Consider the following 72,089-nt stretch of genomic DNA (forward strand, 5'->3'; position numbering starts at 1 on the left):
GGGGCTGAAACCCAGGAGAGAAGGAACCAGGGGTGCAAGCAGTTTCTCTGCTGATCACAAGGACGCCGGCTCTAAAATTCTGCTATGATATTTTACTCTTGTCGGAAAATTTTAGATCATTTGGAGTGGACTAATCCCGATTTTGTTTTAAATGATCCTATCTCTGGTGGCCGAAATATTGTTATAAAAACAATTGAGTAGAATATTTTGTCTGTTGATGTTTGCAAAGACATTTCTGTTTGCTATAGTGATACGCATAAAGCTCTTGAAATTGTTAGGGTCCGAGAGAAGCCCCCAAGGAAAGACCAACAGCCACGTATACAATAACAAGAGCATCTTATTCATTCCAATTTGGAGTGGCACTTGGCGACCCCCAAAGGAAGTCACAAGCTCCTTTTAAGTGGAATGAAGGGGATTCCAGGGAGGAGGGATTAATCTGGGACTGATTGGTGGAGGAAAGATTAGTCTGGGGGCTGATTGGTGGGAGGGCCTAGTGGTTAGGGACCTTCCAGCAGCTGGGGTAGGGAAAGCTATTGTCGGTTATCAGGGTACTGTGGGGGCACCTGCTGAGCTAGCAAAAGGCTGTGGGGCGTCTGCTGATTGGTTGCTCCGAAGTTGTGATTTTCCAGAGGACTGTCTACCTCGGTCCCATTTTAGTGAACCAAAAACTAAGGCCTGATCTCTACTAGGGCTACTAGGAGAGCTTGTCTTGACTCTGTTCTACCCTCACCCAAGCCCTCTCAAAATTTACATCATCCCTGATAACTTTTTGCATCTAGGACGGCCAAGAATCTATGCATTCACCACTGCATTTAAAGAAAAATATGTTTTATCCAAAACGACCTTAAGCATGAGTCACAGAAACGAAAGGACCACCATCTAGTTGCAAAAACAGTTCAGAACTCATCCCTGGGCTGTTAGCAGTGGACTAGCCAAACTTCTTCAAAATCCACGTTCCTGAAATGTCTTCCCCCAAAGCACGATTGTGGTATTTGAATTTTACTTGACATGTCTGTTTGGTTGGGACTCTGGCTTCTGAATTTATCCAGTTATCATTTGGTCTAAGTTGGTAGTCAGGTAGTCAGGCTGCCTGTCTTTTAACTAAAGTGCTCAGACTCACTGTGGGGTCAGATACGGGGCGTGTGCAGCGTCCTCCTAGATCCAGTTCTGGTCTAGGCTGGCAGCAAACATGTGGGGAGGCTGTGCAGAGCGGGTCCAGGGCAGCCTGACAGCGGGAGCTGTGGGGAAGGAAGCCTGAGACAGAGAGGGAGGGGCGATTCGTTGGGGCGGAGATACTAACCCGGAAACAGAGCTTGAAACGATGTGGCACATTGGCTGGACGTAAGGGAAAGACGGAGAAGGGGGAGGGGTTAGAGTAGTGGCATAAGCGGAAGCTGGGCAACCTTGTTGGTGAGGTGGTTGAAATCGACTGAGGAGCCAAAGCCACAAGTGCTTAATGCCCTTTTTTCCGTCGTTGCTCCCTGACTTGAATGGTGAAGAACCGCGTGGTGCAGACCTGGGTACGGGGTGTCGCGGGGACGCGAAAACTTTCCGGAGCGGCAGTCGCCGCGGGGCGGCCTGGGAAAGTCAGCAGTCAGCAGCGCAGTGGCGGGAACCGCAGCCGGGCGGCCCTGGAACCTCCCAGGTCAGAGGAGCTGGGGGGCTGGGACCCAGGAGGAAAGGGCCCAGAGGTGCGAGCTGTTTCTCTGCTGTTCATAAGGAAGCCGGCTCTGAAATTCTTCTTTGAATGTCTTTGCCTTGTATTTTAGATCATATGAAATAAGCCTGTTTTTTTCAGTTAATCTTATTGCCAAAATAGTCTTATAAAAATAATATACTAGAATATTTGAATTTATCTTTTTGATAATTTATATTTGCAAACACGGTTCTCGTTGCTATGATGGAAAGGAAAAGCTCTTCAAATTTACACTCATCCATGCTAACTTCCGTTTTATACCTGGGGAGTTGGGGATTTATTATCCCAGGGCAGAGTTTAAATATTAGTCACGAAAGGAATGGCTGCAGATTTAATCGAATAAAAATATATATATATTGCGGTTTTTGGTTTTTTGACACAGGGTTTCTCTTTGTAGCTTTGGAGACTGTCCTGGAACTTGCTCTGTAGACCATGCTGGCCTCGAACTCACAGAGATCCTCTTGCCTCTGCCTCATGAGTACTCGGTTTAAAGGCGTGCTGCACCAACCACCGCCTGACTATTTTTATTTATTTATTGGTATATGGCTGTAAACATTAACATTTAAAAGTAAAATTTTCACTTTATTATTTTTCCATCTGAGACATATGCTCTCTGTGGTGTAAATACACCACTCCGAGAAGAGTCTTCACCAGATCTTGTGGCACAGGCCTTGAATTCCAGTGCTCCAGTGGCAGAGGCAGGGGAATCTCCTTGTGTTGGAGACCAGCATAGTGATTTTCAGGACACCCACAACTACATGATGAGGGACTCTGTCTCAAACAAAGAAAAAACAAACAACAAAAAAAGAGGAGGAGGAAAAAGAAAAAGAAGGAAAAGGATGGAAGAGAAAGGAAATGTGTCCTCTTGTGCTCATTTCTTAGTGTTGCACCTTTGAGTCTAGAAAGTACAGTATGTTGTTTGAGATGTCTGCTCACGGTCTTTTCAGTGAAAAGGCATTATGATCTAGGTGGTGTTGACACACCCCTTTAATCCCAGCACACGGAGGCAGAGACAGATGGGTCTCTGAGTTTGAAGCCAACTTGATCTACAGAGTAACTTTCAGGACATGTAGGGTTAATTATTGACCAGCCTGACTCCATCTTAAGGATAGAAGCCATTTCTTATAAGGTCAAAAGAAGTTCATTTCAGTTTGTTTTCTTTTGTTTTTTTGAGTCAGGGTTTCTCAATGTAGCATTGGCTGTTCTGGAACTTGCTCCGTAGACAAGACTAGCCTCAAACTTGGAGATCCACCTGCTTCTGCCTCCTGAGTGCTGGGGTTAAAGGAGTGTACCACCTTTGGCTTTGTAGTTTGTTTCTGTTTGCTGCCAAATTCAAGTTGACCATACTTTAAGCTGTCTCTGGAATTTGGCATGCTCCCCAGCCTATGGAGTTTGATTTACAGCATCAACATACCCTGATAAGATGTTCTGTTAAATAATTACAAAATGTTCAGCCAAGTTCCTACTTAGCAAAGTTCCTTCTGGAAATCCACCAACCTTTGGAAACCCTCTCACCCTACAGTTTTGGGTAATGTATAAGCCCCACTTTCTCTTGAGTTCAAAAGAAAAAAAGACATTATAATGTAGAATGATATTAGAAATCATATTTTAATAATTATGATAACTCATTTACATCTGAAAAATGTCTACAATAGTCTTGACTCCTTGGTCTAAGAAAAGCACTCTGACCATGGACGCATGACAAAACTATTAGCTTCTGGTTCTTACGTTTGCTTTGTTAAGACTGTTTTTGTGCTACTTTGGCCCAGAACTCTCCCTGTAGACCACGCTGGGTTGGAAAACACAGAGTTCCACCCACCTGTTTCTCCCAAATTCTAGGACTAAAAGTGTGCACCAACAGGAAGATTCAAACTTTTTTTTTTTTTTTTTACTTTGTGCTCTATTGACAGCCAGTGGTGTGACTGTGACTTCTCCCAGGAGGAGGGGCAATGCCTGGACCTTGCCCTGACTTTGTACAGAGATTGGATATTGCAGAATTACAGCAGTCTGGTTTCTGTGGGTGAGGAGAATAGTTTGCTTGCAGTCTCCTTTGCTCCTTAGGGTTCCTAGCAAAACTAATCTGCGTGTGTGTGTGACTTGTGTGTTTATAGAATCTCACACCTCACAGAGTAAAGTAAAATCCTCAGAGGAACAAAGAAAAAGTTTCACAAAATGTTCTCTCTGTTTTGAGTCTTTTTTGGAGGTGTAAGGCTGCCAGCATTTTTGGTCCATGATAACAGAACCTCCCTAGGGTATGATTCTCATCCCAATCATTCCCTTACATTTTCGCCTCTGAGATTTGACTGAGCTGTGATTGGAAGTGGGATTCAAGTAACAATAAATATTTCTAGATATTTTCAGTATTCTGACACTGCACGACAATTGGAAAATCGTTTTATAATCCTCTATTTTGTTTTCTCTTCATGTACTGAGCACAGTACTGTGTTAGAAATCCAGCTGCTTTCTGAAGAATCTCTTTCTCGTGTGCAGCACTCACTGAGCACCAGGACCTGTTCGCCTGTGAAGCAGAACAAAGAGGCCTGGAAGATGGAGAGGGAGGAATCAGTGGCTAAGGATGCAGGTATTTGGAGGAATTGGGGAAGGAGTAGAAAAGGATCAAGTGAATGTTGAAGTGGGACATGAAATCAGTTTTTCCATGACTGTTTTGCTACATGTATGACTGTATATCATGTGCATTCTAGAATTGTATGTATGGACTGATGGGAGCCACCCTCTGGGGCCTGGGCATGGAACCTGGATCTCTAAAGCAGTAGCAGACGGTCAAACCCATTGAGCCATCTATCTAGCCCTATTAAGTTTTACTTATGTGAGTATCAATAATAGAAAATAGTGTAAGTCTCTTATAGACATTTTTATGTAGATGATCTAAAATCTTGACTTTACATAAGCATTTATTATTTCTTAGTAACTTTTTCTTTCATTGTTTTAAAAATACAACCTACTCAGTCTGTATGTTTTCAGGGATGAACATTTGGTATTAGATGACCATATGGTGCACTCTTCTCTATTTCTCCAGTTCTCGGAATTCCTCAGTGTTTGACTAGAGTTTAGGCCTAGTGAGCTTTCTTCCTTCCATGTTAGCATGTCTCTTGGTGTTGGCCTTGTTCAGTTCATGTTTAGTCAGCCATGTTTGTATGATTTCATGCCTGTAAATGAAACATTTACATAGGTTCTCCAACATTTCTAGGAGTCACAATCTCACAGCGAATGTCTTGTTCCTCTGGCTCTTAAAATGTTCCCTCTCCTCTTTCTCAGTTTTCCCTGAGCCTGAGGTAAAGGAGTTGTGTTGCTTATGTGTCAGTGGGGACTGAGCTCACAAGTCTGCATTTTGACTGGTTGCGGTTTTCTGTAATAATCTCCGTGTGTTCAAAAAGAACATTCCGTGGATAGGGGTGAGGATAACATTTATCTATGTGAATAAGTAAAATTGTTAGAATTCAGTTAGCGATTATGCTAGTTTAATGAAGTCGTTCTCCCCCACAATCCCTGACACTTCACTAGCCCTGAGGAAACTGGCCAGTTTTCCAGTACCAGGCATGATTTCCCTCCTGTCGAGAGGGTCTTCAGTCCAATTAGAAGCTGTCATCACCACCAAGGTATGTGTGCCACTCTTGCACCTTAGCACTAGCATGCAGTGTGGTTCATAGGTGTCATAGGTGGGTAGGACTGTTGGAAGGCTGCATGTTGCCTTCTGGTACCATGAAAGCTGATTCTCATGGAGTAGGCTTTAAGGTCATAACTTTCTCAAGTCTTCTGGGGTCTGTAGGCAAAGTGCATGGCTTCTTCAACAATAGGAATTCACCTTTTGTATCTAGGAGGAAAGCATGGACAACAGCAGTAGCTGGTTAGGTAATCTCAAGGATAGCTGTGACCAACAACTTTAAGGTGGGTTTTTTACACTTGGAGTTGGTGGTTTTGTTAGAAAATTTGTAGTTCTTTGTATCAGCACAGATGGGAACTTTTCATTTATACTCTATAACTGGATACACAGACTTATATGTTATAGGCATTTTTGGTAGATGGTAATAGTAAGATTCCTTATGGTGTTTTCAGACATACTCTTATTTTACCCTCCTTTTGTGTTTATTTCTGTTCTCTCTCCATAATTAAATCCCTTTTCATTTTTCCATTTCCCCCTTCAGATCATGTGTTCCTAGTTATTCCCCTCTCTTTTACGCCCCCACACCCCACAATTGTCTGTTTTTACTCTTTTGATTACTGCAGTCACTCCAGGTTGTGGATTCACATCTAAAGATTTGGAGCTAGGAACTTCCTCTGAGAGAGAACCACCATTGTCTCTCTTTCTGTGTCTGGGTTATCAAACTCAATATAATCTTTTCTAGGTCTATTCATTTACCTGCAAAGTTCATGAGTTCAATTTTCTTTACAGCTGATATTTTATGGTATATATGGTCTATATTTTCACAATTCATTCATTAGTTGAAGAACATTTAGCTTGTTTGCCTTCTATAGCTATTGTGAATAGACATCAATTACCATGGGTGAGCAATGAGTAGGATTTCAGGTCCTTTGAGCATGTGCCAAGAAGTGGTACAGCTGGCCCATGTGCTAGATTGATTTAAATTGAGGTTTTATATATTTAATTTTAAATTCTCTGTATTGATTTTCAGAGTGGCTAGAAATTTTGTTCATAGGCTTTTATCTCCTATGGTTTTGATTTTAATCTTATTGCTCGTAAGCAGAAGTTTCCCTGTTCCTCACACTGTTAAATAATTACTCAGAGGTTTATATTAATTGTAAATGCTCAGCCAATAGCTCATGCTTACTACTAACCAGCTCTTACATTTTAACTCATTTCTAGAAAGTCAATATACTTCCCTGAGGGTCATGGTCTTTACCTGTATCCCATTTGTGTATCTGACACTTTTTCCATCTGGCTGGTAACTCTCCTAACTTTGTCCTTTTTTTTCTCAGCATCCTCAGTTTGATTTTTCCACCTAGCCTTATCTTGTCTAGCTATTAGCCAATCAGCTTCTTATTTAAAAAAATTATAGCAACAAATCTTCCCAGTGTACAAAAGGATTTTCCACAGCAATTACTAGTCATTAGGAGTATTGTTTCTTTACTATAAGAATTTGTGGTTTGCTATCTTACACATGGATGATTACTTCCCATTTCTTCTCTATTTATCAGTTCTTCCCGTGAAATGTATTACTTCCCATGTTCTCATGGATAATTCCTCTGATTCTCCTCTGTATATTTTCCTCTAGTTTATTATTGAAGATTATTTTTCTGATTGTAACAGTATGGTTGATATAATTTTCCCTCCAGGCTTTAACTATATTTCCGTGTTCTCCTGTCTTTGGAATCATTTACCGGACACCTGGTAGTGTTCTGTATTAGCTCTTTTCATGTGTTTTGACATTTTTCTCTTAACAGCTTTCAGTATTAATTTTTGCATTTTCTTATATGAAAGGGCAACAAGCCATCTATTCTTTGTTCCTGAAAGAAAAGCTCAAAGAAGAGAAACAAAAAGAGATGGCTGATTCTCCAGTTAATCTGTCCCAGGTCAGTCATCATGTCCACTATTTTTTCTGGAAATTTTATATTTTGAGACATTGAAAGCCTTTAATTTTCTGCTTCTGATTTTTTTAAACTTTTTTATAAAAATTGTTCCAAACAAACAAACAAACAACAACAAACCCCACACACTGAACTTAACCAGACCCAAATTACTTAAGGTAATTTTATACAGTTAGAGTTGTCTTGGAGAACAAAAGCTCTAGAGCCTCACTTGAGATTTTATATTTTCACAAAATTTAAATTTTCACATAATTGAATATATTTTGTTTTAATTATACAGTACCAAAAACCAAAGATATATGACAAAATTAGACCCAGAAAAGCACTTAGCTTTATATCATTTTTCATAACTGGTGTTCATTACCTCTCAACTCCTGATAGTTAGCCTTTCTTGTTCTCTTTTCTCCATGCTCTGCTGTACCCACATGTACGTTGTTTCCCGAATACATGTATCATTGGGTTGATTTTTCTCATGAGGCAAAATGTGATTTCTTTTTTTCTGACTTCTATGACCTTACTTACTATTATACATTCTAAATCCAAACATTATCCTGTAAATTTTTATCATGTTTTTCTCTTCAGCTGTATAGTATTCCATTTTATATATGAACCGTTTTCATTATCTGTTAATCTGTTGGAAAACAACTAGGTTGATTCCAATTCTTTGTTTTCATGAATAAGCTATAATATGCTGTATAAATATCTCAGTAATGGGATGTGGAATTCCCTGGGTGTATGCCCAGGAGTGAAAGAGCTGTTCAAACATTAGATCTGTCTTTAATTTTTTTCAGTAATCACTAAATTGTTATCCATGATGGCTATATTAACTTGCACCACACACACACAGCACAATAACAGTCTATTAGTGTTCCTTTCTCTCCTCATTCTCTCTAACATTTATTGTCAGATTGGTTGATGACAGCCATTTTGGCCAGAGTGAGGGAGTATTCCAAAGTAGTTTTAGTTTGCATTTCCATGACGGCATCTTAAGGATCCTGAACAGTTTGCAACATTTATTGGCCATTTGTGTTTCTTTTTTCACAAAATGTTTATTTAGCTCATTTGGCTGTATGTTGATTGGCAGTTTTATATCCTTGGAATTTAATTTCTGTAATTCTTGGTAAATTCTAGTAATGAACTTATATCCAAAGTGTGTGGTGCAGATTTTATTCCATTCTGTGGGTGTCTGTGTGCTCTACTGAGTGTTTCCTTTGATTAACAGATGATTTTATTTTTATGTAGTCCTATCTGTTGATACTTGGTTAGTCCGGTTCTGTTTGTGTTTTTTACTATTCAGAAAGTTCTTGCCCATCCCATATCCTGAGGGTGTTTCCTGTGTTCTTTAGGTTTCTGTGCTTCTCATATTAAATGTTTTGAATCATTGTAGCATGATCAACATGTAAAGCATTTAAAATCACATTTCCTCATCACAATTTTCCTTCTGAGACATGTACACTGTGATCTGTGGGACATAAACATTGTATCCATAACAAATAGTTAACCTTGCCCACACCTTAAGTGTGTGCCTTCTTTCATGTATATTGCGTGTGAGGCTACTGTGTTATCCTGTTGTCCGAGAGTTGGAACATTCCTTATAGAATGTGATTATTTAGAAGTCATCTTTTTGAGTAATTGTCTTCCCTCATCTACATTTCTTCACGTCTCCTTATATCAAGGAAACACTCTGTCCATTATCACATGATCAAACTGTACTTTTTTCTTTCAGGGTCTGTTTACATTCTGGGATGTAGCTGTGGACTTCACCCAAGAAGAGTGGGAATGTCTGAACTCTGCTCAGAGGACTTTGTACATTGATGTGATGTTGGAGAATTACAGCAACCTGGTCTCTCTGGGTGAGAAATTTGACGTGTGTTCTCTTCATGTACTGAACCCAAGGCTACCTCCAGGGTTTGAGTCAGAAGGCCACACTGGGGTGGAAGGGACTTAGGATATTTGTAATCTGAGGGGTAACAGAAACCCACACAGATGATGTTGAGTCATGTTCTTTACTCTTCCGTCCCCAGTTTGAAATCTCTGCAGTTTTTATACACATACAATGGTGTTCTTTTCCAAGGCTGCAGCATTCTGTTTTCTTAGGGTCACAAAGCATTCTTTGCAGACAGATAAGTTATACAAATCAATAACTTTTCACTATTTTAATGACTGGCTGTGGCCCTGGCTGTAAAATATTCCATCTGTCTCTTAAAGGGCAGAAAACTAAACCAAATAGAAATTTTAGGAGGAAACAAGGAATTCAAATTTAGTGTGACTAAATTTGTCAGCTAAACGTTTGTGATCAATGAAACATGCAAAAGCAAAACGCTGTTATCTCCTGGCACAGAGAATGCAGCCATGCTTCAGAAACTGTCAGTGAGTAACCATGGCAACTTGCATAAGGCAAGGGGGAAATGTACAGTGATGATTCATATCAGCATATCCTGCAAATGTTAACTGGCAATAAAAATCCTTTCAATTCTAAAACATACTTTACTCTGTGTGCTTAGAGCAAAGAAGGGACCTGTTACTATTTCATACAAAATCTGGGACTTGACACCTCCCAGCCGCTCCAGCCCCTGCATGTATTTCACACACTAATCAGTAACCGTGCAAGAAGGCTATCTGTCTCTGAAGATGGTTAATCAATTTACAATATCTTCTTGTAAATCATCCAGATCTCAGAACTAAAACATAATCAGCTAGTCTTCTAAGTTAAAATCTTGTATCGATAAACTGAGGTGAAAGTGTATACAAGGTGTTAATAGCCTTCAGGGTCAAAGCAGGGGAGTGCTACATTTTCTGTCACAGGAGGCAGAGTGAGTTCAGTACACTTCTTGTTCTTTTTAATATATGAAAGGCTTTGAGTTAACAAATCCAGGCATACAACAGTTCTGTCCTTGAGTTTTATCTGTGAAAGTCCCATTTGTCATCTTTCTTACAGGACACCTTGTCTAGCCAAATTGTTCTGTCATTAAGATAATTATAAAGAACAGGCTTTTCAGTTTTTTATCACAATGTAGAACAAAAACTTGACTATGACTTATTTTATCCACCAGAAATACATGATGTGAGGAGAAATCATCCTTCTATCAGTACATAGAAATATTGGGCCCAACATATGAGGAATACACTACTAAGCTTGTGGGACAAGTCCCCAAGCCAGAATTAGAGGGGGACCATGTTGTCACACAGAGAATTGCAGGTAGAGGCAACCAGCTATTCAAAAGGCAGTATTCCTCACAGGCCCTACCTTGTGAGTTTTATCCTCCAGCAAGTGTGTGTGTATGTATGGTAGGTTGGCCTCCTAAATATCAGTTGTGACATACTGTGTATTCTTATGAACTTCCTCCTAACCCTATGAGGAAATTTAAGAAACACAGCAGTGTGTGGAGCTCAGACAGTGGAAGATAGAAATTAGCAATAGCTGCCCATGACAGCCCTGCCTTAAACAATCTAGATCCTATAGTGTCTGGCAGAATAATTGTTTTGCATCTATAAATTTGGAGAATGTAAAGCATTTTTTAAGGAAAAAAAAAGAAAAGAAAACCTGTGATGCTTTTGAGTAAGCCTTTAATCTTAAAATGAATTCTCACAGTACTCGTCATTGCTGTTCACTAGGAAGTATAATACTGTGAATCTGGGATTAGATTAAGTTCTTTTTCATCAATATCTGAGGAAATAAATATTTAAAAAGAGACATGTGTTCTAATTATAATCAGTCACTGAGCTCCATTCCAATGACTAATTACTGATTCCTCTAGAATATGTTTCATCTTCTATGAAGGTCACTCTGTGAGAATCCATATAGTTATAGTAAAAGAATAAACTTGACTACTAGGAGCTCTATTCTAAATAGTTGCTGGTTGACTTATGAGAGAACTTAGAGAGTCTGTCATTTATCACATATTTATTGTTGGAACAAGCCAATTAACCTAAATTTTACCCATTTTCAGAGAACTATTGCAAATGTGTTCCTGTCCGCCAGCATGTGAATAATGAAAAGGAGTCTCGTCAGTGTAATGAGCTTGGCAATGTGCTTCATGACCCCTCCACATGTGCACTTTATAAAACACACAGGACTAGAGAAAACTCTAATAGCTACAGATGCAGTGATCACAGGGATGCCTCTGTTGACAAATCAAACCCTGATAGACATGAAAGCTTGCACACTGAAAAAGAACCTTTCAAATCTAAAGACTGCGAGAAATCTTTAAATTTGGGTTCTATCATTACTCAAGATCATAGACGCTACACTGCAAAGAAAGAACACAGACAGGGTGAATATGATGACTCTTTCTCTTCCTCATACAGTATTTTGCAACAAACAATCTACGTTGGAGGGACACCACACCAATGTTGGAAACGCAGGAAATGTGTCAGTACCACCTCAAGCCTCATCATACATCCGAGAATTTATACTGGAAAGAAACCCTATAAGTGCAACATTTGTGACAAATCCTATAAGCAAAGTGCAAGTCTTAAAACACATCAAAGACTTCATACTGGGGAGAAACCTTACAAATGCAAAGATTGTGGAAAGTCATTTCGCCTGTTGGTAGTACTTAAAAATCATCAGAATATGCATACTGGAGAGAAGCCTTACACATGTAAGGAATGTGACAAATCCTTTCCTGTGAAGTCAACTCTTACAAAGCATCAGAGAATTCATACTGGAAAGAAACCCTATAAGTGCAACGTTTGTGACAAATCCTTTAGTCAGTGTTCACATCTTAAAATACATCAAAGACTCCATACTGGAGAGAAACCTTACAAATGCAAAAATTGTGAAAAGGCATTTCATGACTTATCAGCACTTAAAAGCCATCAAAAAATGTATACTGGAGAGAAGCCTCACAAATGTAAGGAATGTGACAAATCCTTTGCTCTAAAGTCAACTCTTACAAAGCATCAGAGAATTCATACTGGAGAGAAACCCTACAAATGCAACATTTGTGACAAATCTTTTACTCAGTGCTCAAGTCTGAAAACACATCAAAGACTCCATACTGGAGAGAAACCTTACAAATGCAGAGAATGTGGAAAGTCCTTTCCTCAGTCCTCAGCACTTAAAAGCCATCAAAAAATGCATACAAACAAAAGGCATGCTGGAAAGTAGCTTTACCAATGCAACAGTGTAACAGGTCCTGTAACCATTATTCATTATTAGGAAGGCAGTAGAAAATTCATTTTCTAGAGAAATAATACAAAGGCAAAGAATGTTGTAAGTCCTTTCTCAGATTATCACATCTTTAAATGCATTACAGAATCCACACAGGTGAGAAACTGTAGGACGGTGAAATATGTGACAAATGCTTCACTATCACCTCTTCTCTTAGAACACTTCAGTAAATTTATACTGGAGAGAAATCTTACAGATGTAAAGAATGTGACAATCTTTTTCTAAGTGTTCAAGTGTTCAAACACATTAGAAAATTCATACTGGAGAGAAACTTTACAAATGGCAAAGACTGACAAATCCTTCATCCAGCATTCAAATCTTAGAATATATTATAGAGTTCATAATGAAGATAGACTTGCATATGTAAAGAATGCGAATTTTTTACTAAATGCTCAACTTTTCGAGCACATCAAAAAATACTGGAGAGAAAAATGCCATTGTGAAAGATGTGATGTAGCATTTGTCTGGTACTCTCTGCTTATAATCACAATAGTATACACAATAGAAACATAAAGATATGAAATTTTTGAAAGCTTTGAGGTTTATATATTAGAAAAATATCAAAGAGTTTATATTATAATAAAATTCTGCAAATCAAACTGAAAAGCTTTTTTTTTTTTTAATATATATAGGAATTTTGACTGCATGCATGTCTGTGTACTACATGTATGCATTCTGCCTGTAAAGGCCAAAATGGTATCAGATTCCCAAATCTGGAGGTATAGGCAGTTGTAAGCTGCTGCCTGCATGTGTGCTGGAAATAGAACTCTGATTCTCTGAAAGAGGAGCCAGAGCTCTCAGCCACTAAGCCATTTCTCAAGCCCCTGAAAAAAGCTATAATAAAACATCTTGTCCAGCCTCTACAAATCCATAATGATTCCTATCATGTTGTGCTCACCTTTAATCCCAATACTTCAGACACAGAGGCAGGGGTATTTGTGTGAGTTCAAGGCCAGCCTGGTCTTCATAGTAGATCAGAACAGGCAGAACTGTATAAACTCTGTATACAAAAACAATGAAAAATGTATCAAAATTGTGACAAAAACCTTTATTTTTTTCCTCTAATTTTGCTGTATATTACTAAATTTATACTTCTGACAAACCTTATAAAGGTATACCATATATAACCCCCATATCTTGCTGTTCATTGGAAGTTTCATCCCCAAATACATTCAGTTTGACAAATCCTTTGCCTAGTGCTGGAATAGTAAACATGAAATTGATAATGAAAGGAAACTCAAAAAAATGCTCCAATACTCATCTTTTATCTACCCTCAAACATCTTCATCTTAGGTTTATGCTAATACAAATAGGGAGAAGTTGAGAAACTGTAAAGAATTGGACTGTGAATGTGACACAGTTTATAAATCTCCAGGTCAGGGCTGGAGAGATGGTCTGTAAGACCCTGATTTGATTTACAGCACCTACCTGGTAGCTCACAACTATATGCGCCTCTAGGACGAGGGTATCTGATGCCTTCTGGATTCTGTAGGCACTATGCACATATCTCACAGATAATACATGCAGGCCAAACATTCATACATAAAAAATTGATTAAAAAGAAATCCCCAAGGTTGCAAGGCTTAGTAGACTATGGCTTTAATCCTTGGAAGTTGGAAGTAGAAACAGGTTGATCTCTGAGAAATTAAGGCCATCTTAGTCTACAAGCAAATACCAAGACACCCAGTGTTACACAAAGACATCCTGTTTTGAACAAAGAAAACTCTGAAGGCATTCAGAAATTACTTTTGAAGTGCTAAAGGAAAATGGGGAAGTATTTATTCTGTCTTAGAGTTTCTATTGCTCTAAGAGACACCATGACCACTACAACTCTTACAAAGGAAAACATTTAATTGGGACTGTCTTACAATTTCAGAGATTTAGGCCATTATCATCATAATGGGACATGGCACATGCAGGAAGACATGGTGCTGGAGAATGAGCTGAGAGTGGAGGAGTTACGCCTTGATTTGTAAACAATAGGAAGTAGTCTGAGCATCATGCTGAGCTAAGCTTGAGCAAAACAGACCTCAAAGCCTGCCCAATGACACACTCCTTCCAGCAAGGCCACACCTAATTCAACAAGACCAAACCTAATATTGCCACTCTATTTGGAGGCCATTTTTTTCAAACTACCACATATTCTAATCTCTAAAATAATATACCTTCCCTTAACCTTAGAAGACCTTCACTGAGGAAAAGGAGACTCCTGTGACCCTCCTTCAACCAGAATGAAATGGTAATTGTCCCAAACTTGTACAGTTGCTTGTTCTCAGTACTATTTGAACAGCTATTTCAACTGTGCATTAGTGAATGCACTACTATTAGTGAATGAATTCACCAATGTTGAGAGTAGTACAAACTGATAGTTGTAATCATATATATTTTTGATGGGAGATTAATGACATGATCATTAACAAAACATTAATAGACTCTGCCCGTGGACCTGTAATTCCCAAGCCATGATTTTGTTTGTTTCTTTGTTTTACCATATTTACAGTACCAGGCATGAATTTCCTTCTGGTAGAACTGGAGTCAATTTTATCAAGAAACAGGTTGGTTATTCCCATAAGCAGTCATGCCAGAATTGCACAAGTGTACACATCTTGCCTAGTTGGTTTGTATTATTAAGACCTGTTACAGGGAGCAGGGCCCCTTGTTTCGGCTACCCGGCTAGCTTACACCCAAAATAATCACACAGAAACTATATTAATTAAAACACTGCTTGGCCATTAGCTCTAGCCTATTGGCTAACTTTCACATCTTGACTTAACCCATTTTTATTAATCTGTGTTTACCACGAGGTAGTGGCTTACAGAGAAAGATTTAGCATGTCTGACCTGGCATCTCCATGGCGGCTCTCTGCTTTCTTCCTCCCAGAATTCAGTTCTGTCTTTGCCTACCTAAGTTCTGCCCTATCAGGCCAAGCAGTTTCTTTATTGATTAACCAATGAAAGCAACACATAAACAGAAGGACCTCCTACACCAAAGGCCATTGACATTCTTTCTGCCAGATACATGTATAGAACCTTGTAGTATATAAAAGTGAGCTGGCAGGGAAATTTCTCTGGTAAGTTCAAGATTACTCTCTATCTTGTAAACAAAGTGTTTTGTGTCTTCAACAATGCCATGTACTTATGGTGGCCAAGGAAGAGCAGTGGGAATGAAGACTTGTTTTGGTTAGTGTGCCTCTGGTGTTTCCATGTCCAGCAATTTTTAGGCAGGTAACCAATACTACATTTCATTTAATATCTCTGGTATCTGTTAGCAGCGTTATTTACCTGCTGTGGAATACCACTGTTGAAAGTTTTAAAAATTACATTTCCTTTTAACTTGTAAGACAGTGAGGTTTCATAAGACTTCCTCATACACCTTTTATTTTGGTTAACCCACCCACTATCCTTTGTTTTTGCCCCTTCCCCAGTTAAATCTCTAGTACACATTATCCAATGATAGGTGTTCTCCTATCCTCTCATATTTTTTCTTTGCTTCCAAAATGATAGAATCCCATCTAACTTTGCAGGAACAACATGTCATTTTAGTTGACCTTTCTGCAGCACTCACTCATCTGCAACACTACTGGGTAGTTTGGATGTAGTTGACCTCCATAACTGTTAGTGACACTATTAAGAGGTGTGGCTTTGTTGGAGTAGGTGTGTCCTGTTGAGGGAAGTATGTCACTAGAGGTGGGCTCTGAGCTCTCATATATGCTCAAGATACCATCCAGTGTCAGAGTCCACTTCCTATTGCCTTCTGATGAAGATGTAGCCAGCACTTTATTTTCCTGCACACTGCCATGCTGCCCACCAAGATAATAATGGACTAAACCTCTGAACTGTATGTCAGTTACCCCAATAAACGTTTTCTTTGTAAGAGCTATTATGGTCATGATGTCTCTTCACAGCAATAGAAACCTGAACTAAGACAAAGTGCAATGCATATTTAAACTGTTTTACCACCATGATTCCCACTGTCTAATTTCATATAACCTGTATTCTACTATGTAACCTGTCTTCCTGCACCTACACTACTGGTCCACTTCTAGATTCCTGGCTTCTATATGTAGTCTTGCTAGACTGCAAAAAAAAAAAAAAAAAAAAATTGAAGCCAGGACACAAAGTTTTGCTTATCCATGTGTCAGTTGATGGGCATCTAAGGTGATGCCATTTCCTATACACTGCCAACAAAGCATCAGTGAACATTATAGGCAAGTGTTCATTGAAAAGGTGGCAAGTCCCCAGATATCAGGAGACATATGGATATCAGGGATATAGATATGAATGAAGAAAATTAATCAAAAAGATTATTTCTAATGTAGTCACACTTTATGATAAATTTTCTAAATCTGTTTAAAACAGGATGACACAATAGTGTCACAAGCATATATATGAAAAGACATAAATTTAATGTCTGGATACAGTTATTGATCTGCTAAGGATGCTGTGTTCATATCCCACAGGACAACAGGATACATGTACCAGAAGGAAAATTCATGATGAGGAATATGATTTTAAATGCTGTACCTGTAAATCATGCTAAAGACTGATACTGAATCAATTCTGTGTGTATTGGGGCCTTACATGACTCTATTATAACAGGCTCAGTTGGGATGTTTAAACTTTAGGTCGAATGATACGTTAAAGAAAAGGGGGGTAGCTATGAAAGCAAAATTCATGACTGGTCTTATAGGTAAAGAGTTTTGTTTTTTTCTGCAGTAAGAAGAAGTGTAACAACTGATGCTTTGTTGGCAGTGTATAGGAAATGGCATCACCTTAGATGCCCATCAACTGACACATGGATAAGCAAAACTTTGTGTCCTGGCTTCAATTTTTTTTTTTTTTTTTTTTTTTTTTTTTTTTTTTTTTTTTTTTGCAGTCTAGCAAGACTACATATAGAAGCCAGGAATCTAGAAGTGGACCAGTAGTGTAGGTGCAGGAAGACAGGTTACATAGTAGAATACAGGTTATATGAAATTAGACAGTGGGAATCATACCTGCTCAGGGTGGTTATTGTGTTATCATCTAACTTTTAGATTAAACCCATCCATCTTGGAGGAAGCTCCTTAAACCAGGGTATTAAAAGAGAGGGAAAGGAATAGGATGCTCTAAGACAGTGTTTCTCAAGCTTCCTGATGTAACCCTTTAATACAGTTCCTCATGGTGATGCTCAACCATAAAATTATTTTGTTGTTCCTTCAAAACTGTAATTTTGCCACTGTTATGAATTTTAATGTAAACATCTGATAAACAGGGTATCTGATATGGAACCCTAAAGGGATCATTATGTAAGGGTTGAGTGTCCTGGCTTAAAGGGGAGGGGAAATATTTCATCCTGTAGAAAACCTCCTGAAGCTCAGAAATAGACAACTTTATACCTTCAGGACATGGTCACATAAACTGGCAAGACTCACTAGTGCCCCGCCCCCCACCTCCAGCATACTTAATGAGGAAGGACTGCTGATACTGTGAGACAACTGAGCTGCACAGAAGGTACTTAGACCAGACACCAGGCAGACACCAGTAAAGCTGCCTAGACAAGACAAGACAAGCTGCCTGGAAGAGGTAGTAAGTGGCTTGCTAGACACTTCAACTTCTCTTTAGCTGCTTGGAACCTTTCTCCTCTCACTTTCCTCCCACCAAGTGCTTCCATATACCCTTTCTGCTCTCTTAAATCCATTACTTCTTTACTAATTGTTATTGTATACATATATGTCTATGTATATAAATATATATTCCTAAATAAACTAAGTCCATCCAGCATACGTACTTGTAAATATGTTTGGAAAATTGACCATTTGGTATTGAATAACCGGTAGGTGTGCTCTTTGCTGGTTGAGACTATTCCTCCTACTACCACCATTCCTCAGTTGCCTGTAGTTCTCTATGTAGAGTTGTGGCCTTGTAGACTTTTCCCTATCTACTTTGGTATGTTCATTGTTTTTGCCTTTGCTCGGTTCACTTTGGGACAGTCATGCTGTTAAGATTTTGTGGATGTAGCTTCTGGCATTTCTAGGTTTAATGAGGAAGAATTCAATGGTCAAGTAGATAGGATGACCCATTCTGTGTCTAGTCATCCTCCTTTCCCAGCCATTCCTGTCTTTGCCCAGGGGCCCATGAACAAAGAAGCCATGGTGGCAGAGATGGAGATCTTGCTTGTGTTCAGCAACATGGAATTCAACTCATAAAGGTCGACCTGGCTACAGCTACTCCTGAGTGCCAAGCCTGCCCATAGCAGAGACCACCATTCAGTCCCATATATGGCACAGTTTCCCAGGGTGAGCAGCCAGCCAGCTGGTGGCAGTTTGACTACATTTTAGACTTGTTGTCCTTACTGGAGTAGATATTTATTCTGCTTATTCATCTGCCTTTTATGCATGGGATTCTTCTGCCAAAATTATGGTCTGTAGGCTTACATAATTCCTTATCCACCATGATGGTATTCCACAAACTATTGCTTCTGACCAAGCAACTCATTTCACAGCAGAGAAATGCAACAGTGGGCCCACAATCATGGAATCCAATAGGTCTTACCATGTTCCTCACCATCCTGAAGCAGTTAAATATATAGAAAGAAATAGCTTTTTTTAATGAATTTATTTATTTATTAAAAATTTCCACCTCCTCCCATTTCCCTCCCACTCTCTCTACTCCCCCTCCTTCCTCCCTCTCCAGTCTTAAGAGAAGTCAAAGTGCCCTGCCCTGTGGGAAGTCCAAGGCCCTTCCCCCTCCATCCATATCTAGGAAGGTGTGCATCCAAGCAGACTAGTCTCTCAAAAAGCCAGTACATGCAGTAGAATCAAAACCCAGCACCATTATCATTGGCTTCTCAGTCAACCCTCATTGTCAGCCACATTCAGAGAGTCCAGTCTGATCATATGCTTGTTCAGTTCCAGTCCAGCTGGCCTTGATGAGCTCCCATTAGATCAGTCCCACCATCTCTGTGGGTGGATGCACTCCTCGCCGTCCTGACTTGCTTGCTCATGTTCTTCTTCCTTCTGCTCTTCATCTGGACCTTGGGAGCTCAGTCCAGTGCTCCAGTGTGGGTCTCTGTCTCTATCTCCATCCATCGCCAGATGAAGGTTCTATGGTGATGTGCAAGATATTCATCAGTGTGGCTATTTACTCTATAATCTAAAACAAAATGATAAAGTTACCATTAATTTCCAGTAGACCCTTGTGGAGGTAAATGAGACTGTTGGACTCAACCTCAGTCATGATGAAATGGTAATTGCCCCAATTTTACACAGTTGCTTGTTCTTAGTACTTTCTGGACTGTTATGATTCTTGTCGAAGCCCGTGCTGGCCCCAACATAGATAACTATTTTCCTTAACTAGACTGGAACGGAGTCGTGAGGAGTAATCAGACACAGCTCACACGGTCGTCCTTGAAGGGCAAGATCTGATCCTTCATTTATTCTCCAAACAGTTTATATATCATCACAATAATTGAGTGGGAAAACACATTAGGCTGTATCCTAGGTAACCAGGTGAATGGCCTTCTGTCACGTACACATCTACCTGTTTGCGAGTATGCTAGCTGTCATGTAGGCCATGAATTAGCATCTCTATAAAACATCCTTCAAATTAGGAAAGGAAGGAGCACCAAACATCCTGATCAGCTTCAGCTAACACCTCTCCTCAGGTGATCTACATTAATAACAAAAGAAAGTAGGAGCAGCACATCCAGGCTGTTGTTAGGCTGAGACAGCTTATCTGCAAAGCTACGTGACCACCTCAGACTGGGCCTACAGCTCTTGTGCCATACTGAAATATGGGCCTACAGATTCTGTTATTATTCACTATGCACTGCAAGAGATAGTGAATAGCTTCTTTCCACAAGGTTGAGAGTAGTACAAATTTGATCATTATAAATGTGAATATTTACATGGCAGATAAACAACATAATCATTAACAAAATACCAGTAGGTTCTGCCCTTGGACCTATACTTACTTCTCAAGCCTCAGTTTTTGATCACAGTAAAGATTCCTATCTATGGTGCAGTCTTCAAATTCAAGAGAGTGGTTGGTTATATCAATGAACAGTCCTGCCAGTATTGCAACTGTGCACACATCTTGGCTAGTAGATTGGTACTGTAAGATGCACAGCCCAGGGGTAAGTAAGACATCATTTCTCTGCAAACAGCCTGTACAGGACTTTACAGTATTACAAAAGCTAGCCAAATGGGAGAGTTTTCTAGTCAGTTCAAGATTACTCTCTTTATCCTGCCACAAAAATGTTTGGTGTCTTTAGCAACACCATGCAATTATGGCGGCAAGACCACTAGCAAGGACCATTTTTGTTTGGGATGACAGTGGGACCTCCTTGTCCAATAATTCTTAGAAAAATAACCAGTACCTGTAACAGAGAGTTGCATTTAATAGCCCTGTGACTGGGAACAGCATTGTTCACTCATTTGGGATACCTCTGCTCAAATTTTTTAAAATTATATTTCATCTTAACTTGTGAGACAATGGGATTTCATAAGTCTTCTTCATACATCTTTCCTTTTGACTTTCCCTCTCTTCCTCCTTTCTTTGTGTCTCATCCCCAGTTAAACATTAGCACATATTCAGTACTGCATTCTTTTATAGCGCATATATTCTACTATCTTCTCTTATTTTATTTTTTACTTGAGTTGCAAAATGATCAGCTCCAATGTAGCTTCTTCATAGACATCTCATTTAAGTTGACATGCCTTAATTAGTGTTTCTATTGCTGTGATGAAACACCATGACCAAAAAGCAAGTTGGGAAGGACAGGGGTTTGTTCAGCTTACACTTCAGCATTGCTGTTCATTACTAAAGGAAATCAAAATAGGAATTTTAAAAGGGCAGAAACATGGAGCTGATGCAGAGGCCATTGATGGGTGATGTTTACTGACTTGCTTTCCTTGACTTGCTCAGCCCGCTTTTATTTTTTTATAAAACTGAGGATCACAAGCCCAAAGATAGTACTACCAACTATGAGCTACTCCCTTCCACAGTGATACTTATTTGAGAAAATGCCCTACAACTGGATCTCAGAGAGGCATTTCCTCAACTGAGGCTCCTTCATCTCAGATGAGTCTAGCTTGTGTCAATATAACACACAAAACCAGCCTATAATAACCTTTCAGCATCCTCCTCTTTTTGCTACTACTCTACTATATGTTTGAACCATTCAGCCCCCAGGATTCTCACTTTCTAATATCACCTATATTCTACTATTTACCCTCTCTTCATGTATCTATCCACTAATGGTCCATTTCTAGATTCCTGACTTTTACATGTGGTCTTTCTAGAATGCACAAACAAAAATTTCAAGCCAAGAGACACATTTTCATTTTTTTAGTGTTAGGTGATAGCCATCTATGTTTATTACACATCCTAGATGCTCTAAATAAAGTAGCAATGAACATGATGGTTAGGTGCTCATTGAAAAGATGGTAAGTCTTTTGATTTTCTACCCTTGAGTGTTTATTGTGCATCAGCTTCATTTGAGAATAAAAGCTTTCATTTTGGAGGAAGCACCAAAAACCAAAAGAAGTATAGGAATTTGATGAAAGAAGTAAGCTAAGAAGTAGACAATTTAATAGCTTCAGGAAGTTGCGGAAACCGACAAGACTCATTAGTAACTGCCAACCTCAAGCATAAATAATGGGTAAGGGCTGCTGACACTGTCAGACAAGCTGAGCTGCACAGAAGATGCTCATACCAACCATTAGGCAGACACCAGTCAAGTTGCCTGGGCCAGACAAGACAAGACAAGACAAGACAAGACAAGACAAGACAAGACAAGACAAGACAAGACAAGACAAGTTGCCTGGAGGAGGTACTGAGTGGCTTGGAAGACACTTCCAACCTCCTTTGAGCTGCCTGTAAGCTGTGCAGTGATCCCCAGGTTTCCAGCCTCATTAGCGCTCACCCTCACAGGATGATGCAGCTATCATTTAGTTCTTTGTGCTTCTATAAGTAACTCCTCACCCCACTTTTGTAAGTCACCCCAATAAAACTCACTGGTCCACTGGATTTAGGAATGACTCAGTGCTTAAGAACATTGTCTGGTTTTTCAGAAGATTCACTTTGAATTCCTAGCACCCTCACACGGGCAGGTCTGTAACTTCAACTCCAGGGCATCCAGTGCCCTCTTCTGGGAACAGACACGGTGCACAGACATACATGCAAACAAGATTTCCCTAAAAAAGGAAACAATCACTATTGGTTCACCAAGTTAGACTTTGTTGCTTTCCACTTGGTTTGTCCTTGTTCCCACAGGAATACTGTCACATATCAGTATTATAATTCGACTACACAATACTTTTCTTCTTTCATTTTTTCATTTTTATTAGAACATCTAGACTGATGTCAAAAGTTTATTCTATAATTCTCATTCCCACAGCAGTGTATAACCACATATGCTAACATTAGGTTATCATTTCCTTTACTGATGATGGACATTGTAATTAGGGCAGTATGGAAACTTAAATGCATCCTAGTCTGCATTTCCTGATGGGTATAAAACTTTTGAATGTTAGTTTTGGTTTTACTTTGGTTTATTGATGTTTGTTCACTTGCTTTATTTTTTTACATTTAAAAATTTGACTTCACTATATAATTAGAACATTTCTCTTCCTACTTTCCTCCATTCAAACCCTTCCTTTTTTTTAAAGGAATATAAAACTATTTATTGACCACTGTTCACCATTATTTACAATAAAGTAAATATACAGTTGGATGACATTCTGATACTACAAAGTTACTTTTCTAGCTCATTAAACGAGAACCCAAATACTGAAAAGATTGATACTACCAGTAAGGAATGAGACAGGGTAAAGAAAAAGCATGCAAGTCAATAGTTTATATTACCAAATTTTGTTCATTTATGTCAGCAGGTCTGAAATTGCCAACATCGTCTCTAACCATGATTCTATTTCCACAGCAAACAGATATTTCACACATCATAACCTTTTAATAGATTTCAACTTTCTACAAAGGAATGGTTCACTAGAGGAACCTTACATGCCTAGTTGTCTTTTTGCTTAGTTTTTAGAGACAGGACTCTCTGTATAGCCCTGGCTGACCTGAAACTCAATAGACCCGGCTGATCTAGTCTAAATCAGAGACCTATCTGCCTCCAAAGTACTGGGATTAAAGGCACATGTCACTACACCCAGCATAAGTCTTGTTATTATTAAGTCATAGTGCTACTTTGTCTAATTCCATTTTCTGAAGGGGTAAGTTTGTAAGAGCAAAATTTTGTAAACAAACTACTGTATGTGATAATAGATAAATTCTGATGTGGTTGCTTTAAAACTATCCAGTAAATTACAGAACTGTATACTTGATCTGAAAGGTTATGGTTTCAGGAAAATGTTCACAAGGGAGGAATCTCAACACATGTTTCATCTACAGTTTTTGAGTATTGAAAACAAGACAAAATGAAAAACAGTTACATAAGGGTCTTATGCACACACAAGCTTACAAACAAAAAACCCAGAATGGTCCTTCTGTGTCCCAGTTAAAAATAAGTTCTGATTGAGTAATGACTGTAAAATCTCCCCAGCATTTAAGAAAAGCTGTTCTTCAAAGCCAAGGAAATACAACACAGTATCAAACATTCTACTGTTAAAAGAAACAACTACAGAAAGCTTTTATTTGCTCAAAGGAATCAGTGCCTTTTGATGCAGAACAAAACCCAAAAATATCCCAACTACTGTCAATACTTTCAAAACCAGCATATCAAACTCGATTTTCATTAGAACGCTATTTTTTCCACACTAGTAATTCAAAACTCATGATCCAGATACATATATAAACAATTATTGAGCCTCGTCTTCCGGACAAGAATGCCAAGTCAGCCTTTCTTCATAAAAGGCGATGACAGCCGGGCGGTGGTGGCGCACGCCTTTAATCCCAGCACTTGGGAGGCAGAGGCAGGCGGATCTCTGTGAGTTCGAGACCAGCCTGGTCTACAAGAGCTAGTTCCAGGACAGGCTCCAAAGCCACAGAGAAACCCTGTCTCGAAAAACCAAAAAAAAAAAAAAAAAAAAAAAAAAGGCAATGACAATCTGAGGACAATTCATATTTGCCTCCTTTGCCAGCACCAAGTCCGCCTCAGCTGAGTCCTTCATTTCATAAGAAACATTAATTCTCCACTGCTGTCTGTGGCACCGATTATTCGTTCAGGATCAAGACCTCTGGCGAAACCCTTTGGTTTGTCGGCAGCGTCTCTTGTCTTCTTCCATTTGCTATCATCAGATTCACTGTCAGATAAAGATTTCCTTTTTGTATCATCTTTTTCTTTACCAGCTTTTTGAGAATTAAGAAATGCTTCAATTAATTCTGGACAATCTAAATTTTCTTCTGGTTCCCGAGTATTATCAGCATCTGTGAACCCCTTCCACTTGAGGAAATACTCCACCTTCCCATTCACTACACGCCGGTCCAGTACTTTTTCTACCACAAATTCTTCAGGCTCTAACTCTTCAACTTTTTTACTCTTTCCATTCTGTTTCTTTCCCGTTTTTTCAATGTACTTTTATTGGAGGCCATTTAAAAAAAAAAATCGAAGACTTGAAGAGTTCACTGCTCGGATGCTCTGGGCCGCGGATCCTACAGAGTCTCCCGGCAGCGCGTCTTAGCTCAGCCACATCCCCAAACCCTTCCTTAAGTCCCTCCCTGCTCTTTCAAATTCATAGCCTCTTTTTCATTAGCAATATTGCATATGTATGTATGTCTACATACATATTTTCTTAAATAAACTGCTCAGTCCATAAAATATTACTTGTATGAATGTTTTCAAGGCTGAACATTTGGTATTTAGACATGTAGTTGTGCTCGTCCTTGGCAGAGACTATTTCTGCAGCTCCCAACATTCTCCTATATTGTCTATTTTTTCCTCTGTAGGGCTCAGGCCAGTGGGTCTTTCCTTATCCATTTTAGCAAGCCCATAGTTTATAACCATGTTCAGATCCTGTTTGGGTGGTCATGTAGGTGAAATTTTATGGACATAGCTTCTGGAGACACAACCTTAAAATCTCACATTAAATTCTATGATTCTATGGTTCTTACAATATTTATTCCCCCTCTTCAAAAATGGTCCTTGAGCCTTGATTAAAGGAGAGTTTTGTAGATATATCCATTGGGCTTGGTCTCCATAACTCTGGATTTTCATTAGTTGTAGTTATTTTGTAGCAGACTCTGTTGCAAAGAGAAGTTTCCTTGATGAGGGTGGAGACTACGTTTATCTGTGGGGTTATGCTGGTTTAGAAGAACTGGATCTTGGTTATTCTCTAACATTCTTAACTTCCCCAGCACCAAGTAGGTAGCCAGGTGTCTAGTACCAATTATGGTTTCTATTTTTGTTACAAAAGCCTTAAGTCCAATTAGAGAGCTGTTTGTTAACAATAAGGCATGGCTGCCACTACTGCACTCTTAGGGTTATTGTACCATGAAGACCACTGATGTGGGTCATAGGCATTATAGCTGGGTAGGACTGTTCTTTGGCTTTCTCCATTGGAAGCTTGCATTGTACTTCTGGTACCTTAAAAGCTATTCTACAAGAAGGTGTTTTCTTTGTTTCCAGACAGGGTCTCTCTGTGTATTACCGACTGTTCGAGACACTCTTTGTAGATCAGGATGGCTTTGACCTCAGAGATCTCCTTGTTCCTGGATTTTGAGAGCTGGATTCATAGGCTTGTAAGATCTTGCCCAACTATACATCACTTTTTGTTATCATGTCTTGACAATTACCCAAGGTACCTTCACCACATACTTGATAGTCATGAGTAAACAAATGGGTCTTTTGTCTATTAACATTAAATTTTCAACTCCACTAAATTACAAACTTTAATTAAAATAGACGAGTATATATAATACATGAAACTAAAAGAAGAAGAAATAAATAATGGAAGCAAAACTACAAGTAGCAATGAGCTAGAACCAGGAATGCCCCCCCCTCCAAAAAAAAAACCCCAATACCAGGACCATATCGACAGGATTCTATCAGAACTTCAAAGAACTAACAGCAAAGCTACTTTAAATACTTTTTGACAAGAAAGGAAGACTTCCTGACTCTTAATATTACCTGACATTAAACCAGATAATGATACAACCAAAAAGAAATTACAGACTGATATGGTCACTTAAAAAGTGTGTATTGGGCTGGAGAGATGGCTCAGTGGTTAAGAGCATTGCCTGCTCTTCCAAAGGTCCTGAGTTCAATTCCCAGCAACCATATGGTGGCTCACAACCATCTGTAATGAGGTCTGGTGCCCTCTTCTGGCCTGCAGACATACACACAGACAGAATATTGTATACATAATGAATAAATAAACATTAAAAAAGTCTTATGCTATAAAAAAGTGTGTTATTAACTATTTCACATACACACAGCATGTTCCTTAAATACTGCCCACTCTCGCCTCCTGCCTCTCTGCTATGGGTCCACAATTCCAACAAATTTATTGTGTTCATCTCCTTTCATTTCGCTTGGGATCCCCTGAGATTAACCAGGGCCATCTGTGAGACTGTGGGTTTGGAGCTATGTGTTTGAGCCTGCTGGACTCAGCAGAGTACTACAGTTAAATGTAGTGATTCTTCTCCTACAATCCATCCATAGCCAACATTTGAGAGGTAAAGAGTGGGCCTTGTGAGCCTTTCCTGCTCTTAGATTAATTTGATCTAGTGTGAGGACAATGCAGGTAAGTACAGCTGCTGTTGGTTACTGATTACAGCAGCTGTATGGAGTCTAAAGAATGGCATGTCTTAGCTCTTCCTCCTCTTTCCCTTATTTCCTTTCCTCCTCTTTGTCAATGGTTCTAGAGTCACAGACTTTCTTAGGATTGGGACCACACACCTCCTTTATTTTCTAAATCTTGGACAGCAAGACACTCTTCATTCATCACTGAGTAAAACAACAACAACAACAACAACAACAAAAACCACAAACTATGCTTTATCTCAAAGCACCTTAAGCATGCATTATAGAAGACAAACTCCTTTCTGAGTGAATAAAATGACAAGACCACCTTCTAGGGGGTGAGAGCAGAACAGCGCGGGATGAACTCAGCCCTGGGATGTTAGCGATGGACTGACCTGACTTCTTGAGACACCTATTTTTTTTTTTTAATCCAGGACACAGTTGCAAATTTTGGTTTTCACTTGTCATATTTTTGTTGGCGAAGGGATGCTGGCATCTGAATCTAGCGTATTATCGTTTGGATAAATACGCCCGGGAGGGTGATAGTCAGGTCGAGGTTAGGCTGCCTGTCGTTTATTTGAAGGGGTCAGAACTCCCTGTGGGGTCAAGTAAAGCCGTGCAGCGTCCTCCTACATCCAGTTCTGGTTTAGGCTTGGCAGCAAGCTGAGCAAATCAGGTCCAGGGCAGCCCGAGACACAGCGGCAGGTTCAGGGGGGCGGAGACACTCACCCGGAAACAGAGGTTGAAAGAGGTCGTTGGCAGTTGTTGAGGTAGTGGGAGGGCTTAGAGGCATGACGTAAGCGGAAGCTGGGAAGGGGCTTTACTGATAAATTGGGCGGAAGAGCCGAAGCCTGAAGTACCCAGCGCTGGTTCCCCGTCGTTGCTCGGGGACCTGCACCGTCGGGGATCGAGTGGTGCAGACCTGGGAGCGGAGGACACTGCCGGGTGTCTCGGGGACTCGAAAACTCCCGGAGCCGCAGTCTCCGCGGGGCGGCCTGGGAAAGTCAGCAGTCAGCAGCGCAGTGGCGGGAACCGCAACCCGGCGGCCCTGGAACCTCCCAGGTCAGAGGAGCATCCTGATTTTAATTCATCGTCTCTGGTCGCCGAAATGGTGTTATAAAAATAATTGAGTAGAATATTTAAATTTATTTGTTGATGCTTGCAAAGGCGTTTCTCTTTGCTATGATTGTAAGAACAAAGCTCTCGAAATTTATATCATCCCTGTTAATTTCTGTGTTCTACCTGGTACTTAGCATTCCGGCAGAGCTTTTTGATATTAGTCATGAGAGGACGTGGAAGGGTTTTTCAGCGCAAGGACATCTTTGCAGTCAGGTGTGAAGGAACACAACAAAGGCACACCATGCAACAAACCTAATGCCAGAAATTTATTGGGGAAAAACAGACTGGTGGCTACACTGAAAGGGAAGAGAGACAGTGGAAGGCTGGGCAGAGGTTGGGCTTCTATAGTATCTTTGGATCATGTGCAGGGTGATAGTGGAAATGTACAGTGGGGCCTGAAGTATTACTTAATGCTGAAATGGTGACTATCTATTAACAGTTAATCACGGGGCTTGCTTTCCGGGTTGTAAGCCTCTTGAGGCACAGGCTTGGCTAGACCCCGCCCTACCCGCCCATTCCCCCAGAATGCTCTAAGGGTCGTAAGTGCCTTTTTTAGTCCCTTCAGGCAGGAGAGTAGCCAGGCCCCAATTTACAGCGGGAAATGCCCAGTACCTGGCCACAAAATTCCAGTAATCCCTGAGTTTGCCCCAAGATCAGGCCACAAATTCTCTCCAATCCCAGGTCACCCTGGAAAGCTCTGTCCCTCTTCACCCTCCCCTAAAATACTATATCAATACAATTTCCTGCTTAGTTCTTTGCTGAATCTCCTCAGAGCAGAGGCTGTGTTTTTCCCTCCCAGTAAATCTCTTCTGTGAGTTTTGTTTTTCAGTTTGGCTTTGTGGTATTCCTTGATTCCCAGCTGCCAGGATACCTTTCCCTTCAGAGCTGCAAGGCCTGCATTGGGTAGTGCTTTCCCTTTCTACTGTAACACTTGCACCAGTCTCGGAGTTCTGGGGAAGGACAGGGGCAGAGTCATTTTCCACTGGCCTGTTAACCTACATAATGGCCTGCAGATTGAACTGAATCTGAAATATATTTTTTCAAGTTTCACAGATATGGTTTTAAACTTTTAACATTTACTACTAAAGTTTGTATCCGACATTAATTTTTCCCTCGGAGATGTTTGCACTCTGATATGTAAATACAGCATTCTGAAAAATGTCTTTGCCAGGCTTGGTGGTATACACATGGAATCCCAGCAGTGGGAAAGCAAAGGAAGGCAGATTGCAGTGAGTTGAAGGCCAGTAATATGTACATAGTGACTTCCAGGACAATCCGAGCTACATGGTGAGATCCTGTCTCAAAAAAAGAAGAAAACAAGAAAAAAGAAATGTGTATTTTTGTGCTGAGGTCTTAATGTACAGATTAGAACCAGGAAAAGCACAGTCTGCTGTTTGAAGGTCTCAGGTCAGTCTTTTCACAGCTAAAAAGGGCATTATAGTGCCAGTTGGTGGTGGCACAGGCCTTTGATCCGGCACTTAGGAGGCAGAGGCAGGTAGATCTCTGTGAGTTCAAGGCCAGCCTGGTCTACAAGAGTTTGTTCCAGGACAGGCTCCAAAGCTACAGAGAAACCCTGTCTTGAAAAATCAAAAGAAGAAAAAAAAAGGGCATGGGCATTATAAACCTGGTCGGGGGAGTGGCACATGCCCTTAACTCCAGCACTTTGGTGGCAGAGACAGGTGAATCTTGGAGTTGCTTGCCATCCTGATCTACAGAGTAAGTCTAAGGCTAACGAGGGGTATAACAGAGGAACCCCATGGTGGGGGAGGAAGAGAAGGAAAGAAAGGCTATGGCTTATTAGATAAGGTTCCTTCTGAAGCTATGTGGCACCCCCCTGACTCTACCTACTCTTTTTCTATATTTTTGTTTGGATTTCCTGCATGGCTTTATTCTGCTAAGCAATTGGTCCAAAGAACTGTATTCATCAACCAGTAAAAGCAACACATATACAGAAGGACATCCCACATCATCTCTCCTTTTCTGCCTAATTAAAAGGGAAGGTTTTAACTTTAACATAGTAAAATTACATATAACAAAAACAGGTATCAAGCAAGAATTACAGTTACAATATTTAGTCTATTTATATCTAACAAAAATAAGAAAAATATACTATCATCTATTTTATATTTGTGAGTCTAAAATTTCATATCTCATTTATTTTTTAGTATAACTAAGGAAAACTATAACTATCGGTCTTCAACACTTTAAAGACCCCAGAAGGATATATTACCTAAGTTAACAAGAAGTGCATTATAAGCGACTTCCAGTACTCTAGAATTGACAGAGACATCTCACTGCCTGTGCAGTCTTCCAAAGTTCTTCTGTATTGTTGCAGCATCTGTCTTCAGCCTCCTGCCTTATATTCTCTCTGCCCAACTATATCACTTCCTCTCTGTACTGGTTTCCAGACCTCTGTGGTTAACTAGTGGCTAATTCTGCCCTCTGATATTCAGGCAAGCTTTATTTGTTAGAGTACAAACAAAAGATCACCACAGTACTGTGTCAGAAATCCAAGTGCTTCCTGAACAATCTCTTAATCATGTACAGGGTTCACTGATCACCCAGACCTGCTCACCTGTGCAGCAGAACAAAGGGCCTGGAAGGAGAGGAGACAGCAGCTAAGGATGCAGGTATGGTAGAGGGACTGGTGAAGGGGAGGAAAGGGGATCAAGTAAATGTGGAAGTGGGACAAGAAATCAGTTTTACCACTTCCAGTTTCACTCAAAATTATTCTGGAGACTTCCACTGAGAAAAATGTCTGGATTTTCAAAATATAAGCATGAGAAGACTTTCTACAGAAGAAAATTTTATTTGGTTATGCATGTGACTGATGCTGTCCTTATTCATTCACTTCACTGATTATGTTTCATACCATTTTTAAATCATTTTATTCCTTGATTTTTATATATTATAAAAACAATGAAAATTAATACCTCTAAGTTTATTTATTGTTTTCAGAATTTTTGAGCTTTGGTATTCTAACATTCTCTACCTTTTAGTGTTTTTGTCTTCATTCCTGAAAATAATGCCAGCATGGTTTTGACCAGGAAGTATCCTGCTAAACTCCATTTGTACTGTCTTCTATTGTCTGTCGAAAATTATGCTAAATATTTAGAATGCAGTAAGGACCTATGCTGATTTCGTAAAGTACTGGTTGTAGGTTCTCCTCCAAGATCCCTGACTTCAGTAGCTCTAGGGAAACTGACAAGGTTTCCAGTCCCAGGCATGTTTTTCCTCTCATTGGAATGATCTTAATCCAGCTAGAAGCTGTTGGTTACCACCAAGGTTTGTGTGCCACTCTTGCACCCTTAGGGCTGTCATTCAGTTTGGATAATTTTTGTTGTTCATAGGTGTCATAGCTGGGTTGGACTATTGGGTGGCTCCCTCCTTTGGAAGCTTGGATGTTGCCTTCTGGCACCATGAAAGCTAGTCCCCAGGCATGAAGCTTTAAGGTCAGTTCCATCTTGAGTTCTCTAGGGACTCAGCCTCTGCCTCTAATTGGCAACCATGGGCAATAGCAATACCGTATAATGTTTTGGAGGTCTCTTGCACAGCTGTGACCAACAACTTCTAAGCATGCTTCTTACCCTTGGTGTTGGTCATCTTGTTAGAAAATCTATGACTCTTGTGAGGAGTTGTAGTGTAAATTCTATTTGGTCTTAATAATAAATTCTGGAGTCAGATATAGAGGTTAATGTTGAAAGATCAGAAAAGCAGAGAAGCCACTCACTAGAAAGTTTTTACCTCTACCATTGTTCAGACCAAAAGGGCGATCCTGTCTCTATGGATCCTCAGACTAAATGCTCTGTTAATGAAATTTCAGATTGAACGCTGTCTCCATGAAACCTCAGACTGAAGAATGCTCTGAGCTCCTGTCTCCCCCTGCCTTATTTTCTCCTCTCCTCCCAGCCATATCACTCCTGTCTCCACCTCCCTAGCGCTGGGATTAAAGGCCTGGGATCCAGAGTGCTAGGATCAAATGTGTGAACTCTTTCTCTTTCAGACTGAGCTCAAGTAGCCCAGTGTGACCTTGAACTCACAGAAATCTGTCTCTCTCCTGAGTGCTGGGATTAAAGGTGTGTGCTACTACTGCCTAGCCTCTAGACCTAACTAGTGTGCTACCTCTGCACTCTGATATTCAGGCAAGCTATGTTTGGTACAGCACAAACAAAATATCACCACAAGGAACCTCATCAGTGCAGTTGGAAAATTTTCATTTATACTCTAAATGTGTATGCTGACTGAGATTTGTATGTACTATAGACATTTTTTGGTGAATGGATAATAGTCAAGGAATAAATGAATTCCTTATGAGTTTTCCAGACATCCTTTTTGTTACCTTCCTTCTTTTGTGTTTATTGCTGTCCCTTCCTCATAATTATATCCTCACCCCTGTTTTTTATTTTTCCCTTCAGATTTTGTTCCCCGTTACTCCTGTCTCTATCACTACCCCACACTCCATAATGCTGTCCTTTTACTTTCCTGGTTACTGCAGTCACTCCAGGTTGTGGACTCCATCTGAAGATTTGAAGCTAGGAACTTCCTAGGAAAGAGAACAAACATTGTCTGTGTTTCTGGGTCCAGGTTACCTCACTCAATATGATCTTTTCTAGGTCCATCCATTTACCTGCAAAGATCATGATTTCCAATTTTTTACAGCTCAATACAATTCCATAGTGTATGTGTACCATATTTTCACTATCCATTTGTCAGTGAAGGACACTTAGGTTGTTTTCCTTTTTGTACGTTGAGCAGCAATGAGTGTGTGTGAGCCAGGATGTCAAGTCCATTCAGCATATGCTGAGGAATGGAACAACTGAGCCATGTGCTGAAGTTATTTAGTTTGAAAGTTTGTTTATTTAATTGAGGACTCTGTATTTTGATTTTTAGTGTGGCTAGTTTTTTTGCTCGTGGCATTTTTATTTCCAGTGGTTTTATTTTTATGTTGTTGCTGATTGAATTATTCATAGTATTCTTCTTCCTTCTTTTTGAGAAACTGGCTTGCTGTATTGCTTATAGGTGCGCTCTCCAGTTTTCCTGCATTTATCTATTCTTCACATGAAATTTATTCTTTCCCATGTTCTCTTGGATTATTCCTCTGATTCTCCTGTGCATATTTTACCTCTAATGTATTTGATAAAATCAATTTTGTTAATTGGTGACTATCTTGAATATATTTATATTTCCATCAATTTTAAGAGAGTAGTTTTCCTTCTGCAACAAGATGCTTGGTGGTTATTTTCTCTCCAAGTTTCAAATCTCTTTCCATGCTCTCTTGTCTTTGGGATCATTGATTAGACACCTGCTCATATTCTTCTGGTTGGGTATTTTCATGTGGTTTGACATTGTTCTCTGTTTTCAGTACTATTCCTTCAGTATGACCCCCTTCATTTGATAGGGAAATGAGCTATGTATTCATTGTTCCTGAAAGAGAAACTCAAAGAAGAGAAACAGTAAGTAATGGCTGATGGTCCAATACGCATATATTAGGTTTTTCTGCCTTTGATAAAATTATAAAATTTTATTATGAACAATTCTGCAAATAGACACACCATAAAATCTCTCATTGAAGTTCAGCAGACAAAAGGACGGTACAACTCAGAGTACTTTTATATAGTCAACATAGGGAAGCTCTGGAGCGTTACATGGGATTTTATATTTTCACTATTGAATGTATTTTGATTTTCTTATCCACCACCAAAAGCCCAAAAACCTTTGACAGAATTAGAACTAGAAAAGCCTTTAACTTTAAATCCTTTTTCATAATTGGTATTCATTACCTACATTCCATCACTGATAATTTAACCTTTTCTGTTCGCTTTTGTTCTTTTGTTCTTTTCTGTTCTTTATGTTATACTGTGCCCTTATATATATTGTTTATATATATATAAACACACACACACACACACACACACACACATACATATATATATATATATATATATATATATATATATATATATATATATTTGGGTAGATTCTGCATATGAGCAAAAATGTGGTGTGGTGTCTTCTTCTAAAAGTATATGACTGTACTTAATAGTATACATTTTGGGTCCATCCATTTTCTCTCAATTTTGTTTTGTTTTGTTTTTGATTTTGTTTTTGTTTTTTGAGACAGGATTTCTCTGTAGCTTTGGAGCCTGTCCTGGAACTAGCTCTTATAGACCAGGCTGGCTTTGAACTCACAGAGGTCCACCTGCTTCTGCCTCCTGAGTGCTTGGATTAAAGGCAAGCACGACCACCACCGGCTGCAAATTTGTATTTTTCTCTTCAGCTGAATAGTATTTTATACAGTTTTCATTATTCATTCATCTGTTCATAGATAATTAGTTTGATTCCAATACTTTTCTTTGGTGATTATAATAGCAGTAAACATGGGGTATAAATATCTCTGTAGTGGGGTGTATTGTTCTCTGGTTATATGGCCAGGAGTGAAAGAACCGGGTCATGTTAGTTCTCTCATCAAATTTTTCAAAAATCTCCAAACTGATTCACATAATGACTGTATTAATTTGCATCTTCCCCTCCATCAACAGTGAATCAGACTTCCCTTCTCTCGATGTGTCATTGAACATTTATTCTTGGGTTAGTTGATGACAGCTATTCTGTCTGGGGTGAGGCCGTATATTGCCAAGTAGTTTTCATTTGCATTTCTATGGTGGCCCTTTTAGGATCCGAAATGCTTTTGCAATGTTTATTGGCCGCTTGAGTGGTCTTTGGTCTTGAAATAGTGTCTATTTAGTTTATTTGCCCATTTGTTGATTTGTAGTTTTATTTCCTCAGTATTTAATTAATTTCTGTTAAATTCTTGCTGTGAGCTTTATCCAAAATGTCAATGATAAAAATTTTCTTAGCTATTGCTTAAACATTTTTTGATGTGGTTTGGACTTCCCTTGATTTTTATTACTCTTCAGAAGTGAAGTGAAATATTCTCAAAAACCTCCGAAATGGTTATTTGTCTCTTGGCTTATGCATATTCTTAGGGAAATTATAGACTACATGCAATATGGCCAATGCAGATTTTTCTATCTATTTGTAGTGGCCCAAAAATTCTCATAAAATTATTTTCCTTCTGAGACATGTCTGCTGTGATCCTGTGTAACATAAACACAGCATCTGTAACAGATAGATAATGGTTTCCAGACCTTAAATGTATTTCTTGTTTCATGTATACTGCTTGTAAGACTATTTCATCCTGTCTTCACAGAGTTAGAACATTCATGATAGAGTGTGACTATATTGGACATCATCTGTTTCAGTAATTATCTTTGTTTATGCACATTCTGTTTCCATATATTCAGGAAAGCACTTCCAGGTAGCACATGGTTAAACCATACCTTTTTATTTCAGGGTCTGTTGACATTCAGGGATGTAGCTGTGAACTTCTCACAGGAGGAGTGGGAATGCCTGGACTCTGCTCAGAGGGCTTTGTGCATTGATGTGATGTTGGAGAATTATAACAACCTGATCTTTGTGGGTGAGAATGTTTTGCTTGTTGAATTCCGAACCTATCTTTTGTGTGTTCTGATTTCATAGGATGTTAAGATGTTCTTCATAGGATGTGTTAAGCTGTACTGAAAACAACAACAACAACAACAAAAACCAAGAGAAGACAAGGCAATGTTTAGTAGTAGAAAGAACTTTTTCAATGCTTTTCAGGTTTCCCTTTCCATTTTCCACTTTCAGAGGTGCCACTCACTCTTCGTTTTGGTTCTAAGATTCATCCATAACCTCAATAGCATATACTATTTCCACAATATCTTAAATCTCCATATCTGTTATTGCAATTGACATCGTTTTAATTCTGAGAAAAATTTAAGATATACAAACTGAAAATACTAAATACCCTGAAGATTTTGAAAATAATTTTCAGTTGAGAAATCCTGCTTAAATTCTTCTGCTTTGTGGGTTTTTTGTTTTGTTTTGTTTTTGTTGTGTTTGTTTTTGTTTTTCAAGACAGGGTTTCTCTGTAGCTTTGGAGCTTGTCCTGAAACTAGCTCTTGTAGACCAGGCTGACTTTGAACTCACAGAGATTAAGCTCCCTCTGCTTCCCGAGTGCTAGGATTAAAGACTGCACCACCACCACCACCACCCGGCTTCTGCTTTTTATTTTTATGTACTCAGCTCAGAACTACTATAGACTTTGTATTCTTTCTAAAAGTTCTAGCATGGATCATGGGCTACCTGAAAGAACATGTGGATTATTGTATGCAAAAATGATCACCTGGAACGTGAAGAGGAGAAAGTTGCCATAACTAGGGTGGGCTAGTCAATGAGCAGGACAACAGTGATGACTTAAGTGAAAGAGAAAGCAAGAGCTGAGAATGTTTTTGTGATGTTCAATTCCACTTGAAAGGATTTCTGATCATTTAACTTAGTATAGTGTCCTGGCCCCAGGATGCATCCTGCCTGTTGTAATAACTGTTAGAAGGTATTGTGTCTTATTACATCTGAATTATGGTGACTTAATACTAGTACAAAATGCAGTTTTACTGACTATGCTGAAATCAGGTCTGCATGATTTGACAAAATTTTAAGTCTAACGTGAATCTATGAAGTAGGATTATTCTGTAATTTCCTTCCTTGTATATATATCGTCATATTACATCCTTTATTTTCTTGCCGGTGGAAAACACACAGACACCCTTCTGAGAAATAATCTCAGAAGTCAATGTACAGAGTGGACGTGAGAATAACTCTATGAGGAAAGTTAAGAAATACAGCAGTGTGTAGAGCTCAGGCAGTGGAGGATAGAAAAAAAGCGATAACTTCCCATGACATCCCTGCCTCACACAATCTACAGTCTCTGATGTCTGGCAGAATATTGTCTTTGCATCCATTCCTTTTAAAGAATCTATTGTGTTTTTCTAGAAAGAAAAGTAAACCCTGTGATACTTTTAAGTAAGACTTTAATCTTTAAAGGAATTGGGTCTTTTGAATAGTCCTCTACATTGCCCATCACGTAGTATGTATAACCACTGTAAACCTGGGTTTGTTTTAAACTCTTCTTCATCAATTTCTGAGAAGAAATATTTAAAGATAGAGGTATATATTCTAAATACAACCACTCAGGGATCTCTATCTCAAAGTTAGCTCATGACCCTCAGTTATTTTTTTCCATCTTTTTCCCACTTAGAGATTTTGGATAAAGATCTCTTATAAATCACTGACCTTTAAAGGCTGTCATGCTGTTTTTGTGATAATCTATATAATTATAGTGAATGTCCATTACTGTGAGCATATGTATTTAAATTTCTTTATAAATAAATATATATATGTATATACATATATAATTATGCAAGTTGACTTATTTTAAAGGAGAACTTAAGGAGAAGTTATCTATCATATGTATATAATTGGAACAAGCTTTATTAATCTGAATTGTACTCATTTTCAGAGAACTATTGCATATGTGATCCTGTCCATCAACATGTGAAGATTGGAAAGCAGTCTAAAGACTTTGAGAAATCATTAAGTTTGTGTTCCAACATTACTCAAAATAAGAGACTCTACACTGCAAACAAAGAGCACAGTCAGGGAGAATATGACTATTTCAGCTCTGCAAACAATTTTTTGCAACAACCAATCTATATTAGAGAGACACCACACCATCGTGGGAAATGTAAGAAATTTGTCCACACTGCCTCAAGCCTCACTCTACATCAAAGAATTCATTCTGGAATTAAATCCTACAATTACATTATTTGTGAAAAATCCTTTATCCAGCATGCAGGTCTTAAAATGCATCAAACACTTCATACTGGGGAAAAAACTTACAAATGCAAAGAATGTGGAAAGTCTTTTCTTGACTTATCTCATCTTAACAGGCATTACAGAATCCATGCTGGTGAAAGGCCTTACAAATGTGAGGTATGTGACAAATTCTTTACCTTGAACTCAACCCTTAGAAGACATCAGAAAATTCATACTGGAGAGAAACCTTACAAATGTATGGAATGTGACAAGTCCTTTGCCCGGGACTCACATCTTAGAACACATCAGAGAGTTCATACTGGAGAGCGACCTTACATTTGTCAGGAATGTGGCAAATCTTTTGCCCAATCTTCCGGTTTAAGGACACATCAAAAAATTCATATTGGAGAGAAACTTCACAGATGCAAATACTGTGACAAATCATTTACCCATACTGTAAGTCTTAAAGTACATCAGAGAGTTCATACTGGAGAGAGACCTTACAGTTGTAAGGACTGTGACAAATCCTTTACTACTTGCTCACATCTTAAAAGACACCAGAGCATTCATACTGGAGAGAAACCTTACAAATGTAAGGAATGTGACAAGTCTTTTACTAGCTGCTCATATTTTAGAGAACATCAGAGAAGTCATACTGGAGAGAAACTTCACAAATGCAAACACTGTGCCATGTCCTTTACCCACGTTGTAAGTCTTAGAATACATCAGAGAATTCATACTGGAGAAAGACCATACAGTTGTAAGGAATGTGACAAAGCCTTTACCAATTGCTCAGATCTTAAAAGACATCAGAGAGTTCATACTGGGGAGAAACCTTACAAATGTGTGGAATGTGGCAGATCCTTTACCCTTTGCGCAAATCTTAGAAGACATCGGAGAGTTCACACTGGAGAGAGACATTACAAATATATGGAATGTGACAAGTCCTTTACCCACGACTCAAAATGTAGAAAACGTCATAGAGTTATTACTGGACGGAGAACTTAAAATTGTTAGGAATGTGGCAACTCTTTTACCTACTCTTTTGGTTTAAGGAGACATCAGAAAATCCATAATGGAGAGAAACCACACAAAGACAGATGCATCCTCTGCCAGATTTCAGATCTTAGGAGATATTAGAAAATTCATAATGGAGAGAAACATACCATTTGAAAAATGTAACATAGCATTTTCTGATATTCTCTTCTTATAAATCATAACAGTATGCAAAATAGGAACATAAGAAACTTGTGAAAGTCTTTAGGAAACTTTTACATTTTAAAGAATATCATAGAGATTATATTAAAATATAATTCTAAATGCAAATGCAATGATGGGAAAGCTTTTTATTTTTTTTAACATGTATGCATGCTTTGCCTGCAGTTAGTCTGTGCACTATGTGTCTGCCTGATGTAGGACAGAAGGGGTCATCTGATCCCCTGAAACTGGAATTACAGATCATTGTGAACTGCCATGCCTGTGTTGGCAATGAACACTGTTCTTCAGGAAGAGCAACCAATGCTCTTGCCCACTTAGCCATGTCTGTGGCCCCTGGTTTAAAAAAAAAATGTAATAAAAACATTTATCTTGTTCTACAATTGAAAAATCTTATTACTGCCAGGTATGGTAGTGCACTCAGGATGCAGAGGTAAAATGATATCTGTGAGTCAGAGAACATCTTCAACTTCATGCTGAGTTTCAGGACAGCTCAGACTTCAGAACCTCTTTGTCAAAAGAAAACAACAACAAAATTCTAATAGAATTACATAGAAAATATCACAAAACCTTTCATTTTCTTTCTAATTTTGCTATACACTACAAAACTCATACTTCTGAGAAACCATATAAAAGTAGAGAGTATAGACTCCCCATGTCAATTGGAAATTATAGCTCCCTAAATGCCTTGAATTTGACAAACCCTTCATATACTGCTGAAATTGCAGAGATTAAAGAAAATTCACAATTAAAAAAAACATTGATAAATTCTTTTATTCACCTTCCAATTCTTCATGCTAGAGTCAGACCATACAAATAGCAAGAAAGGAACTAACTGTGAAGATGTAGGATGTGATTGTGACATCACCGGAATGCTGACATACAACTTAATCATTCCCAAAGGCTAAGGATTGTGATACACCATCCCAGCTCTCTGGAGGCATAGAAAGGTGTATTCCTGTGATTTCTAGGGCAGCATTGTCTACATTGCAAATTCCAAGTCAGCCAGAGCTATACAGGAAATCCTATCTTGAAAAACCAAAATAAGATCAAGAAAGAAATCCTGACCAGATGCAGGACTTCATTTTGAACTACTGAAGAAAACTTGGGAAGAATTTACTTGAAACTCTATAATAAAATGATATAATTTCTGTTAACTGCCAGTACACCTTCTCTGACGTAAAGGAGACCTGTAGGACCCACCCTCAACTATGTTGAAATGGTAGTTGCCCCAATCTTACACAGTTGCTTTTTCTTAGTCTCAAATAGTTATTAATCTCTGCATTCCCACTACCTATTGCAGGAGAAGACTTCTTTCACCAATGTTGAGAATAGTATGAAGTTATCATCTTAAACATGAATATTTAGATGGCAGATTAATGCTTATGATTGTTAATCAAATCATCAATAGAGTTCCAACCTACAACCTATAGGTCTCAATGTTTTTGTTTTTTTGTTTTACCATGGCATGAATTCCTCTCTGTGTTACAGGTTTGAAATCCAATCAAGAGAAAGTTTGTTTATGTTCATTAATATCGGTGCCAGTTTTGCACCCACATCTTGGCTGACAAGTTTTTATTGTAACATGTATGGTCCAGGGCTAAGTAAGACCACTGACATCATTTCTGTGAGAACAGCATTCACAGGACCTTACAGTGCCACAAAGACTAGCCAGCAGGGAATTTTGCCTGGTATGTTCAATATTGCTCTCTGTCTTGCGGTGTCAAAGTGTTTGGTGTCATCAGCTACACCATGTACTTATGGTGTCTAACCAAGAGCACTTGGAATGACCTGTTTTGTTTATGGTGACAATGGGGCCTCCCTGACCAGTTAATCCTAGGCAAATAACCAGTATCTGGTCCAGAGAGTTCCACTAAATAACCCTAGTGTTTGGGAGCAGCATTATTTACCCATGTGGGACACGTTTACTAATTTGTAAGATAAGGGGATTTCATAAGGTTTATACATAAATTTTTACTTTGGTTGATCCACCTACTCCTCATCCTTTCTCTGTGCTCCATCCCCAGTTAAAGATTTAGCACACATCCAATGCCCAAATCCTTCATAACACATATTACATGAAGAAGTTATCCAAATATCTACTTTTTCTATTCCTGTTGGAATATTGTCTGCCTCCAAGCATTCACCTGTAGCCTCATGCTGTGTGCCATATGAATGGTTTACTGAGAAAAAAAAGACTATGGCCTAATTTCTGATGGCTCTGCACATTATACATGCACCACCAGAAGTGGACAGCTGCAGCATTACAACTCCTTTCTGGAACAATCCTGAAAGACAAAGTTGAAGGGAATTCTTCAGAGTGGGCTGAATTGTAGCAAGAGTTCTAATAGGTCTTAATAATAACAGCCCAGAGTCAGATATTGGAAAAAATGCAACAATATTTCCAATATCAGATATTGGAGATATTAGAGAGGTGAAGGAGCAAAACCATGGCCACCTCACCTCTTTACTTCCCAGCTGACAGGAGACTGAGTTCCTGTTTCTTTCCGCATTATCACTTTTTCTCCTGCCCAGTCATATCACCCCATGTTTAACTTTACAGACCTCCAGACCTCTATGGTTAGGTAGTGGCTAACTCTGCCCTCTGATCTTCAGACAAGGTTTATTTGTAAAAACCAAGATAGCGCATTTCCTCTTTTCTGTCAAAAGAATTTAAAAGGGGGTTATAACTAATATAAGAAAAAATATATAAAATAAGTACAATAAATATATAGAATATATACAGGTAATAAATACATCAACAATTTCTAGTCTATTAGCACATGGCAAATTCAGAAAAAAATACTTCATATCTATTGTATCTTGGTGAGTCCAAATTGTACCTAGTTTGCATTGTGTACAGTGTTTTGCCTGCAGGCCCAAAGAGGGCACCAGATCTGATTACAGATGGTTGTGAGCCACCATGTGGTTGCTGGGAATTGAACTCAGGACCCCTGGAAGAGCAGCCAGTCAGTGCTCTTTACCTATGAGTCATCTCCCTAGTCCCCCAATTCACTTACTAATTTAACTCACAATTTTTTTATGTCTCTCAACCTTAAACACTTTGCATTCCTTAAGTGAATTTCTTTTCTGAATCTGGTAACAAGGAAAACTAAATATAAAGTCTTTAACTGTATCAGAGATTAGAGAAGGAAATAATATTAACTGAGAAAGTAGGAAGAGCAAGCAAGCAACTTCCAAAAAATGTGAGAAACGACAGAAACAGCTGACTTCCTGGACAGTCACCCAAGGTTCCTCTGCAATGATAGGACATCCGTCTTCAGCCTATTGGCCAGCTAAATGGGGCAGACATTTTTGTGAAGCAGCATATTCTGAAAGAGTGTTCTACCTTGGCAAAATTCAGCAGTCCTTTCGTTTGTGTCCTCCTTTTTCAATTAGTACAGCACACTGTCAGCAGTTGAGGAAAGAGCATTTTCTTCCCAATGGATAACCTTTGCTACAAAGAAAGTAAGTTAAATTGTATGTGGAGTTTCTTCCATATCCATCATCTTCTCCCAAGTAATTTGGTGCTACCAGGAGCAGACATGGCTCATTGTCATAAAAAAGAAAAGAACCTGAGTTATTAAAATATCTTAAATGTCATATTCTGTAGATCTCTAAAGTATTTGAAGATGACCTATCTAAAATATATCTTGTTTATGACTACAAAGTCGATTGTAATAGGTGTCCAATTTCTAATCCTCATTTCCTTATTATCCTAAATAGTTGGTAATAATAAAATTCAAGGATTATGTTGTTAAATAAACTTCATAGGTACCATACCTTAAACAATATAAGAAATGAATGTACAGTGCATTCTAACAAAAATAATCTCAACTTTTTATCAATATAAAAAATCAAAGCCAATGTACAATATTTAAAATTAGTAGTTGCTTCTTTGGTTTAAAAGTAGATTCAGTAATATACCTTTTAATCCTATTTCTATATCCCTCCTTTATCCTATCATATCTATATCCCCCCCTTTTCAAAACAAGAACTCTGAATCTTATCTCCTTTTAGATAACAGTCTTCAAAGGAATGCCTGCAAATTTCATTGGATCTCAAAGTATATTTTTGTTTGAGTTCCATGGTATAATTGTAAACATTACATTTTAAAGGTAATCTTTTATCCATCATTAAATTTCCATCTGAGGCATATGCACACTGGGATGTAAATATAGCATTCTGAAGTTCTTTGCCAGGCCTTGTGGCACACCTTTAATCCCAACACTCAGGCAGCTGAAGCAGGAGGATCACAGGTGGATCATTTGAAGGTTGAAAAGCTACACATAGTCATTTCAAGGACAGCCAGCACTACACAGAAAAAAAATCTGTTTCAGGGGAAACTAGAAAATGCAAAAAGAAATGTAAATGCATTATAGTTTAAAATGATGTTCTATAGAAAGCGACTCTTGAATAATTATGAGAACATCTGTATCAGAAAAATGTCTACAATATTATTTTGTCTCCTTGGTCCAAGATATCACTCTGTCCATGGACACATGACAAAACTTAATTTTTGGTTCTTGTGTTTGCTGTGTTTGAGACCTGAACTCACCATTTTGCTGTGTTTCAGCCAAACTCATACATAGACCAGGTTGGGCGAGAAAACAGAGTTCCAACCACCTGTTTCTCACAAGTGCTGGGATTAAAGGTGTGCACCCAGAAAATGATTCAAACTGTTTTGTTTTATTTTGTGATCTGTTAACTGCTAGTGGTGTGACTGTGAACATCTTCTAGGAGGAGTGGCAATGCCTGGACCCTGCCCTGATGGCTTTGTATGGCAACGGGATGTTGCAAAATTGCAGCAGTATGATTTCTGTAGCTGAGAATTGTTTGCTTGCAGTCCCCCTTTCCACTCCTCAGGATTTCTTGACAAATTAGTCTACAAGTGTGTGAGCTCTGTGTGAATGAGTTTCACATCCCACATAGTAAAATGAAATCATCAAAGGAAAAAATGAAAATTTTCATAAAATGTTCTCCCTTCGTGTGTGTCCCTTTGGAAGGTGTAAGGCTTCATCATTATTGATCTATAATCAATTCAGAACCCCACTAGTGTACTATATTCTCTTCCCATTCATTCAGTACCATTTCTGTCCCTGAGTTTTGATTGAGCTGTGATTGGAAATGGGATTCAAGTTACAATGAATACTGTTTAATTTTTTCAGTACTCTTAACACTGCTAGACAGTTGGGGGAATCACTTGTATAATCCTGTATTTGGTTTCCTCTTCATCTACTGAGCACAGTACTGTGTTAGAAATCCAGGTGCCTCTTGAGCAGTCTCATTCTCATACCTAGAGCTAACTTATCACTCAGAGCTGCACAACTGTAGAGGAGAACAAAAGCCCTACAAGGAGACCGGAGACATCTAAGAATGTCTAAGATGGGAATGGTGAAGGCATTGGTGAAGGAGTGAAAAGTTGATCAAGTGATCTGGAAATGGGACATGAAAACTATTTTGCCACATTTTTTTTCACTACAAATAACTCTGGAGACTTCCACTGAGAGAAATCTCAGGATTATTACAATGTAGGCATGAGAAGACTTTCTACAGAAGAGTTGATAATGGTGTCAAATGAAAATTTATTTGACTATATATGTGAGTGATGCTATTCTTGTTCATTCACATCAATACATCAATGATCTTGTTTTTATACCATTATCAAATCATTTTCCTGTATTTGATTTTAATATATTATAAAATGATGAAAAAAGTACCTCTAAGTTTATTGTTTTCAGGATTTTTGAGGTTTGGGTATTCTAGAACATTACCTTTTAGTGGTTTTTTTTTTTTTTTGGTCTCCATTCCTGAAAATAATGTCAACAGAGTTTTGAGTCAGTAAGTATATTTACAGTCGGCTACACTCTCAAACATCCCGCTTAGATGTAGAACAGAGAGTTCTGCTCTCTCAAGGTTATTGTCATCAGGTATGGCTAATAGCCAGACCTTGTATTCTAGGAATAGAGAAATAGACTGTTTCTACCTCAAACAAGAGCCTAAGGATCCAACTAAGTTCCAGTTCCCTTAAGGAGATAACTTTGGATTCCACCCAGGGAGTGCTTTGCCTACAGAATGTTTGGTCTAGTGTGTGAACATGACTTGTTTTGTTCTAGCAACAGAATGTTTAACTATGGATGTGGCCTGCTACCTTCAATTGGTATATTCATTTCCTTGTATTATGTTAATGTGGTTTTTTTTTTGTCCTACCTTTTGAGGTCAGGGGTACTTTCAGAAGTTGGAAATTAAACACAGGCGAATTTCAGTACTCACTTGAATTCCCTCCTGATATTAACCTATGGTTTTGTTTTATTATTTTCACTCACGTCTTCATATTCTTTACTATATTTCTAAATCCCCATGCCTCTACCCTGGCAAGAGGTATTTTTATTGAGGCTGGTCTCTGATACAAGGTGCTTGATGGTGATTTTCTCTTGGAGCTTCAAATGTCTTTCCATGCTCTCCTATCTTTGGGATCATTGATTAGACATCTGATAGAATTCTGTTGTTTGGGTCTTTTCATGTGGTTTGAAACTGTTCTCTAACAGCTTTTAGTATGGATTTTAACTCTCCCTTTTTGACCCCTGTATTTGAAAGAAAAGCAAGGCATCTATTTATTGTTCCTGAAATAGAAATGCACAGAAGAGAAACAGTAAGAAATGACTGATTCTCCTATAAACATGTCACAGGTCAGCGGTCCTTTCTACTCTTTATCAAAGTATGTTATACCTTGGTATATTAAAAAACCTTTAATTTTATGCTTCTGATAATTTTTCAAAACTTTATTATGAACAGTTCTGCAAACCGACAAAAATAACTCACTCACTGAAATTTAAACAGACCAAAAGACTATGAAACTCAATGTATTTTTTATTCATCTAGCATCATTATAGAGAACAGAAGCTCAGGAATCTCACATGGGATTGTATATTTTCTCAATCAAACATATTTTGATTTGCTTATCTGACACCAAAATACCAAAAACCTTTGATATAATTAGAACTAGAAAAATACTTAAACTTAAATCCTTATTATGATGGTATTCATTACATGTATTCAGTCCTTGATAATTTAACCTTTCCTGTTCTCTTTATGTTGTTCTCTGCCCACATATACATTACTTCTATATGCATATTCTATTGGGTAAATTCTGCGTATGAGTGAAAAGATGTATGTTCTTTTTAAAAATGAATAACTGCACTTAATGCTACATATTTTTGTCCATCTATTTTCCTGCAAATTTTTATGTTTCTCTTCAACTGAATAGTGCTCCATATATACAATATTTATTATCCATTGGCAGATAATTAGTTTTATTTCATTACCTTTCCTTTGGTGAAAAATCAGCAGTAAACATGTGGTATACATATCTCTGTAGTGGGCTGTATCATTCTCTGGATACATGACAGGGAATAAAGAACTGAGTCATATGTAAGTTCTGTCTTTAATTTCTTCAGTAACTTCAAAAGTGATTCATACAATGCCTATATTAATTTGCACCATCCTCTCCATCAACAGTGAATAATGCTTCTTTTGTCTTCGTTTGCTGTAGAATGGAGCGGCGGGCTGCGTCCTGCCACCCGGCCACCAGCTAGCTTTACACCCGAAATAATTACACGGAAACTGTATTCTTTTAAACACTGCCTGGCCCATTATCTGTAGCCTCTTATTGGTTAATTCTCACATCTTCCTTTAACCCATATTTAGTAATCCGTGTAGCACCACGAGGTGTGGCTTATCAGGAGAGATCTTAACCTGCGTCCATCTCAGAGAGAATCATGGTGACTCACTATGGCGACTGACTGAAGCGTCTTCCCAACTCTCCCAGAATTCTGTTCTGTCTATTCCGCCTACCTAATTTTCTGTTCTCTTAAAGGGCCAAGGCAGTATCTTTATTAATAATTAAAGTAACACATATACACTCCTCCATCAGTTTGCCATCAAACAGTTGTTGTCAGGTTAGTTGATGACAGCCATTCTGCCCGGGATGAGGCAGTATTTCCAAATAGTTTTAATTTGTATTCCTATGGTGGCCTTTTGAGGACCCTGAACACTATTTAAATATTTATTGGCCATTCAAGTTTTTGTCTTGAAAAGTATTTATATAGTTTATTTGGCAATTTGTTGATTTGCATTTTTATTTTCTCAATATTTAATTCAATTTTTGGTAAATTCTTGCTATCAGCCTTATCCAAAATGTCACTGGTACAAACTCTCTTAGCTATACATTAAACATTTTTATGTGTTTTTGGACTTCCCTCAATTTTATTATTCTTTGGAAGTGTAGTAAAATATTCTTCAAATCTTCTGAAATTGTTATTTGACTCTGTTAGTTTATGCATATTTTTAGGGAAATTTTGGATTATATCACATATGGCAGATGCAGATTTTTTTATATGTTCATAGTGGCCCAAACATCCTGATAAAATTAATTGCATAGGACAATTTTCTAATATGTTAATGTTAAAATTGACATTATGTAATGCTGCTACAATCCTTGCTACTATATATAAAAAAACCTTGTCTATAAAATCAATCATGAATTCTGCCTTCCATACCAACCCCTTTACTATTTAATGATGTGGCATTGGACCTTGAACTTAAACATCCCAACTGATCCTGTTAGAATAGAGTTATGTAAGGCCCATGAACACACAGGATTGAGTGCTGTCTGTTCGTTAGCATGATTTACAGGTACAAAATTTGAAACACAATTGCTCATCATTAATTTTTTTCTGAGGCATGTACAATGTGATTCTATGTGATATAAACACAGAATTCATAGCAGATAGATAACCATGTACAGTCCTTAAATGTATTCCTTGTTTCATGTATACCATTTGTAAGATGATCTTGTATTCACAGAGTTTGAACATTCATGATAGAATGTAACTGTATTGGAAATCATCTGTTTGAGTAATCATCTTTGCTTATCTGCATTTCATCTCCTTATATTCAAAAAAGTGCTTCCAGGTTGCATGTGGTCAAACCATACTTCTTTGTTTCAATGTCTGTTGACATTCAGGGATGTAGCTGTGAACTTCCAACAGTGAGATTGGGAATGCCGGAACTCTGTTCAGAGAGCTTTGTACATTGATGCGGTGTTGGAGAATTACAATAACCTAATAATTGTGGGTGAGAATATTTCACTTGGAGAATTACTAACCCATGTTTTGTTTGTTCTGACTTCACAGGATGTAAAATCTGTCAAGCTGTCCTGAACTTGTCCAGGAGACAAGTAGGAAAGAACTTCTTCATGCTATCAAGTTTTCTTTCCATTTCCATTTAAGAGTTTTCATTCACCTTTCATTTTGGTTCCAACATTCATCAATAATCTCAGTAGCATATAATATTTCCACTCAAATCTGTAAGCCACATATCTGTTACTACAATTGAATGGTTTTAATTGTGAGAAATTCAAGATATACATACTGAAAATACTAAACGTGCAGAAGAATTTGGCAAGAATTATTAATCAAGAAATCTTGCCTAAATTCCTCTGCTTTGTGTTTTCATGTACTGAGTGCATTACTGTCTTAGACTTCTATATTCTTTTTTTAAGCTGTCAAAATTCTCATGTTTTATTGTGGTATCTTTTTAAAATATGGTTTATTTTTTTATATTTAAAAATTTCCATCTTCTCCCCTCCTCCTCCCCATCCCCTCCCCTCCCCTCCACCTATACCCCCCCTCCCTCCCTCTCCAGGTCAAGGAGCCATCTGTTCCCCTACTCTATTCTAGCATGGATCTTGGGCTGCTTCAAAGAAGATGTGGACTATTGTATGCAATGTATGCTGAATGTGATAGCCCTGAAATGTGGAGAGAAGAGAGTATCCACAAGAATGGCCTAGTGAATAAGTAAGAGAACAGTGAAGGCTTGAAGTGAAAGAGAAATCAAGAGATGAGAACATTTTTGTGATATTCAATTATTCTTGAAAGGATTCCTGATCATTTAACATAGTATAGTGTCCTGACCTTAGGATGCATCCAGTCTGTTGTATAATGGTTCGAAGGTGTTGTGTCTTATTACATCTGAATCATGGTACTTAATACTAGTCTAAAATGCAGTTTTGTATGACTATGTTCAAATCAGATTGGGATAATTTTACAAAATTTTAAGTCTAACATGAGTCCCATGGACTAGGATTATTCTGTAATTGCCTACCTTGTATGTATAACTTCATATTGCATCCTTCATTTCTTTGCCAGGGGAGAATGCACAGACACCCTTCTGGGAAATAATCTCAGTAGTCAGGGTAAAAAGTGGGCTTAACCCTATGAGAAAATTTAGCAAACACAGCAGTGTGTGGAGCTCAGAGAGTGGAAAATAAATGTAAGCAAGAGCTGCCCATGGCAGCCCTGCCTCAAATGATCTCAAGCCTCTGAAGTCTGGCATAATTCTGTCTTTGCATCCATTACTTTTGAAGAATCTAATGTGTTTTTATAGAGAGAAAAGTGCTTTCAAGTAAGACTTTAAAGAAGTTGGGTCTTCTGGACAGTACACTTCATTGCCTATCACTTAGTAAGTATAAATACTGTGAAACTGGGATTGTTTCAAACTCTTCTTTCTCAATTTATGAGCAGAAATATTTAAAGATAGTGACATGTATTCTAATTATAATTACCTAGTGAGTTCTATCACAATGATAATTCATGGCCATCAATTATGTTTTCATCTTTTTCCCAGTTAGAGATGTTTGATAAAGATGATGTATCTGTTATAAATCACTGACCTCAAGAGACTTTCATGCAGTTTTGTGAGAATCTATACAATTACAGTGAATGAAAAATGTCTTTTACTGGGAGCTCTAATCTAAATATGTCCATGATCATTTATCTTAAAAGAGAACTTAGGGAGACAGCCATTTATCACATGTTAATTATTGGAAAAATCCTTATTAATTTGAATTGTACTCATTTTCAGAGAGCTATTTCAAATGTCTGAAGACAGACACTAAAAAGAAATCCCACAAGCTCAGAATTGAGTACAATAAATGGTTATTTATTTAGGGGAGACTCACAGATCACAATCCTCTGCACAAATGGGGAACAGGAACCAAAATCAGTCATCAGAAGTAAGTGAGTGCACACTTTACATAACATTTATAGTATAAGAGGCCATGCACAAGTGGGCTGGTACCTTAAAGGCTACTGGCTGAAGGAATTCCTACAGCACTTCTGCCTTTTGTTTAAATAAGAGAGTTCTGAGCATAATACAAAACTAAATAAATAAAAACAATTATAAAGTATAAAAATTAGAATTACAACCAGCATAAACAATATCAAGCAAGAAACATATGCTAAATGTTTATGTTTTCTATTAGAAATAACTTGGTCAAATCATAAGAGGAAAATAGCTATGACTATTTAGTCTTCAACCACATTGAAGACCTGAGAAGGGAAATAATATTACTTAGGTAAACGGGAAGAGTAATCAGGCAACTTCCAAAATGTACAAGAAATGACAAAGACAACTAGGTACCGGGGCAATCACACAAAGTCTTATTTGCAACGTTTGGAGCAACCAACTTTGGCTAAGGCCTGGAGCAACTGACAGACCATTTTCAGAGGCAGGAGATTTTTCAAAACCATCTTACCCAGACTTGGCAAGATTTGACAGTCTTTTTTCTTGTATCCTGTTTGTCCTATCTGAACACCATGCATTTTCTCAGTGGTCAAGGTGCAGCTCTTTGCAAAAGGATGTTGAGCATTTCCTTAAGTGTCTTCCAGCCATTTTAGATTCTTCTGTTTAGAATTCTCTGTTTATCTCTGTACTCCATTTTTATTGGGTTATTTATTCTTCTGATGGCCATTTTTTTTTTTGAGATCTTTGTATATTTTGGAGATCAGACCTCTGTCTGACGTGGGGTTAGTAAAGATCTTTTCCTATTCTGTAGGCTGTCATTTTTCCTTGTTGACCATGTCCTATGCTTTACAGAAGCTTTTCAGTTTCAGGAGGTTTCATTTATTGTTTTTCTCGGTGTCTGTGCTGCTGGGGTTATATTTAGGAAGTGGTCTCCTGTGCCAATGTGTTCAAGTGTACTTCCCACTTTCTTTTCTATAAAGTTCAGTGTGGCTGGCTTTATATTGAGGTCTTTGATCCATTTGGACTTGAGGTTTTTTTTTTTTTTTTTTTGGTTTTTCGAGACAGGGTTTCTCTGCGGCTTTAGAGCCTGTCCTGGAGCTAGCTCTTGTAGACCAGGCTGGTCTCGAACTCACAGAGATCCGCCTGCCTCTGCCTCCCAAGTGCTGGGATTAAAGGCGTGCGCCACCACCGCTCGGCTTGGACTTGAGTTTTGTGCATGGTGATAGATATGGACCTATTTTTATTCTTCTACATGTCGATATCTAGTTAAGCCAGCACCATTTGTCAAATATGCTTTCTTTTTTCCATTTGATATTTTTTGCTTATTTGTTAAAAATCAGCTGTTTGAAGGTGCGTGGACTAATATCTGGGTCTTTGATTCAATTCCATTGGTCTTCCTGTCTGTTTTTATGCCAATACCAGGTTGCTTTCAGTAGTGTAGCTCTGTGGTAAACCTATTTTATAACCTAGATAATTTACAGAATTTCCTCTTTGTTTTTTTCAGGAGAAATTTGTAATCCCCATTTTGGCAGAACTTTATTTCTTCAAACATTCTTTCTAAAGTATTTGTGTTTGAATCAATAACAAAATATCATCTATGTAAAGGTAAATTGCATATTTAGGAAATTTTTTATGTATTATTTCCTATGGCTGACTTATAAAGTATTGGCACAGTGTGGGGATGTTGAGCATTCCTTGTGGGAGAATGGTCCACTGGTAACTCCTGGTAGGTTGAGGATTATTATAAGTAAGCCCTATGAAAGCAAATTTTTCTCTATCCTTTTCTTGTAAAGGTATAATGAAGAAACAGTCTTTTAAATCAATAGCTATAAGTGGCTATCCTTTTGGTAATAGACGAGGCAGAGGAATTGTAGAGGGCCCATGAATTACCTTGTTGACAGCTCTTAGATCTGTTACCATTCTCCATTTTGCAGATTTCTTTTTAACAACAAATACAGGAAAATTCCAAGGGCTGGGTGATTTTTCAATATGGTTAGCATCTAGCTGTTCCTGTAGCAGCTGTTCTAAAGCCTGCTGTTTATCTTCTGTTAAAGGTCATTGTTTAACCCATATTGGTTTCTCAGTTAACAATTTTAAAGGTAGGGCTGTTGGTAACACTAAATATTTGCTGGTTGCTTTGGGTTCTTGTACAGCCTGAATGGCTGGTGACATTTGTGTGTAGTACTTTATAATATCCTTCCCAGAAACATAAGTTTCTATGACTTCAGGAATGTTAATCTGGATATTCCATTGCTGCAGCAGGTCACAACCCCATGAATTCACTGTGATATTAGCCACATATGGCCTCAACTTTCCTCTCTGTTCTTTTTGCCCTATGCATCCAAACATCTCATGCTTTGTTTCATTTGAAAAAGAATTCCAATTCCTAGGAATTGAATATCTGCCCTTTTTTTCCTTTTCCTGATTCTTTTTTAATTAATTTTTTTATTTTTCCATTAAAAAATTTATACTTCCTCCCCTCCTCCCATTCCCCTCCACTCCACCACTCACCCTCCTCCCTCCACCTCCCTCCTTAAGAGAGGGCAGGGAACCCTGACCTGTGGGAAGTCCAAGGCCCTCCCTCCTACATCCAGGCCTAGGAAGCTTTGCATCCAAATAGACTAGGGTCCCAAAAAGCCAGTACATGCAGTAGAAACAATTCCCAGTGCCCTTATCAATGGCTTCTCAGTCAGCCCCTATTTTCAGCCACATTCAGAGAGTCTGGTTTTATAGCATGCTCATTCAGTCCCAGTCCAGCTGGATTTGGTGAGTTCCCATTAGAACAGGCACACTGTCTTAGTGTGTAGACCAACCCCTCACAGTCCACTCTTTCTTGCTCATCTTCTCCCACCTTCTGCTCTTCAACTGGACCTTGGGGGCTCAGTCCGTTGCTCTGAAGAGGAACATCTGCCCTTTTGAAGAGGCCAGATTGGATGCCAAGATTCTGGAGTAATGATTCATTTGCAACTGTGTCTAGTAATCCCTCAACTACAATGTTATTTATATGCACTCTTAGCTTTGGTCTTTGATCATTTAAAGAAGTCTTCCAGAATATAAGTTTCCTATTTCTTATTGGAATTTTTGATTCATCCTCTATGTTTATTCCATCATCCAGAACTGTATGGTTTTTTGTAGCAGACATTGCATTTTTAAGTTTTTCTGGTGAGACATGTCCTCCACAGTGAATGGAAATGACTGGGCCACATTTGACTTGGGGGCCTGTGAGAGGCCCCCCAAGGAGTTTACCAATGATATTGGGTTGCCCTGTCTATCTTTTGTTGATCTGCATTCATTGGTCCAATGTCAACCTTTGTCACACCTTCAACATAATCCAGAAGATTGATACTTTTTATTTTTGCCATTCCAAGAGGAGACATTATTTCTAGGAATGACTTGTCTACAATCCCTTCTCACCTGTCCTATCATACCACAATGAAAACCTTTGGCATACTGATGTCTATTTATACCTTTGAAAATTTCTTTTTGTACCTAAGCCTCAGTATTATATTTAAATGTCTCAATGTTCATTGTTTACAGGATCCATTCATGCATTGGTGCTGACCTAATTTAGAGGCACAAATATCTTTTTGCATTCTAAGTTGGCATTTTGAAAAGCCAGATTTTCAATAAGTAATCATCTAGCTTCAGGGTTTGTTACTTCTATTTGTACAGTCTTAGTTAATCTTTGTAAAAATTCACTAAGGGGTTCTTGCTGGCCCTGCTTAACCCTGGTATATGATTCAATTCATTTTCATGATTCTTGAGTCCTGTCCCAAGCATTTAAGGCTGCCATGTGACATAGGGACAAGATTTGTTCATGGTAAAGAGCTTGAGCCTGTGGGTCAGCATAAGTACCCTCACCAAAGATTTGATCTTGGAAAGTCTCAAGTCCTTTTGCTTTTCCATGTTGTCCTAAAACTCTTGTCCTCTCTAACCAATAGCATCTCCACAGTAGTTGTGACCCATCTTCCAGGACCACTGAAACTAATTGAAGCCAACATGTAGGATAGCTTTATTGCTAGAAGCCCGGGTTCTTAACATCTCCCTAACAAATGCTTCATATAAACCATAAGATACTATTGCTTGGTTAATTTCTTTTAGATCATTCATTCCTATAGGTATTCATCTGCATTCTTTGGATCTTTTTGGGCATTCAAAATGCAAAGATTGAGGCCTCCTTTATCCATATTTGGAATCTTAGTAGACATTAGAAAATTCATACTGGAGAGAAATTTATCATTATAAATAATGTGACATAGCATTTTCCAGTATTCTATGCTTACAAATCACAGCAGTATACACAATAGAAACATAAAGATGTGAAACTTGTGAAATTCTTAAGGTTTACATTTTTAAAAGTTTCCTAGAGTTTATATTAAAATAAAATTCTGCAAATGTAATGGTGCAAAAAGCTTTTTATTTCTTTTAATATTTATGTGTTCTTTGCCAGCAAGTATGTCCATGTATTACATGTATTCCTGGTATAAGCAGAGTACATAAGGGGGTCATCAGATCCCCTGATTCAGGAGTTTCATACCACTGTGAACTGCTGTGTGTGTTGGCAATTGAACACTAGTTCTCTAGAAGAGTAACCAGCACTCTTACCCACACTAAGCCATATCTTCAGCCCCTGGTTTCAAATGTAATAAAAGTGATTTTTAGTGTTTAACATCCAAAAATTCATGATAATGCCAAGTATGGTGGTGCACTCCTTTATTCCAGCACTCAGTATGCAGAGTGAAGAAAATATCTTTGAGTTAGAGGATATTATCATTTACATACTGAGTTCCAGGATGGCCAGTACTTCATAAACTCTCTATCAAAAAACCACAAAATTATCCTAATGAAAGAATATAAACAAAATATTACAAAACCTTTAGTTTTACCTTTTAATTGTGCTGTACATAACAAAATTCATACTTCTGAGAAACCATATAAAGGTACAGAGTATATACTCCCTATGTCTTTCTATCCAGTGGAAGTTACACATCCCCAATTGTATTGAATTTGACAAATCCTTTACCTAAGGATTTGGAAAATTAGTAGAGAGAACAGTGAGGTAGATGGCTCAGACAGTCACCATGGAGCCAGCCACCAGGTCAGACATGCTGAATCCTTCCCGGTAAAATACCACTTCATGGTGCTACACAGATTATTAGATATGGGTTAGTCAAGATGTGAGTAAGAGGCTGAAACTAATGGGCCAGGCAGTGTTTATATGAATACAGTTTGTGTGTTGTTATTTCGGGGCATAAGCTAGCAGGTGACCAGGAGCAGGGTGACAGGAATGCAGCCCTCAGCTCCCATCACTACAGAATGGCGCCTACGTGGATAACTGAATCCACAGAAAGCTTGAGAAAGCTTGGGAAAAAATAGAGTAAAGCATGTTTTCTTGGTAGCAGCAATTTCTCGGGTCTGTCCTGCATGCTAGAGGCAGGCAAGCACTCTCATCTAAGAGAGGCTTCCTGACTCAACTTTAGCTGCAAACCCTGCAGCTCTTTTAAGAGGTCCTGCCATGAAACACTTAAATGGCGTTGATGAAAAGCTGAACGTATGCTTTTCAGTTTCTAGCCGTAGCAGGAAAAAAGCTGTGCCGTTTTAAAATGCCGGCTTTTCTGGGCCATCCTGCCCGGGAAAACTCTGACTCTTTCAGACAGGCAGGCTGACTGAGTGTGGTCTGTGAGCAGAATGCTGCAGCTTGCTTGCTGGCAGGGACCTTGAAATGCTATAGAGTTGTAGCAATAAACATGGCTACAGCCTCAGCTAAGCTGAGGCTAAGAGGCTCAGCTCAGCTAAGAGGCTGAAATCTCAGAAAACTAAGAAATGGGCTGGATCCAGCTGTCAAAGCCATGGCTTTAATCTTACCTATATTGCTTGGTAAATTAAAGACTCGTGTGGTCAGAAAAAGAGAGATATACAGTAAGGAGAGATTCAAAAACAAAGAAAACCTCTATATGGTTTCCAGTGTGTTAAAAATATATGCAGGTAAAGGTTAAAATTCTTAGGGTAAAAAAGGAAGAAAGAAAGTAGTTGGGTGTTGTGGTACACACCTTTATCCCAACACTTGGGAGGTAGAGGTAGATTGACCTCTGTGACTTCAAGGTGTGGCAGGACACACCTTTAATCCCAATGCCTGGGAGGCAGAGTCAGACAGATCTCTGTGAGTTCAAGGACAGCCTGGTCTACAACAGAGATATTCCAGGACAAAGGTATATAGAGAACCTGTCTCAAAAAAAAGTAAAAATAAATGAAATAGAGGTTAAAATAAAGCTGCACAAAGATGGAAAATACACAGAGAATCTTGATACTGTATGCTATTATGCTCTCTTTGAATTGTTTGAATGCTGAGGAAGAAGCAACAGCTGCTGAAAGATATTTGTTTACAAATGTTGCTGAACTAATCCAAGATAGATATTTTGAAAATACCTTGACTTCAGAATTTGGATCTAAGGATGTGATACTTTGGAAAAGAGATTCTTCTTTTGTTTTTACAGAAAATGAGACCCTGTAGATTGCTTCTATCCTAATATGGTATGATAGACCACACCCTCCTGAAAGGTTGCTGTGAATACCCTCAAAAAATTACTTCACTCAACTTCTGACTGAGATGAACCTGGCACACATGTTATACCATGAAAGACCTAAATAACAGCGCCCCCATTCAGCAGGAAGCAGTTTGGAGAGAAATAACTGCGCCCGTATTCCCAAATATTGTTTATTGTTTTACATTTAAAGGGGGATATGATATAGATATGAATAATTTGCATTGATATGGATTTTGCTTTAGAGATTTAAATTTAAGGTCAATTTTGTTATATGTATATGTATTTCTGATCTTGATTAAGGTATTATGATTGTGTAGTTCATTTAAAAATGTAATGTGTAATTAGGAAATATATGTTGCTAATGGATAATCATCGATACTAGTAAAACTTGTATTCATGTTAGATTTTCTAGATATGTAGAGATATATTTAAGTTAAATAGGCATTCTTCATATCTTTCAAAGACTACAGAATATCACATTTTAAATGTTTTAATAACTTAGGGCTTTTCATGACAATGAGACACGTCTGCTCCTGGCAGCACCAATCTACTTCAAAAGGAAGATGGGCATCAAAGAGGCTCCTTATGGAGTTTGATAGCCATTTGGGCAAGAAACTGCTCTTGCCTGGACTACTGCATAAACTGGACACAGAGAACCCTCAGAGAGAGGACTGCTGAACTTGCCTAAAGGTGAGATGATCTTTCAGGTTCCTGATTCATGAAAGAGTCTCCAAGACATTCTGCAGGACACAGCAGATACTGACTGAATTGCCTTTGAAATTTCCTGCATCATGGAAAAGTCTGCTGGATACTATGGTCTTGTAGGCCAAAGATGGATGCCCCAACAGTACAAAAGAACTTTGGGTGACTGTCCAGGCAGCGAGATGTCTCTGTCATTTCTAGAGTTTTGGAAGTAGCTTACTTCTTGTTTACCTAGGTAATATTGTGTCCTTCTGGAGTCTTTGATGGAGTTGAAAAATAGATAGATAGTTATAGTTTTCCTTAGTTATGATAAAAGATAAAGTAGATATAAATACTGTAACTGTAATTCTTACTTGATAACTGTTTTGTTATATGTAATTTTGCTATGTTAAATTTAAAGCCTTTTTTTATTTAAACAGAAAAAGGGGAATGATGTGGGAGAGTCTTCTGTTTGTGTTGATTTCATTCGTTAATAAAGAAACTGCCTTGGCCCATTTAGTAGGCCAGCCCTTAGGTGGGTGGAGTAGACAGAACAGGAAGAAGGAAGTGAGGTAGATGGCTCAGACAGTCGCCATGGAGCCAGCCACCAGGTCAGACATGCTGAATCCTTCCCGGTAAGACACCACTTCGTGGTGCTACACAGATTATTAGATATGGGTTAGTCAAAATGTGAGTAAGAGGCTGAAACTAATGGGCCAGGCAATGTTTATATGAATACAGTTTGTGTGTTGTTATTTCGGGGCATAAGCTAGCCAGGCAGCCGGGAGCAGGGCGGTATGAAAAGCAGGCCTGCCCACAGGTCCTCACTACAGAAGACTCAGTGCTGGCAGCCACATTTCAGCAGTAACTGAGGCTGTTGCTGGGTCACACACCCTGAGCTGTCTTCACTCTTCCCACCAGGTCAGCAGTGGCAGAGGCTGCAGCTCCATGACCACAGCCTGGATCCAAAGTGTGGGCTTTGTTGTAAAGGCTCACCTTGTGTCCTGTGCTTCCTTTGTTCTTCCACTCACTCAGTAACTGCTCCTGTGTCTCTCTGACCATAGCAACACAGCACAGTGGTTAGTGCTTTTACTTGATGAAGCAAATGTTCCTTTGTGCCCAGTGTGACATCATTTCTCTTCTCTCTTCTTTGGAGAAAACAGAATGCTACTGCTTTGAGCCAATCTGTCTCTCTGTTATGAAAAGTCTTTTAATAATTAAACAATTAATTATTAAATATGTTCCCCAGATCTCTGAGTACTTGAGAGCTATTTATCGGCTATAGATAAGTTATGACTACAGTGTAAGATCTGCCTGGAAAGCTGAGTCCAAGCTTGACTGTACTTATTTTTAACTTAACAGGTGAGATTTATACTTGTGAAAGGCAAAGAAGAAAAGACTGCAATAGAAGCTTAATTGACAACAGTGAAGAATAGCTTAATATATTTTGAATCAGGGCTGGATTGCATATACATTATGTTGTAAGAGATGTAAAAGTACACACTAATTTAAAATATTTGAAACTTATTGCTTTCTTAGTCTGAAATGAGATACAATGAACAGATTATATAAAACATTTAACAGTAAGTATATGTATATTTACACACAGTTGAATTTAAGATCTGCATAAAGTTAAATGAAAAGTGGGCAAGAGAAAGCTGGCTGTTTTTTTTTTTTTTTTTTTTTTTTTTTTTTTTTTTTTTTTTTTTTTTTTTTATCAGGAAAGTGGAGTCATGGAAGGGGAGGAGATGTACTGCAGCTGGGTCTCTGTGTGTAATGAAAGCCTCAGCGGGCCCTGCCTAGGTGAACAATCACACAAATAAACCAAATGTAATAGAGCAAAAAAGTAACTTTTTAAAAGCATAGCTAATAGCTTAAAGGTAGTTAGTGACAGGTCATGTAGCTGGCGGCAGCCAAGCCACAAGCAAGCTGGCTACTGGCACCAAAAGGGAACAGCATCCCAAAAAGAATTCATAGATCCAAGAAATGAAGGCACCCACCATTCAGGTGGTACTAGGGCCCTGGCCCCCCCAAAAATGAATGCACTGCTTAGTGAGTGCAGTGATAAAGCAGAACTCAAGAACCTTGCTCGTGGGGAGTTCCAGAGGTGATCTTACCAATTTGTCCCAGCAAACAGATCGAAAGTTGGAAAGTGGGCTGTTAGCATGTCCAGGTCCAGGATTTTAACATGCCTTGTACCATATGCCCACAGGGAAGTGGTGGCAGAAACAGGGCTCTGTTAATGGAGGAGAGACAGATTCCACCAGCAGAACAAAGTGCCCCTTACACTGCCGCGGAACTAGGAGCCAGGAGTAGAGCCCACAGCTGCAGCAAGAAGCAGCACGGCACCCTGCAGTGGGGTATGGCTGTGATTATGCAACAGAAACAAAAGGCAAAGAGACAAACATAGAGAAAAGTGGCTGCATTTCCAACTAATAATCATTAGCAGAATGTAAGCTGATGATAGGTAGCTGTGTAGCTTGATATCTGAATGGAGAAAGGAGCAGTCTCCCTGAGTGAGGTAAGAAGGTTCAGAGACTGAACTCCAATGTCCCAGAGGTTCAGCATAGACCACGACTCAGGCTGGCTTTGGGTCATCACTCACAAAGTCCAGAGGCCATGGGTGGTCACAAACCTAACACATATATCGTCACATGGAGTTGGGGGCCCAATAGGCAAGTGGTTGACAAGTACTGGGTACTTTTATGTGGGGGAAACCACCACCAAGCTATTGCACATTCATGGAGGCATGGCCAGGTGTGCGGGACAAACCTACTATTTGATATTGGGTGTAGAATTACAGTGATTTTAAGTTGGAAAAACAACTGTATAGAAGGGTTAGAGGTTACAGGATCCCTTGCAGCTGAGGGCTGCAAGGGATAACCTGCCAAATTCTTAGCACCAATGAAAGCCACAGCACCAATGAAAGAGTCTTGGTGGTGTGACCCTGGCAAGTCCCCTTGTTTCTGGGAGACCACCACAGGTGAGAGACAGACTGATAGGTCATGTAGAGAGCGACCTGGGGTATAGAGTTAATTTAGTGGATGTTGCAAAGGGTAAGGGGATTATGAAAGGAAGAGATAAGGAGAGAGAAGTGTAGTGAGAGCTGCGGGCCACTTCCCGCCACCCGGCTCTTGGCAACCTGGCTAGCTTATGCCCCGAAATAACAACACACAAACTGTATTCATTTAAACACGGCCTGGCCCATTAGTTTCAGTCTCTTTTTTGTTTTTTTCTTTTTTTTTATTAAAAATTTCCGCCTCCTCCCCGCCTCCCATTTACCCCCCTCCCCCCTTCACTCCCCCTCCCTTTCCTGTCCAGAGAACAGTAAGGGTTTCCTGCCCTGTGGGAAGTCCAAGTTCCAACCCCCTCCATCCAGGTCCAGGAAGGTGAGCATCCAAACAGGCCAGCACCCTCCCCCCCAAAGCCAGTATGCGTAGTAGGATCCAAATCCAGTGTCATTGTCCTTGGCTTCTCAGCAGCCCTCACTGTCCGCCATGTTCAGGGAGTCCGGTTTTATCCCATGCTTTTTCAGTCCCAGTCCAGCTGGGCTTGGTAAGCTCTGAATAGATCAGCCCCACCATCTCAGTGGATGGGGGGACCCCTCACAGTCCAGACTTCCTTGCTCATGTTTTCCCTCCTTCTGCTCCTCATTTGGACCTTGGGAGCTCAGTCCGGTGCACCAATGTGTGGCTCTGTCTCTATCTCCATCCATTGCCAGATGAAGGTTCCCTCACAGTCCTTACTTTCTTTCTCATGCTCTCCCTCCTTCTGCTCCTCGTCAGGACCTTGGGAACTCAGTCCGGTGCTCCAATGTGGGGCTCTGTCTCTATCTCCATCCATCGCCAGATGAAGGTTCTATGGTGATATGCAAGATAATCATCAATATGGCTATAGGATCTGGCCTTTTCCTACTCCCTCTTCTCAGCTTCCCACAGAACTAGCTGGGGGCATCTCTCTGGATACCTGGGAACCCCTCTAGAGTCAAGTCTTTTAATAATTCTAAGATGGCTCCCTTAATTAGGATATATGCTTCCCTGCTCCCATATCCACCCTTCCTCCATTCCAACCGTCCCATTCCCCCAAGCTCTCCCTATCCTCCCCTTCACGCTTTTCTCTCCCCATCTCCCCTTGCCCCCACCCCACCCCACCCCCAAGTTCCCAATTTTTGCCCGGCAAACTTGTCTACTTCCAGTATCCAGGAGGATAACTATATGTTTTTCTTTGGTTTCACCTTCTTATTGTCTTCTCAAGGATCATGAATTATACGCTCGATGTCCTTTATTTATGGCTAAAAACCGATTATGAGTGAGTACATCCCATGTTCATCTTTTTGGGTCTGGGTTACCTCACTCAGAATAGTGTTTTCTATTTCCATCCATTTACATGCAAAATTCAAGATGTCATTGTTTTTTACCGCTGAGTAATACTCTAATATGTATATATTCCACAGTTTCTTCATCCATTCTTCCACTGAAGGGCATCTAGGTTGTTTCCAGGTTCTGGCTATTACAAATGATGCTGCTATGAACATAGTTGAACAAATGCTTTTGTAGTATGATTGGGCATCTCTTGGGTAAATTCCCAAGAGTAGAATTGCTGGGTCCTGGGGTAGGTTGATCCCGGATTTCCTGAGAAACTGCCACACTGCTTTCCAAAGTGGTTGCACAAGTGTGCATTCCCACCAGCAATGGATGAGTGAACCCCTTACCCCACAATCTCTCCAGCAAAGGCTATCATTGGTGTTGTGGTATCTCAAAGTTGTACTGATTTGCATTTCCCTGATAGCTAAGGAGGATGAGCATGACCTTAAGTGTCTTTTGGCTATTTGGACTTCTGTTGAGAATTCTCTGTTCAGTTCAGAGCCCCATTTTTTAAATGGGTTAATTAGCATTTTGAAGTCTAGTCTCTTGAGTTCCTTATATATTTTAGAGATCAGACCTTTGTCAGTTGCAGGGTTGGTAAAGATCTTTTCCCAGTCAGTAGGCTGCCTTTGTGTCTTAGTGACAGTGTCCTTTGCTTTACAGAAGCTGCTCAGCTTCAGGAGATCCCATTTACAATGTTGCCCTTAATGTCTGTGCGCTGGGTTTATATGTACGAAAAGGTCTCCTGTGCCCATATGTTGTAGAGTACTTCCCACTTTCTCCTCTATCAGGCTCAGTGTTTTCTGATTAATATTGAGGTCTTTAATCCATTTGGACTTGAGTTTTGTGCATGGTAACAGATATGGATCTACTTTCATTCTTCTACAGGTTGACATTCAGTTATGCCAGCATTATTTGTTGAAGATGCTCTCTTTCTTCCATTGTGTACTTATGGCTCCTTTATCAAAAATCAGATATTCATAGGTCTGTGGGTTAAGATCCAGGTCTTCTGTTTGATTCCATTAGTCAATTCTCTGTTTTTATGCTAATACCAAGCTGTTTTCAATACTGTAGCTCTGTAATAGTGTTTGAAGTCAGGGATGGTAATGCCTCCAGAAATACCTTTATTGTATAAGATTGTTTTGGTTATCCTGGGTTTCTTGTTTTTGCATATAAAGTTGACTATTGTCCTCTGAAGGTCTGTGAAGAATTTTGTTGGAACCTTGATGGGGATTGCATTGAATCTACACTTTTGGTAGAATTACCATTTTTACTATGTTGATCCTCCCAATCCACGAGCAAGGGAGATCCTTCCATTTTCTGGTATCCTCTACAATTTTTTCAGAGAATAAAAGTTCTTGTCAAATAGATCCTTCACTTCCTTGGTTAGAGTTACCCCAAGATATTTTATGCTATTTGTGGCTATCGTGAAAGGTGATACTTCTCTGATTTCCCTCTCTGCTTCCTTATCCTTTGTGTATAGGATGGCAACTGATTTTTTGGAGTTGATCTTGTATCCGGCCACATTACTGAAGGAGTTTATCAGCTGTGGGAGTTCTTTGGTGGAGTTTTTGGGGTCGCTTATGTACACTATCATATCATCTGCAAATAAGGAAAGTTTAACTTCTTCCTTTCCAATTTGAATTCCCTTGATCCCCTTATGTTGTCTTATTGCTATTGCTAGAACATCAAGCACTATATTGAAGAGATAAGGAGAGAGTGGACAGCCTTGTCATGTTCCTGAATTTAGTGGGATGGCCTGAGTTTCTCTCCGTTTAAGTTGATGTTAGGTGTCGGCTTGCTGTAAATAGCCTTTATTATATTTAGGAATGACCCTTGTATCCCTAATCTCTCCAAGACCTTTATCATAAAGGGGTGTTGAATTTTGTCAAATGCTTTTCCAGCATCTAATGAGATGATCATATGGTTTTTTTCTTTCAGTTTATTTATATGATGGATTACATTGATAGATTTTCGTATGTTGAACCAGCCCTACATCTCTGGGATGAAGCCTACTTGATTGTAGTGGATAATTTGTCTAATGTGTTCTTGGATTCGATTTGTCAGTATTTTATTGAGAATTTTGTCAATATTCATGAGTGAGATTGGCCTGTAATTCTCTTTCTTGGTTGAGTCTTTGTGTGGTTTAGGTATCAGGGTAACTGTAGCTTCATAAAAGGAATTTGGCAATGACTGTTCTGTTTCTATATTATGAAATACCTTAAGGAATATAGTTATTAGGTCTTCTTGGAAGTTCTGGTGAATTCTGCATTGAAACCATCTGGTCCTGGGCTTTTTTTGGTAGGGAGGTTTTTGATAACAGTTTCTAAATCTTCGTGACTAACAGGACTATTTAGATTGTTCACTTGGTCCTGGTTTAACTTTGGTATGTGGTACTTATCTAAAATAATGTCCATTTCTTTTACATTTTCCAATTTTGTGGCATACAGGCTTTTGTAGTAAGATCTAATGATTCTCTGAATTTCCTCTGTGTCTGTGGTTATGTCCCCCTTTTCATTTCTGATCTTATTAATTTGCTTGTTCTCTCTCTGCAGTTTGATTAGTTTGGAAAGGGGTTTGTCAATCTTGTTGATTTTCTCCAAGAACCAGCTTTTTGTTTCATTGATTCTTTGGATTGTTTTCTGTGTTTCTATTTTGTTGATTTCTGCCCTCAGTTTGATTATTTCCAGTCTTCTACTCCTCCTAGGTGAATCTGCTTCTTTTTTTTTTCTAGAGCTTTCAGGTGTGCTGTTAAGTCTCCAATGAGTGCTTTCTCCATTTTCCTTAAGTGGGCACTTAGTGCTATGAACTTTCCTCTTAGCACTGCTTTCATTGTGTCCCATAGGTTTGAGTATGTTGTGTCTTTGTTTTCATTAAATTCAAGGAAGACTTTAATTTCTTTCTTTATTTCTTCCTTGACCCAGGTGTGGTTCAGTTGTTGGCTGTTCAGTTTCCATGAGTTTGTAGGCTTTCTGGGGGTAGCATTGTTATTTAATTTTAATTTTAATCCATGGTGATCTGATAAGACACAGGTGGTTACTAATATTTTTTGTAACTGTGGAAGTTTGCTTTGTTACCGAGTATATGGTCAATTTTTGAAAAGGTTCCGTGAGCCGCAGAGAAGGCATATTCTTTCCTATTTGGGTGGAATGTTCTATACATGTCTGTTACGTCCATTTGGATCATTACCTGCATTATGTCTTTTAATTCTCTGTTAGGTTTCTGTCTGATTGACCTGTCCATTGGTGAGAGAGGAGTGTTGAAGTCTCCTACTATTAATGTGTGTGGTTTGATGGCTGCCTTGAGTTCTAGTAATTTTTCTTTTACATAAGTGGGTGCTTTTATATTAGGGGCATAGATATTCAGGATTGAGACTTCATTCTGATTGATTTTTCCTGTTATGAGTATAAAGTATCCCTTTCCATCTCTTCTGATTGATTTTAGTTTGAAGTCAACTTTGTTAGAAATTAGTATGGCCACACCCGCTTGTTTCTTAGGTCCATTTGCTTGATAAACCTTTTCCCAACCCTTTACTCTGAGTAGATGTCTGTCTTTGTGGTTGAGGTGTGTTTCGTGTAAACAGCAGAATGTTGGATCCTGTTTTCGTATCCAATCTCTTAGCCTGTGCCTTTTTATAGGTGAACTGAGTCTATTGATATTCAGTGATATTAATGACCAGTGGTTGTTAACACCTGTCATTTTTTTCTGGTAGTATAGTTTGTGTGTTACCCTTCTTTGAGTTGTGCTGGTGAAGGGTCACTAGATGTCTGAGTTATTGTGGGCATTGTTGGACTCCTTGGTTTGTGATTTTTCCTTCTATTACTTTCTGCAAGGCTGGATTTGTGGCTACGTATTGTTCAAATCTGTTTTTGTCCTGGAATATCTTGTTTTCTCCATCGATGGTGAATGCAAGCTTTGCTGGGTATAGTAGTCTAGGCTTGCATCCATGTTCCCTTAGTGTCTGTAGCACATCTATCCAAGACCTTCTGGCTTTCATGGTTTCTATTGAGAAGTCAGGTGTAATTTTGATAGGTTTCCCTTTATATGTTACTTGATCTTTTTCCTTTGCAGCTCTTAATATCTGTTCTTTATTCTGTATGTTTTGTGTCTTGATTATTATATGGCGTGGAGATGCTTTCTTTTGATCCAGTGTATTCGGTGTTCTGTAGGCTTCTTGTATCTTCATAGGAATATCCTTCTTTAGGTTGGGGAAGTTTTCTTCTATAATTTTGTTGAATATATTTTCTGGGCCTTTGAGTTGTAATTCTTCTCCTTCTACCCAAATTATTCTTAGGTTTGGTCTTTTCATGGTGTCCCAGATTTCCTGGATGTTTTGTGTTAAGAACTTGTTGGATTTGTTTTGTTCTTTAATCTGTGAGTTTATTTCCTCTATAGTATCTTCATAGTCTGAGATTCTTTCTTCCATCTCTTGTATTCGGTTGGAAATACTTGTCTCTGTAGTTTCTGTTCATTTACTCAGAATTTCCATTTCCAGTCTTCCCTCGGATTGTGTTTTCCTCATTACCTCCATTTCATTTTTCAGGTCTTACACTGTTTCCCTTACCTGTTTGATTGCTTTTTCTTGTCTTTCTTGGGTATCTTTGAGAGATTTATTTATTTCGTCTACCTTTTTGTTTGTCATTTCCATTTCTTTATGGCAGTTTTTTTACCTCCTGTTTAAGGTTCTCTATTATTTTCATAAAGTACTGTTTAAGGTTGATTTCTTCTATTTCTTCTGGAGTATGGTGTTCAATTCTTGTTGTTTCGGGATGTCTGGATTCTGGTGATGTCATGTTGTCTTTCATGTTGTTGGAGGAGTTCTTGCATTGGCACCTGCCCATCTCTTCCTTCAAATGGAGCCAGGTGGGACTTGGTGTCTTAGACCAATCTTTGCTGTGACTGAATCTGGTTGGATCTCCTCAGTGCCGGAGCAGGAGCTATTCCTTGCAGCACACTCTGAAGGAGCCCACACTCCCTTGCAGGAATCCTCAGACCTGCCTGGAGGGCAGCCTCTCACCCTTTTGGGTGGATGGCCTTAGTACAGGAGCATGACACTTAAATACACTAGGGAAGGCTTGGGAGAGGCAGGGATGTGAGTACCAAAGACAACCCTGCACCAGGAGCTGGGGGAGGGGGGCTGTGCTCTCTTCCAGAGCAGGTTGCCCCAGGGTCGCACACACTCACCTGTCCAGATGGAACTCCACTGCACCAGATCAGGGATTCCTGGTAGCCCCGGGATGCCGCAGGGACAAAAGGAAAAAGGACCAAGGTGGGGGCAGGGCGGAATGGAGTATCACACAGGGAACCTTGCAGCACAATCTGATGGAGCCCGCACTCCCTTGCAGGAATCCTCAGACCTGCCTGGAGGGCAGCCTCTCACCCCTTTGGGTGGATGGCCTTAGTACAGGAGCAGGACACTTGAATACACTAGGGAAGGCCATCCAGATGAACTCCACCACATCAGATCAGAGATTCCTGGTAGCCCAGGGATGCCGAAGGGACAAAAGGGCCAAGGTGGGGGCAGGGCGGGATGGAGTATCCGAGAATCTCATTTCTTTTCGCCTGAATTTCTTTTTTCTTTTTCTTTTGCTTTATGTCTAAAAGTCACTTATGAGTGAGTACATATGACATTTGTCTTGCTTGGTTTGGGTCCCCTCAGTCAATATGATGTTTTCTAGACCTATCCATTTGCCCGCAAATTTCAAGATGTCTTTTTTTGCTGTATAGTACTCCATTGTGTAAAGGTACCACATTTTGCTAGTTGAGGTTCATTTAGGTTGTTTCCAGGTTCTGGCTGTGACAAATGTGACAAACAATGCTGCTATAAACATAGTTGAGCATATATCTTTGTGGTATGATTGAGCATATTGCTGGGTCTTGAGGTTGGTTGTTTCCCAATTTTCTGAGAAATCGCCATACTGAAATCCAAAGGGGCTATACCAGTTTACACTCCCACTAGCAATGGAGGAATGTTCCCTTTACCCCACAACCTCTTCAGCATATGCTGTCATCAGTGTTTTTGATCTTGGCCATTCTTACAGGTGTAAGATAGAATCTCAGAGTTGTTTTGATTTGCATTTCTCTGATGACTAAGGATGTTGAGCATTTCCTTAAGTATCTTTCAGCCATTTTAGATTCTTTTGCTTAGAGTTCTCTATTTAGGTTTGTATTCCATATTTTTATTGGATTATTTGTTCTTTTGATGATCAATTTTTTTTAATTCTTTGTATATTTTGGAAATCAGTCCTTTGTTATGAGGTTGGTGAAGATCTTTTCCCAATCTGTAGGCTGCCGTTTTGTCTTGTTGACTGTGTCTTTTGCTTTATAGAAGCTTTTCAGTTTCGGGAGGTCCCATTTATTAATTGTTTCTCTCAGTGTCTGTGCTACTGGGGTTATATGTAGGAAATGGTCTCCTGTGCCAATGTGTTCAGGTGTACTTCCCACTTTCTCTTCTATCAGGTTCAGTGTGGTTGGTTTTATGTTGAGGTCTTTGATCCATTTGGACTTGAGTTTTGTGCATGATGATAGATATGGATCTATTTTCATTTTTCTACATGTTGATATCCTTTTATGCCAGCATCACTTGCTAAATATGCTTTCTTTTTTCCATTTGATTTTTTTTGCTTCTTTGTCAAAAGTCAGGTGTTTGTAGGTGTGTGAATTAATACCTGTGTCTTCGATTCATTTCCATTGGTCCTTCTATATGTTTTTATGTCAATACCAGGCTGTTTTCAGTACTGTAGCTCTGTAGTAGAGTTTAAAGTCAAGGATTGTGATGCCTCTAGAAGTTCTTTTATTTTTTTAGAATTGTTTTCGCTATCCTGGGTTTTTTGCTTTTCCATATGAAGTTGAGTACAATTCTTTCGAGGTCTTTGCAGAATTTTAATGGGATTTTGATGGGTATTGCATTGAATTTGCAGATTGATTTTGGTAAGATTTTTAGTTTTACTATGCTAATTCTACCTACCCAAGAGCACAGGAGATCTTTCCATTTTCTGGCATCTTCTTCAATTTTTTTCTTCAAAAATTTAAAGTTCTTGTCATACAAGATTCCACTTGTTTGGGTAGAGTTACTCCGAGACATTTTATGCTATTTGTGGCTATTGTGAAGGGTAATTTCTCTGATTTCTTTCTCAGCCCATTTACCATCTGTGTTCAGGAGGGCTACTGATTTATTTGAGTTAATCTTATATCCTGATACATTACTGAAAGTGTTTATGATTTGTAGACATTCCTTGGTAGAACTTTCAGGGTCACTTATGTATACAATCATACCCTCAGCAAATAGTGAAAGTTTAACTTAATCTTTTCCAATTTGTATCCCCCTGATCTCCATTTGTTGTCTCATTGCTCTAGGTAGTACCTCAAGAACTACATTGAACAGATATGGAGAGAGTGGACAATTTTGTGTTGTTCCTGATTTTAGTAGGATTGCTGTGAATTTCTCTCCATTTAGTTTGATGTTGGCTGTTGGCTTGCTTTAAATTGCCTTTATTATGTTTAGGTATGTTCCTTGTATCCCTGCTTTCTCCAAGACCTTTATCATGAAGGGATGTTGTATTTTGCTGAAGGCTTTTTTAGCATCTAATGAGATGATCATGTGGTTTTTGTTTTTCAATTTGTTTATATGGTGGATTACACGGACAGATTTTCATTTGTTGAAAATCTGCATCTCTGCATCCCTGCATCTCTGGGATGAAGCCGACCTTGATCATGGTGGATGATTTTTCTGATGTGTTCTTCAATTCAATTTGCTAGTATTTTATTGAGTATTTTTGCATCAATATTCATGAATGAGATTGGTCTGTGATTCTCTTTCTTAGTAATGTCTATGTGTTTTGGATATCAGAGTAATTGTAGCCTCATAAAAGGAGTTTAGCAATGTTCCTTCTGTTTCTATTATGTGGAATAATTTGAGGAATATTGGTACTAGTTCTTCTTTGAAAATCTTGCAGAATTTCTGAGCTGAAGCCATCTGCTCCTAAGCTTTTTTTTTAGTTGGGAGACTTTTGATGCCTGTTTCTATTTATTTTGCAGTTATAGGTCTACTTAATTTTCTTATCTGGTCTTGATTTAATTTTGGTCAGAAATATTTATCCAGAAAGTTGCCCATTTCTTTTAGTATTCCAATTTTGTGAAGTACAGGTTTTTGAAATATGACCTAATGATTCTCTGGATTTCTTCCATGTCTGTTGTTATGTCCCCCTTTTCATTTCTGATTTTGTTAATTTGGATATTCTCTCTTGCCTTTTGGTAAGTTTGGATAAAGGTTTGTCTATTTTGTTGATTTCAGCTCTCAATTTGATTATTTCCTGTCATCTAGTTCCCCTGAGTGAGTTTGCTTCTTTTTGTTCTAGAGTTTTCAAATGTTCTATTAATTCACTACTGTGAGATTTTTTTCCAGCTTCTTTGTGTAGGCATTTAGTGCTATAACCTTTCCTCTTAACACTGCATTCATTGTGTCCCATAAATTTTGGTATGTTGTTTGGTTATTTTCACTGAATTTTCAGAAGTGTTTAATTTCTTCCTTTACTTTTTCCTTGACACAGTGATGCTTCAGGCGAGCATTGTTTAATTTCCATTTGTTTGTGGGCTTTCTGGAATTAGTGTTGCTGTAGAATTCTAATTTTAAGTCATGGAGATCCAAAAAGATATATGGAGTTATTTCAACATTTTTGTATGTGTTGAGGTTTTATTGTTACCTAATATGTGTTCAGTTTTTGAGAAGATTCCATGAGGTGCTGAGAAGAAGGTATATTCTTTTATGTTTGGATGGAATGCTCTATAGATGTCTGTTAAGTCCATTTGAGTCAAAACATCTGTTAGTTCCCTTATTTCTCTGTTAATTTTCTATCTGACAGACCTGTCCAGTGGTGAGAGTGGTGTGTTAAAGTCTCCACTATTAGTGTGTGTGGTTTAATGTGTGATTTAAGCTTTAGAAGTGTTTCTTTTACATATGAGGGTGCCCTTGTATTTGGGGCATAGATGTTCAGTATTAAGATTTTCTCTTGATGGATTTTCCTGTGACTAATAGGAAATGTCCTTCTTTCTCTCTTTTGATTGATTTTAGTTTGAAGTTTATCTTATTAGATATTAGGATAGGTACCACAGCTTGTATTTTAGGTTCATTTGACTGGAAAGATGTCATGGAATATTTTGTTTTGTTCTTCTAAGGTGATTAAAAATTTTCCCCTCTTTCCCCTCCTTCCCTTTGTGGGAGCAGGCCTAAATGACCCCTGGTATTGCAGAGCAAACCCCAGGAGCACCAAGTGGTCTCCAGGAACATGGAGTGACCAATGGGGTGACTGGAACTGTGGCCCTGACTGCACCACAAAAAACAACCACCTGAGCCTTGGATCTACTGGCACATGGAAGATTGATCACCAGAGTCACAGACAGCCCCAACTACACCAATCAGAGGAAAAGATGGGTAGACAAGGTAAGAACGCATGCAACATCACAAAGAGCAACATGATACCAGTAAAATCTAGTGGCTCTACAACACTAAGATTTGAACAACCAAATACAGATGAAGCAGAAGATGACCTAATAACTTTAGGAGAATGTTTGAGGACCTTAAAAAGGAAATGAAAAATTCCCTCAAAGAAATGGAGAAAAAGACAACCCAAAAGTTGGAAGACATCAGACAAATCCCTTAAAGAAAACCAAAAAAAGCAATCAAACATATGAAAGAAACTACTCAAGAAAGCTGAAATAGAGACAATAAAGAAAACACAATGTGAGGGAATTATAGAAACAGAAATCATGAGGAAAAAATCAGGAACCACAAATGCAAGCATACACAGAAGAATACAAGAGATGGAAGAGATGATCTCAGGCGCTGAAGATACAATAGAGAAAATAGAATCATTGGTCAAAGAAAATATTAAATCTAATAAAAGCTTAATACAAAATATCCATGAAATATGGCATACTATGAGAAGACCAAACCTAAGAATAATAGGTATAGAAGAAGGAGAAGTCCAACTCAAAAGCATAGAAAATATATTTAACAAAATTATAGAAGAAAACTTTTCCCAACCTTGAGGAAGATATGCCTATGAAGAAAATACAAGAAACTTACAGAACATCAAATAAACTGGATTAAAAAACAGTCCCTTTGCCACATAATAATCAAAAGACTAAACATATAGAATAAAGAAATAATATTAAGAGCTGCAAAGGGAAAAGGCCAAGTAACATATAAAAGCAGACCTATCAGAATTACACCTGATTTCTCAATGGAAAGTATGAAATCCACAAGGTCC

The 72,089-nt window shown here is 38.7% G+C and overlaps 2 protein-coding genes and 1 pseudogene across 8 annotated transcripts; 2 read left to right on the forward strand and 1 right to left on the reverse strand.

Annotated features, from left to right (window-relative positions):
• Positions 1 to 1,384: 1,384 nt before the first annotated feature.
• On the forward strand, positions 1,385 to 13,036 carry LOC119820866 (zinc finger protein 54-like). Of its 7 annotated transcripts, none has more exons than XM_038339543.1 (6): positions 1,385 to 1,691; positions 4,187 to 4,277; positions 4,399 to 4,523; positions 7,155 to 7,246; positions 8,988 to 9,114; positions 11,212 to 13,036. In XM_038339543.1, the coding sequence occupies exons 4-6, from the start codon at positions 7,217 to 7,219 to the stop codon at positions 12,372 to 12,374; spliced, it is 1,320 nt and encodes a 439-aa protein (XP_038195471.1). In that variant the 5' UTR covers positions 1,385 to 1,691; positions 4,187 to 4,277; positions 4,399 to 4,523; positions 7,155 to 7,216; the 3' UTR covers positions 12,375 to 13,036. The 7 variants fall into 7 exon arrangements, with proteins under 7 accessions (XP_038195471.1, XP_038195472.1, XP_041911462.1 ...); XM_038339544.1 differs by having other exon boundaries at positions 1,385 to 1,520; XM_042055528.1 differs by having other exon boundaries at positions 11,570 to 11,968.
• An 11,198-nt stretch (positions 13,037 to 24,234) lies between these two features.
• LOC119820877 lies at positions 24,235 to 24,967 on the reverse strand (annotated as a pseudogene).
• Positions 24,968 to 27,922: 2,955 nt separating this feature from the next.
• On the forward strand, positions 27,923 to 39,531 carry LOC119820865 (zinc finger protein 54-like). Its single transcript, XM_038339542.1, has 6 exons — positions 27,923 to 28,178; positions 30,783 to 30,865; positions 31,586 to 31,687; positions 33,634 to 33,688; positions 35,589 to 35,715; positions 37,636 to 39,531. Exons 4-6 carry the CDS (start codon positions 33,638 to 33,640, stop codon positions 38,937 to 38,939), a joined length of 1,482 nt encoding a protein of 493 aa, XP_038195470.1. The 5' UTR covers positions 27,923 to 28,178; positions 30,783 to 30,865; positions 31,586 to 31,687; positions 33,634 to 33,637; the 3' UTR covers positions 38,940 to 39,531.
• Positions 39,532 to 72,089: the final 32,558 nt, after the last annotated feature.

This window comes from Arvicola amphibius, chromosome 8, assembly GCF_903992535.2.
Source record: "Arvicola amphibius chromosome 8, mArvAmp1.2, whole genome shotgun sequence".
In the NCBI taxonomy this organism is placed as follows: domain Eukaryota; kingdom Metazoa; phylum Chordata; class Mammalia; order Rodentia; family Cricetidae; genus Arvicola; species Arvicola amphibius.

Bases quoted from the DNA above. Each gene is read 5' to 3' on its own strand.
- LOC119820866 (XM_038339543.1), top strand. From the start codon at position 7,217: ATGGCTGATTCTCCAGTTAATCTGTCCCAG. The intron at 7,247-8,987 runs GTCAGTCATCAT...TTTTTCTTTCAG, and splicing joins CTCCAGTTAATCTGTCCCAG to GGTCTGTTTACATTCTGGGA. The intron at 9,115-11,211 runs GTGAGAAATTTG...ACCCATTTTCAG, and splicing joins CAGCAACCTGGTCTCTCTGG to AGAACTATTGCAAATGTGTT.
- LOC119820865 (XM_038339542.1), top strand. From the start codon at position 33,638: ATGAGCTATGTATTCATTGTTCCTGAAAGAGAAACTCAAAGAAGAGAA. The intron at 33,689-35,588 runs GTAAGTAATGGC...TTTTTATTTCAG, and splicing joins AAACTCAAAGAAGAGAAACA to GGTCTGTTGACATTCAGGGA. The intron at 35,716-37,635 runs GTGAGAATGTTT...ACTCATTTTCAG, and splicing joins TAACAACCTGATCTTTGTGG to AGAACTATTGCATATGTGAT.